Here is a 66,757-nt window from a genome sequence, read left to right as displayed (position 1 = left end):
ATTCCCAGTGAAATTGCAGTGTTTTTCCTCCTGGGAGTTTTGCCTGCAGGACAGAGCAATGGGTGTTCTCCTCTGAAGGCTGCCATCTTGTGCACACAGCTGGGACTGAGCCCCATTGAACAGGATGGGATTTGGGGTCAGCATCAGGCTGGACAAAGCTTCTCTTGCTGGTTGTTGCCCTTCCATAGTTAATTTTTTTTCTCCATGTGATTTATGTTATTTATAGTCCGCCTTTCTCACAGGGACTCAAGGTAAATTACACACAGTAAATCAGTACAAGCGACCAAATTCAGTAACCAATGCATTAGGATTTTAGAAGTCTAGAACCACCAGAGAGAACTGAAGCACAGCATAAGTATTCGCAAGACACAGTAAGCCATACAAAAATTACATAAATAGGATCCTACTCACAATAAGCTATACACAGCAGTATAGACTGCAGGCATTAATCATTTATCCAAGCCAGTTTGTACAACCATTTGAACAGTGCAGCTCTGTTGCCCATCAGGTAATTCCCCCCTCTCCCCTCCCTCCCTCCCCGTGTGTGTGTGTGTGTGTGTGTATGCTATTCAGCAGAAACAACTTTCTGGGCTGATGTTTCCCAACAGCATTGAATCTAGGGTTAATAACCTGTGTGGAAAAGTCTACTTACAGCTATAAGCTATAATAGCAAAAAAGAACCTCCATATTCAGGAGCAGTGTATCTCTGAGTATGGGATATGTAGAGCAAGCTTCTCTGCTGAGGAAGTCCCAGAAGTACCTGGCTGGCCATTGCTGAAAATAGTGTTGCTGTGGAAGACTTTGAATTCATCCAGCAGGGCAATTCATTACCTTTTGTTTTACGCTTTCTGGAAATGACATAACTGATGCAACTTCATACATATGGAACAATATGTTTTAGGGGATGTTCCTTGAAGCAGTATACCTTGTAACTGTAAGCTCGTACTGTTTGATTTTTTAACTACTACAAGAGGATTAACAGGGTTTTAACAGGGAAGACCTGAGGTTGATGTTCAGTTTGATCCCACTGGCTTGCCTAAGGAGCTTCTTCCATCTTTTGCCATTTAATGTGGGTGGTGGGTGGGTGGGGGGGCTAAAGCATCGTGCTGTAGAATCTAAGGACCTGCAGGCGACCCTTCGAACCTTGCAGCTTGGAGCTTTTATAGCCTACAAGCCATTCCCTTTTCATTGAGGAAACGGTCACAACTGTGATTGCCAAACATGGGAGTGCACTACAGTGCATACTACTGATGCAACTTATTCCCTTGCTTACTGAAAACAAGCCTGACAAATACACTCGTCACAAAGCAAGTTTAGCCTGTGTTTAAAACACAGCAAGCTTTCTGTGCAAAGGTACTAGGGAGCGGTTTTGGGGTCTCAGCCTATTCACCTTAGCAGCTCAACCATCACTGCTCACATGTAAAACAAAAAAGCATGTTTGTGGTAGCCTTTAAAATGGGAGTGACCTTTTAATTTCTACGTAGCACAAAACGGAGTTGTAAATGTTCACCGATGAGCAAAAATAATATTTGCCATTAGCTTGGAATTGCAGTGATATCTAGGGTGAAAGATAAAACACGCTGTCAGGGTGAGTTCTGAATGGAAGAAATTAAAGGGGGGGAAATCCCTACCAGAAGTGGGGTGCAAACCCACGCAGACACACGTTTATTGGATCATAAGTCCAACACCTTAACCACCCGGCCATTCTGGTTAATTCCCCAACTGCTGTGCTCACTTCCATGAAGTTAATCCCAAGTTTTTAACCGTTTGGAATATTTCGCGCCCCAGAACGGACTCATTTGGGCGCCGCCTATTTCGCTCCAGCTCAACTAGCAGCCCCGTCTGTCGTCGGCGCTGCGCTACCGTGTCCTGGGGCCCTTGGCCCGCGTCGGTCCAGAACAGGCAGCCACGCCTATGCACGTGCGGTTTAAACTTGTTAGATACCATTGACCACATCCTTTTAGATGGCCCCTTCTATGTGACTCTGCGGGATAAACTGCTATCTGCTTTGCTCCAGTACAAGACATACAGGAGTAATGCAGTGAAACGCAAATTTCTTTTGAGTGACCATGATCCTAAAATTATGGCTGAATTTCTTGCAGGAGTTCTTAAAGAACAAGAAAAGTTTTATTAACCCGACTTGTCACTTATATGTATTGCCCTTTGGGGGTATATTGGTGTTTTTTTTTCCATCTCTGTCTTTTGGTATGCCAATAAAGGTGAATGAAATGAAATGAACAGGCGGCCACCCCCCGCGGGACGCGCGCCCCAAGCCCTCCCCGGGGCCTGGGAAGCCCGCCGGGCGGCACGTGATTCTGGGAGCGCAAGAAGGGGCGCCGGCCGGGTGCGCGCTCTTGGCGGCGGGGCTCCCCCGGCCCTACTGTGGGGTGTGTAAAATTTTAATTAAATTAATTCTAGCATATTAGAAAACTGTTATTTTTCTATTATATTTGTAAGCTGTGGTTATTTATACAAGTCAGTAAAAAACAGTATTGTCTAACTTAAACTAAACAAAGCAGGTGATTTTTCGTGTCTGGAACAGGGAGATATAGAAAAACAACATGTGACTACGGAAATAAGATCAAAGTTAAGGTGAATTAAAAAAAAGGAAATATTCAAATCCTCTTAAAACAAAGGGTTTTGAAAATATATATATAAAATATAGAGGGCAGGGTTTTGTTAGGAGAGACTTTCACTTTTAAAGCCAAAAAGGCCTAAAATGTCTCCCTCTTTTGCCTGGCAAAATAAAAAGTTTTTTTTTCCTTTGCTTCTAAAACGTCGTCTCTGCTTTGTAATAATAAAATCTGGTCACCAAAAAAAAAGTGTATTTACATCCAACGCTCCTGAACCAGCTCGCCTTCGCTGCGGCCGGCGGAGGCGGCTCCTCTTGCGCACGCCTCCCAGGGCGAGTTCGGAACGGTTTGGCTTTCACCCAAGGGTGAAAACGCATGGTCGATTTATCCTCCTTTAATCCCTGTTTTAGCCAGGATCGAACTCACATTAGGCGAAACGCATGTGTTCGATCCAGGCTGAATCCTGGCTGAAACAGGGATTAAAGGAGGATAAAGCGACCATGCGTTTTCGCCCTTGGACGCACCGCTCGGCTGCGCTTCTTCCCCGGGGGACCCCCCCCCGTCCTTCCTCTGGCGCTCTCCCCCCTCCAGGCCCCGGGATCAGGGGAGGGGGGAGCAGCCAGGGCTTCCCTCCTTGGCCCCCAAACCTCCCAGCCGGGGGGAGAGCGAGAGAAAGCCGACTCGTACCAAGGGAAGGGAAGGGAAGGGACCGACGCGCCAACCCGGCATCTCTCGAGCTCCGGGCAGCGCTTTGGCCAAGAGGCCAGCGGGGGGGCTCCGTGGCCAGTCGCGGTCAATATCTTCCCAGCCAACGAATCTCTTTTTTTTTAAATGAAATTTTTATTTTATTTTTCCAAATAATCATTATGCATTCCATTGCGCATTTTAAAAAGTATAATTCTTTGACTTCCCCTCCCCCCTCCTCTGATCTTTTAGTTAACATTTTTCCCCTCTTGGTATTGTTTTTCTAATTCAATTATAACAAAGCCATCCATGCCCAATACATCCTTTCTGAATTAGATCCAAATACATTTGTTAATATCACATTTAAGTTCATCTCTACAACCAGCCAACGAATCTCGCCCTTCGTTTGCTTTCCTTTTACCTTTCCTTTCCTTTCATCCCTTCGAAGCTCCTTGATCCATTGATCTTGAGCGGCATAGATCTAGTGTTGGAGGGATAGAAGGACCGAAACCAATCTTGCCACTGACAGTGTAGCCTTGGGGTCCCTGTCGCTTAGTAAAAAAGGCATTGTGTCAGTCACAGAGGCATGGGATTGGTATATCAAAAGGGGGGCAATATAGTGCGATCGAAGTTCCTCGTCAAAGCGGCATTGCAAAAGGGCACGGGCTCATGAGTCAACAGAGCCAGAAGAGCAAGGGCAGATCCTGTCTGAGTAGGGGATATCCAGGATTCTGCCCTGCATGACCATAGAAGGGTTAGCATTCAATCTAGCCAAGCAGAAAGCTCTACAGAGACGAGGAGTTGTCAGATAATATGTATAGGCAGGCCGACCACGTGGAAGGGGGTATTCCAGCAGGTTCCCCCGCAATAGAGCCGTGTAGTGGGGGTGGAGACATGATCCTCTGCTGTTAACGCGGCTCGAAAGGCGAGGCTGTCGGTGTCGAGGGTGTCGGTTCAAACGCGCTCGCAATGGAGACCGGAGCCTGCCTAGGGAGGGTCTCTTTGCGTCGCCCTTCCTTCCAGGCAGGAGGCCCGCGGCACTGTTCAGACGGACAACGTGCCTTTCGGTGCCGGCTGGGGCGAGCTGGCGTGATGAGACGCCCCGGGAGACCCCCAGCCGCTTCCTCACCTGGCCTGGATGGCCCCAGCGAGCCTGATCTCGTCAGCTCTCAGAAGCTAGAGAGGGTCGGCCCTGGTTAGCACTTGGATGGGAGGTATCCCGCCAAGGAATACCTGCGTTGCTATGCAGAGGCAGGCAATGGCAGATTTCACCTTCAAAACCTGACGGGTTGCCATCGCTTTGTGTTTTAGTTTGGTACGTCATTCAGGAAGTGACTGCGAAGCCGGCCCGTAGCTACTTCGCATTTCTTAAGAGCCCCGTTAACACAACCTTTTTGGAGCTTTCACACATGCCAAATAATGCACTTTAATGCACTTTGAAGCTGGTTTTTACTATGGGAAATGACCAAATCCAATTGCAAACGATCGTTAAAATAATCCACTTTCAATTCACTTTAACGATCGTTTGCAATTGGATGTTGGCATTTCACATAGTAAAACCAGCTTCAAAGTGCATTGAAAATGCATTATTTGGCATGTGTGAAAGCACCACTGGCGTTTGCTCCACCCCCACACCGAAGAATCCCTTGAAGGGACCATGCAAAATTATAGCCACGCGTTAACTATGCAACAAAGGAGCAGGCGAGGGTGGAATAAACACTTTAAAGGTCGCATTTTAAAAAAGAGCTTTGCGCGAGCATCAAAATTGACCCTGTATAAATGGCCACAAAGAGCCTTCCTTAACAATACAAAAGGTTGGCTGTGTCCATCGGGAAACAACCAATTCCTGCGCTCCTTTCTTGCCTTTTCAAGGGCACAAAGGATTTCAAAGGCACTTCCTTTTTCCTGCGAAGAATTGGTTTGCGATGCAGAATTGTTCTTTTGCCCCGAGCCACAGAATTGTTCTTTTGCCCCGTCTCTTTTTGGGCGGGGGGTGGGTGGGTTGATCCTGCTTCTGGCACCTGACCTTTCTGCCTTGCCAAGTGAGCACGTTTTTGCACGGGCTCTGGGGCGGCTTCATGCCCTTGGCGCTGATGGATAGCTCGCAACCGCATAGCGCAAGAGGTCCTGCTTTCTGCCTGTAACAGTTCGTACCCGCGCCACTTCACACCAAAGTTTGGGGCGGCCAGGTAGACATTTCAAAGCTCGCTGCCGGCGCCAGAGATCTTGGTTCCTGCTTTTGGCATCTGTGACAAGGGCGGGGCTGACTTCAGGCTTCCGTGGTCTACCTTTTAAAAAAAAAATTCCTTGTAGGCCACTGCTATTAAGCCTACAAAGCACGTGTGGATAGTCAAGAATGATCTCTTAAGATGTAAATAAATTACTGTAAGTGATCGCGAATATGTCCTTTTGCTTAAAAATATGAGACGCACCTTGCTGGCTCAGCCCAAGACCGACATGTTCTGCCGGTGGACCCTGGTCTAGCTTCTTAGCCCTAACCTAGTGGGTTGGAGAGTCGCAATTGCCGCGGTCTTGCAGCAGAGGGTTTCGACTTCACAGGTCCAGGTCCAGGCTCTACTTGACCTGAACATGAGAAGAAAATTGGCTGGCTTGTCGAAGGCTTTCACGGTCAGTTCGTTGGTTCTTGTAGGTTATCCGGGCTGTGTAACCGTGGTCTTGGAATTTTCTTTCCTGACTTTTTGCCAGCAACTGTGGCAGGCATCTTCAGAGTAGTAACACAGAGTAGTAACATCTTCAGAGTAGTAACACAGAGTAGTAACACTAGAGAGACACTGTCCTTCAGTGTTACTACTCTGAAGATGCCTGCCACAGTTGCTGGCAAAACGTCAGGAAAGAAAATTCCAAGACCACGGTCACCCAGCCCGGATAACCCACAAGAACCAATTGGCTGGCTTGTTAGAATAAAATGTCTCTTAGATGTTTTTTGACAGAAGCAATTGCGTGTTGTTTTTTAATGGGTGGGAGGTTTTGCCTTGAATTTGCTACTCCTTAGGCTTAGACGCACATTTCCCCCATCCAAATTCTCAAAACTCAATAAGCCCCCACGCAGAGCTCTGAGAATTCAGATGGGGAAAATACGCATCTAGAGAGCGGCAAATCCAAGGCAAACCCCCCCCCTCCCCGGTGCATAAATGGCCAGTGTTAGGTACGGATGACTTTGTTAAGTTCCTTATATACCCCCAGATGGCGTAGTACGCAACATCCGATTCATTATCTGAAAGTCTTGCCACTCTTAAATGTGGCCACAAGACGGCAGTACCGCCAAAGATTGGAAGGATTCCAGCAAAGATGAGAACGTTTCACTCAGTTCTCCAAGTCATAAACTGCCACCATCTATTGAGCAGCCATTCTCGGCAACATGCCTTTGCCTTTCCTTTGAACTTGTGCAGGGACCCAGTCTTTTGTATGTGTGAATATGTAGGGAAATATTTGACTCAGAGACATCAACAAAGTTGTAAAGAAATCAGAGTGCCGCTGAATCTTAGCCGCTCTGAACCTGGCTTTGGCTGGGAAGAGCGGGGTAACAAATGGAAACAAACAAACAAACAGGTAGTGATGCCAGCCTCCAGGTGGGACCTGGGGATCCCCTGGAATTAAAGCTTACCTCCAGATGACAAAGATCAGTTCCCCTGGAGAAAATGGATACTTTGGAGGGTGGACTGGATGGCATTCAACCCCACTGAAGTCCCTGCCCTCCCCAGGGTCCATCTCTAAATCTCTGGGAGTTTCCCAACCTGGATCTGGTTACCCCACCCACCCACCAGTGGCCAGGGTGGACCTGATAACCCTAAAGCAGTAACATTTTTTTCCCCTTGATAAATGATAAAGTCTTATTTCAATACTGTCAGAAGTTGCTTGGGATGCCCTTTGTTAGTGGCTTTCTTTCAGGATAATCGAAATTGTAGACTTCAGGTTTTACTTTGCTCGCCAGGCACTCAAACTGGCATAGAGGGGGTTACTCATAAGCGGCTAACACTGGCCACAGCTCGGGTAATGCAGGATGAAATTATACAAAGGTACAGCTTTGTGCACCTGATTTTCCTAACCAGGAAAGAACCTGAGATACCAGTTCAGGACTTCTTCTCAACAGGCACTATTCTGTTAGTATTCCCCCCCCCCCAACATTTTGGATAAAGTTTCGTTCCCTCACACTCCTCCCATGTTTGCCAGGAAGATGTTGGATGTGGCTGGTATCTCCTTTCAGTTCCCAAGTCCCTCATAGCTCTAGGCATAATATTGGACGCTAGATTTTCAGGTGCCGTGGCGAGTGCGAACTTCGTTCCATAATGGTGCTTCCGAAAGGACATATGCCTTGAGATAGGATTGCCAAAGCTTCAGGGATGTGGACTCCTAGACTCCGGGTTCTTGTACATACAGACTTGAATGTGATCCCTTTAGAGCACTGGTTCCCAACCGGGGTCCCCGAAACAAAGTTATAAACCCACAATAAATTAATATTTTCAATTAAAAGTTCTCTATTATAAAATATATATATTCAAATATTATTCTAAGTTTAATGTTTAACTAACAGTTACGGTTAAAGTTTATTTTCAAATTCTCGGAGTTTTTATTTCGAACCTTGGGGTCCCTGCACCGAACAAAAAAGTCCTAGTGGTCCCTGGTCAAAAAAAGGTTGGGAACCACTGCTTTAGAGGCTGCCTCATCTGGCTTAACCCAGAACACGAGTCTCTTTTACTGTACTCCATAGCTCATTATTGAAAGCAGTTTATGGTAATTTACTGCTAGGCAAGCTCACCTGAAATCTCAATTTCCCCCCGTTTTTACAGTATGGAAGAGTAAAGCTACATATTGTGCTGTATACCTGTGTGCTTTTATCTTAATTTTACTCTTTTAGAACCAGCCCATTACAGAGCTGAGACTCCCCTTATTTCCTAACATTCTGCCTCAGTTGCTCTTATTTTGCCTATGCAGTGAAGCTTCTTTCTGCTGTGTTATGGTTGTTTAATATTTCCTTCCAAGCACAGCAGTGTAGCTATATTTAGCCCCAGCCACTGTCCCCCTATTTGTCACTACACGGGTTTTGACTGACTCAGTTGGATTGGACTCAGTCCAGTAATACTGCTTGATCAGGCACAGCTAAGCATTTGAACATACAAATTAAATCATCACAGAAAAGCAATCCAAAAGGCTTTTGAGTTGGTGAAAAAGTAGGCCTGTGTCGGAGTTAGAGTGAGTGCCATAAGCAGGCAGCATTTGAGCAGCTGTTGCCTAGGAAGATTAGGGTACAGCAAAGGGGATTTTGATAGGAACATTTAGTCCCATCCTGCAGCAGTAAAGCATGACAGCCAGCCCTTGCCAAAATCATTCAAATACACCGGTCAGAAATAGAGGTTGACCTCTGCCTCTACTGGCTCCCCTAATCAGATTTTAAACTTAGGGCATTATTTAGTGTTACACTGCACTGTTCAAGGCCAACAGGGCAATCACTTCAAGTTTTCATTCTGACAAATTTTTATCACGTCACAAAAAAACTGTGGATGAAATGCTAGTAAGTGACACTAGAAGAGGGAACCACCTGGAGGCACATATGCAGCACAGGAACTCTGATCACATACCTATCCCCCCGCAAACCTTTTCTGTTCTTGTAATTTTAAGTACAAACAGAGATGCTATGGGTGGACACTTTGTGCATCTGATGAAGTGACTCATAACAGCTTAAGTTGTTAGTCCCTAAGATGCTACTGGATTTCTATGGAACGCTCAGGAAATGCTGCAGTTAGTGCTTCCGGTAAACGCCCCCCCCCCCAATATATACAGCCAACCTTTCCCCAGGAATAATACTAGATACGGCATTGAAGAAGCTGCTTTTTTTTGAAAAGGAAAATGCTTTGTGTGTAATTGCACAGCACCTTCAGAAATGCATCTTGTTTAGAAGAGTTGGTTTTTATATATTGACTTTCTCTACTACTTAAGGAAGAATCAAACCAGCTTACAATCACCTTCCCTGTGAGAGATCTTTAAGAGAACTGTGACTAGCCCAAGGTCACCCTGCTGGCTTCATGTGTAGGAATGGGGAAACCAACCCAGTTCGAGGCCAGGGCCCATATACATGCAGGAGGTGGCATGAAAGATTCTGTGACAGGTTGGCTGCAGCCTTTTCACTATCAGAATTTCCTTTCAGTTCATTCTTAGGTCCTTCTCCCATTACTCTGCATCTCTACCGCCTCTTGCCCATAAGCTTTCTTGTGTGTGTGTGTGTGTGTTAAGAGTAGGTGTGTGCATATCGATAAACCCGAACAGAAAATAAACCAGAAATTAGCCATTTCAGTAAATTTCCAGTTCTGGTTTACTGAATGCACAAACCTGGGGAGAAAGTTGAAGCCTAATAGGCAATTCCGGAAAAAGCCGAATAATTTTCTTGGGTCCTGAGGGGTTATTTTTCAAGGTAGAGCCCCCAAATTCACATTGCAAACTTTGCAATGGTTGGCTATGGAGGGGGGGGACCCCTTCCGAATCCCATAAAATTGGACTCCCTGACCCAATCTTGATTCTTTACTTGTCTCTTACACCACGGAAGTGATGGTTCTACAACTTCAACCTTTTGTGAGTTGACATGAATGTGTTTTAGTCATATATAGCTTTGGTGGTTTTCAGTAGCAGGTAACAGTTCTTGGAAAAGGACAAACAACTATAGTTCCACTGAGTGTAAGGCTAGATTGAAAACTTGTGTTGCAGTAGCAGCAGCACTGGCAAAGCACCAACCCATCTGCCCCCTCCACCAATAATAACGAGAGGAAATATCTTCAAAAAGCCCTCCCACCAATGAATAGTCATGCATCTGCAAAAGGATTCAGCCTTGGCTCCACCGCACTGGAACAAAACTCGTTTAGCCCTAAAAAAGTTCTTCTGGTTGGCCCTGCCAATTCTAGACTTGGCTTACCTGATGTGCCATCAGGCACTAGAAGCTTCTAGACAGCAGTCACTGTCTGATCATATGAAAGAACCAAGTCCTGGTGCAAATAAATGCTCCAAGAATTTGCTTCCCAGGCATGCTCAGTTAAATATAGTACTGTACCCTGATTTAGAGTTCTCCAGTCTAACAGCTGGTAACTGCAAGCATTTTTCCCAGCAGCAGCAGCTACCAACACACACCAGTGGAATTGAAAGTATCTTGGATAAAAACTGTTGGCTAGATCCAACGATGCGTTTCTCCAACAGTGCATTCCTCTGGTAAGCCATATGGATTTCAGAAAGAGTCCCAGCAGACCCCCAAGGCCAGCCTGTTTCAAGCCTCCCTAAAGCTACACGCAGGATCAAGTGTATCCACAAAGGCTGGAAAGCTTTACACAACTTCTATCTGCCAGAACCAGCAAAGGCATTGTAAGAGAAAGAGCAAAGGTGTAAATTGTATGGAGTGCAGTATTCTACATGCCACCCATCAGAAGGACAAATATACTAAATCCTTTCAAGCCTGAACATTAAGCAGGGGACACACACACACACACACACTCACATACACACACACACACGCACACACACACAAACCCCAACCTGGATATTTCAGGTTTCATTATTTAATTTAGTTTTCTTGGAAAAAAGACAGTAAGGCAAAAAAACCCCAAAAATAGAATTGCAGGGATTCTCTTTCTCTTTAAAGCCTGCCATAAACCCATCCAAGGGAGTATCAGCCTCCACCAGCTGCAAAGAACAGGCTTTAAACAGGGACCAAGCAGCAAATAATGCAGAGACCCCACCCAAAGCCCCCTCTTTCCCAGTCAGCAGCACTGCCCTTTGCTGCTGGGAAGGCAGGGCTCATGGCCTCATTTCTCCCAGTCAGTAAGACGATTCCATCTCACCAGCAAGCAGCCCCAGGCGGAACCATCATCACCTCTTCAGCGGCTAAAGTTCAAAAGTCAACGAACAGAAAGAAAATATAAAGGAGAAACACACAGAAGGAAGGCACCTCATTGCTGATCCTTAGCCATGGGTAGGGGCTGCCTTATTGTCCACACTTTCCTCCAAGTCTGAGCCTGGCGTGGGCAGCCTCTGTGCCCTTACCCGTCTCTACGCATGGTGGCAGCACCCTTTCACAACCTTAGGATCCAGCTTTGGCAGATGTGACCAGAGCTGTCCAAGACTAGCTGGGAATTGCCACAATGTTGTTATTTTTCAACAGTATTGAGAAACACCTGGTTTATGCCTGCACAACTTTACAATCGATGCTACCAAGCTTCAGCTTCCACATCAGATGACATTTTTTTAAAAAGAGGCAAGACAAGTAATTGTCCACGGCTCCTCTTTCTGCAGAAGATCTCTCTTGGTCTGGGGGGCAGTGGAAGGAGACCAAGCAGGGCAGATTTTACAAAATGGGGTCCGTAGGATGGGAGAGGTACGGGGGGGGGGGGGGAGAATCAAAACTAAAATTAGATCTCTCTTTCTCTACATATATATAATATACATATAAACAGGTGTGCATTAAGCTAGAGGTTGCCAGGGGCTTTAGGCAGAGGGAATCTTGAATCGTAGTGTCCCAGCAGAGTGCATGTGGGGAAGGTATCAGGGTCTGGCGTTGTGTGGGGTTGAGAAGAAGGGAGAACAGTTTATTTTCCTGCCACCGTGTGGATGTCTGAATGAGCCCCAAAGGAGGGTTCCATTGGGACCAGAGCTAGCCTCTTCCCTCATCCCAGCTCTAGGACATCAGTAGCTGCTTTGCTCCCAGAGCAGACTGAAAGATGATAGCTCCTGGAAAGACACCCAATGCTTCAGAGGCCTCACTTGTGACACCTTGACTAAGGACAGGCTACCTAACGGGAACCAGAACAACATTTTATGGCAGATGTCCTTAACATCTTCCTCCAACAATCTCCTTGGAGCATACATTCATGGTCTTGACTACATGCTATTGAACCATCTCTATCTGAAGGTAGAAAAGAGGGGCAAACTGTATACAGCACCATGTTGTTCCCCTCTTCCTCCCCAAACGTGTAGGGTTGTGAGCACAGGAAAGGGGAAACTGAGTATGCAGTCCTCTACTCAGATATGTCCCTAGCCATCCAGGGATCCAGACATCAGCTTCAATCAGCTAAGGCAACCCAGCCAATCACCACTGCTGGATTCTGCTTTGGGTGATTGATTCAAAACAAGTGATTGGTTAAGACAGACAGATTTGGTGAGGAAAGCACTAGGCAGGAAGTCACATGATCAGCTGCTCCCTTCCATTCTTCTGCTACCCATTTTTCCTCCTCTTCTCAAAAGTCCAGCTGCTTCCAGCTCAGAAGATATCAGGGCACATACTCCAGTCCTGCATCTCTTTGCTCTCCCAGTAGCCCCCCCTGTATACGTGGGCCACCTCCTTGGTGTCTGGGTCTTTCTTCCGCTCAAACCACATTGCCTTATAAGGGTCATAAGGAGTTCCTGCAAACAGAAGATAGAAAAGGAGGTGAGCGCAAATGAGGATTTTCATTAACAAGACATTTGACTGGTATCTCTCCTTAGCAATGTAGTTCCAAGTGTTCTTCTTGGACAAGTGTATAGCTATAGGCCATGTGCTTTGCCTGCAGGAGGACCCAAATTCACATCCTCTACTTCAAGGAATCTCATGGAACATGAGCTCAGGACAGCAGACAATAGTGGACTAGCCAAACTATTGATCTAACAGCATGGCACCTTTGCATGCTCACATGCTCATAGTTTACTTCAGGGTGATAAAGAGAATTAAGTCTTACCATCCTCTGTGGCCTTCACTGCCTCGGCTTCACGTCTTTTGCGGGAGATACGCTGCTTCTCCTCGAGGCGTTGCTTCTCTGCATTGGCCTCATCCCAGCGCCCATTCTCCATGAGTCGCTGGTCAGGCCGAAGCCTGCTGTCCGTGGGAGCAGTACCACTTTCCAGAGCATTGAGCGTCAAAGCCAGCTCTGAGAAATAGTACATGTTCTCAGCATTCTTCCTGAATAAGAAAAAGAGGGAAAGGAGAGGATGAAGGAACAGAGGAAATGCTTACTAAATTTGCAGATGATACTAAATTGGGAGGGGTAGCAAATACGGTAGAAGACAGGATGATCTTGACAGGCTGGAGAATTGGGCTAAAACGAATAAAATGCACTTCAACAAAGATAAATGTAAAGTTCTGCATTTAGGTAGGAAAAATCAAATGCATAATTATAGGATGGGGGAGGCTTGTCTGAACAGTAGTGTGTGTGAAAAGGATCTTGGGGTCTTAGTAGACCAAACACTGAACATGAGTCAGCAGTGTGATGCGGTAGCTAAAAAGGCAAATGCGATCCTGGGCTGTATCAACAGAAGTATAGTGTCCAGATCACGAGAAGTGATGGTATCATTTTACTCTGCTCTAATTCGACCTCACATCGAGTACTGTGTTCAGTTTTGGGCACTGCAATTTAAGAAGGATGTAGACAAGCTGGAATGTGTCCAGAGGAGGGCAACAAAGGTGGTGAGAGGTCTGGAGACCAAGTCCTATGAGGAAAGGTTGAAGGAGCTGGGAATGTTTAGCCTGAAGAGGTGATATGATAACCATCTTCAAGTACTTGAAGGGCTGTCATATAGAGGAGGGTGCTGAGTTGTTTTCTGTTGCCCCAGAAGGTCGGACCAGAACCAACGGGTTGAAATTAAATCAAGAGTTTCCGTCTAGACATTAGGAAGAATTTTCTAACAGTTAGAGGGGTTCCTCAGTGGAACAGGCTTCCACGGGAGATGGTAAGCTCTCCTTCCCTGGAGGCTTTTAAGAAGACATTAGCCTCCTGGCCATCTTCTGAGCATGGAGAAGGGGTCACTTAGGGTGTGTGGGGGAGGTAGTTGTGAATTTCCTGCATTGTGCAGGGGGTTGGACTAGATGACCCTGGTGGTCCCTTCCAATTCTATGATTCTAGGAATCAAACAGCAGCAAGGCTCTGATACGCAGCCCAAATTCTAGAACAGAAAGTTGGCATAACTTTGCTGTTATGGCAGTAATCAGGGGAAAGGTGAGACCATGCAAGTTCTGGCCCTTTGGGTTTTGGGATCATAACTATCCATGGTTGTCCATACCCTGCAACAACACCACAGAAGTACAGAAACCGCATCCTGAGAATCTCAGTTGCTGTTTAAACATAAAGCCAGCTTGTGGCTCTTGCGGCTGTAAAAGCATTTCTCCATAGGGCAGCATCAGCAACCCACTTGGGGGAGCCAAGCAACCTTCCTTACTCACGGGAGTGGGTTCCTCTTCCACAGCATGACCCTGCTGTCCTCTGCTTCATGTGCTCGCTGCCGGCTTTCACTACCATTCTCCATGCTAGTTGTTGACACCCTGAAACAGTCCATCTTCTCATCCCAAGTGCCTAGTAACACAAAGTGCACTTTCCCCAAGGAATCTAGTACCTCTCCAGTGACCTGGAATAGGAGATAGTTAAGTGGGTCATTGAGAACAGTCCTGATTGTTCTTTTCAGCAAGACTATTGACAAACCTTAGAAAGACTGTGTTTCAGCTTTCCCTAGGCTAACCTAGAAGCTGGAGAGCATCCATCTCCGTTCAAGCGCTGCTCTGCCAACAGACTGGCTTTTCAGAGTGCCAAAAACAATGCAAGCAGCCTCCCAGCAATTGTAACACATTCAAACAACCCTCTGCAAAGGCCCTACTGGGAAAGTCACTGCTTCAACTTGAAGGACACCCTTCAACATGTCTGAAACCCCTCTTGCCACCGAGCAGTGATCAGCCCTTTCCCCTTTCTGGCATATAGAGCCCTTCACAACCTTTGCAATGATCAGAGTACACGGCATCTTACCTTTCTGGCCACATCTCTTGAGAAGTAGCTATAAGGAACAAACTTGAGAATACACTTTTCATTGGTCTTGTGATTCAGAATCTCGATCTCGCCAGACTGGAGGGAAGAAGTTGTGAAGGCAGAGATAAGTAGGCACACTACCATATATGCAACACACTCAATATGATGTTGTGCAGTTGCTGAATACAATGGCAGGTCTGGAACAGGATCTCAGAGGTCCTGGCTCCCATCTCTTCTAAACATGTATACGGCTCCTATGTGCCACCTTACAAGAGGTTTTTGTCTATTTTTGACTCACCTGGTCTATCCATAATTTGCCCACGATGATGTTGTGTACTGTGGTGGTGACCTTTTTCCATGTGTAGTGATTGCCAGTTGCATGGAAGATACAGTGGATGGTACCTAGAAATAGGAAGGCAGTGCTCAGGTCAGCTCTCTACCCCACAACCTTCATCAGTAAGGGTACCCAAAATCCATTGAGACAGGAATATCTGACAGTACTGGAAGACTTGCATTCAAATCCAGGTTCAGCTAATGATTAAACTGATCCACCCATTATTTTGCTTTTAGGGAAGTGCCCATTTTATGCTTGCAAGAACGTCAAAGAAGACATACATGCCAGAAACATGTGCTGCAAGGATGAATGCACTATATAAACCAAGTATGCCATACACATACAGGACAATTCTTTGTTGATGGACAGATAGAATAGAGTGCTTGCTACCTTCCCAGATGGCTAGGAACAGACCAGTAACCTCAGGATCTGGTCTAAGCTGGAGATTGCTGGTTGAACTCAGCTTGCCAAATGGCCGCATTAGTCTACCAGGCCCTCCCAGAAGGGCAGTCTGACAATGGCATCCAGAGGTAAAGACTCACCCAGTGGCATAATGGAGAGATATTTGCCACGGAACTTGCTGGTGATTTTAATTTCCTGACGAAGGGTCCAGCCATGCTTTGATTCAGCATGATGGGCAGCAGCTGGGGGGTGGTGGCTCACCTGGAAGTGACAGGACAGAAGAAAGGTGAAGAAAGGGGGGGGGAGACATCCCGTTCCAGCCATAAAGCCCCCGGGGATACTCATCGAGATCCCAAACGTGAATAAGCTAGGGCCCTAAGCATGCTTGCCCTGACCTGGATGGCCCAGGCTAGCCTGATCTCGTCAGATCTCAGAAGCTAAGCAGGGTCAGCCCTGGTTAATATTTGGATGGGAGACCACCAAGGAAGTCCAGGGTTGCTGTGCAGAGGAAGGCACTGGCAAACCACCTTTGTTAGTCTCTTGCCATGAAAACCCCCAAAGGGGTCGCCATAAGTCGGCTGCGACTTGAAGGCACTTTACACACACACAAGCATGCTTGGCTTGGAAGCAAGCTCTAGCCAAATCAATGAAGCTTTAAAGTTCTTTAAAATTGAAACGTCAAGAGAGCTACTTCCAAGCTTAGAATCAGAAGAAAAATGCACTCTTGCTCTTCACCTGCTCACAGAGGGAACGGTAGCCATTCTCCTCCAGCCGGTCTAGCTCAAAGGTCTCCCCTAAGAGGGGGTTGAATGGCTTGCTAGTACGGAAGACGGTGGTGGAGTAAGATGATACAGTAAAAGCAGCCACATAACAGAGTTGCTCCAGGGAGCTCTCACACTTGGCTGCCCGGTCCAACAGCTCATGGTATTCCAGGTCCTCTGTTAGGCGCTGCAGCATGGACAAGGGCTCATTGAAGTTAACCTGGGGGAAGAAGCAGCAAGTTACGGCCAGAAGAGCTTTCTGGGACAAATCATGTTGACATGGGGCTGGACAGGCTGTGAGTTTATGTCAACTCTCATGCCACAGAGCTTACTGCAGCATGGGTGAGCTCCACCTAACTCTTCTTGGGGATAACAGAGAGGCTGACTTCCTAGCCTTCTCTCTCACAGAACATGAAGCCCCAGAACTTGCTACTGGCACTATAATGAGGGGACTCACTGGCATGGGGATCTTGGAGAGTTCCTTGCCAATGCAGTTCTTCATGATGCTCCACAAGTTGAGGCTATAATTTGGTTTGTAGGGGATTCGGGTTCTCTTCTCCTTCCTGGTGTCCTCCAGCTGGTGTTTATACTTGAAAATAAATAAAATACCAGTCAAGCCAGATGGCAAGGATGCAGCTGATCATCGAATCCTGTAGTCCAGGGGTGAGGAACCTTTTTCCTGCCAAGGGCCATTTGCACATTTATAACATCATTCGGGGGCCATATCAGGTGTAGATCTCCCGGTGAGGGGGGGAGGCTAGGGTTGCCAGGTCTCCGGCCACCACTTGGAGGTTAGAATTCAAAATATGGCACTTAAACAGAAATATCCAAATCAGGAGAGTCACGATGCAAAACTTGCAGTTAGAGTAATGTATTGGAACATTAGAAACAAAGCCACTTCTAACGCAACAAATATACAATTAGAACGAAGTTCCAAAACAAATACAAATACAAATTGTAAGCATATGCCGGCAGCGCTCGGCTAGATTCAGTTCGTGATCTGTGGTGTACTTAACAGTCACTTCATACAGCACCGGGAACCAAGAGTAGAGTAGCAATGGAAATCCGGTAAAGTTCCATTTCGTATAGACTTTCTCAAGCCTTTTGAATGTTCCGTGCAATATTCTGACTATGCTTCTTTTCTTCAGCAGTCGTTACAGATTCTTTAGCTGATCCTGCAGAGTAAAACAAGCAGGCATCCTGGCAGTTTTTTGTTGTTGTTTCTGGATGTTCAGAAGCACCCAGTTTCTGTGACGCTCTCAGCTTCTGTTAAGTACACCACAGATCACGAACTGAATCTAGCCGAGCGCTGCCGGCATATGCTTACAATTTGTATTTGTATTTGTTTTGGAACTTCGTTCTAATTGTATATTTGTTGCGTTAGAAGTGGCTTTGTTTCTAATGTTCCAATACATTACTCTAACTGCAAGTTTTGCATCGTGACTCTCCTGATTTGGATATTTCTGTTTAAGTGCCATATTTTGAATTCTACACTCCTGTAAGCACTTATTAGCTGTTTTTTGAATACTACCACCTGGAGGTTGGCAACCACAGGGGAGGCAATGCAGAGAAGGCCTGGGGGCTCCCCCGCTCCTCCCCCCTCCCAGGAGGGAGGGCAGCCAGCGGTGAGCCCGAGCAAACGAGGTGCTGGGGGCGCAGCCCGCAGTCGATCAGTAAGGGAGGAAGGAAGGAAAACAGAGAAAGAGGAAAAGGGAGAGAGGGAGAAAGAAATGGAAAGAGGGGGAGAAAGAAAAGGCTGGAGGGAGACAGACAAAGAAAGAGAGGGAGAGAGAAAAGCCCCCCACACATACCCGCCAGCCCCACGCACTCTGGCCCCAGGCTCCATGCCCTCCCACCCCCAGAATCCACAAAAGGCCCCCCGAAGCCCGATCGGCTCCTGCGTGCATGCTCTGCCACCAGGAGCCGCAGGCCTCTTTCCCCCCACTCCCTCTCGCTGCTCAACAGCCGACAGGCAGCAAGAGGGGCTTACAGTGTGCCCCGGCATTCCTGCACGCTGCGGCTATAGGGGGCAGCATTGGGGGAAGTGTCCCTCCCCCTCCTCTTGCCGACTAACAGCCGTCAGTTGGCGAGAGGAGGTCCAAAGGGCGCCGCAGCATCCCTGCAAGCCATGGCCCCAGGAACACCCTCAGGGAGGGCCGCCCTGTGCCGTTTCTCCTCGGCGGGGGCCCCGAGCTCCCGAGGGCCACAAAAAATGTCCTCGGGGGCCGCATACGGCCCCTGGGCCTGAGGTTCCCCACCCCTGATGTAGTCTCTTGGTTTCTACTTTACTTTGCCCAAGACTTAACTGCTCTTCTCCTCTTTATCAGCCTCACCTATAAGGCAGTAAGCGGTGCACAGAACCATTAATTTTCAGTGCAATAAGATTTAAACACACCCACGGAACAAAAGAATAAAAATAAAGCTAGTCCTATGGGATACATTATATCTATTCTTCTGGACAACCGACTCACTTCCTGTGGAAAGCAAATAAAAATGTTTATGTGGTCAATGACCACGTGTTTCCATTCTGCCTCCATCTCCTAAAAGAAGATATAACACCCCTCTCCCCTTTTCAGGAAGCCCTGCTTTAATGTATTGGTCTGAGTCTTACACTTTTATCAAGAATGTCTCCTGGTCCTGTTTTCTCAAAACCACTCATATTGCCCTTGGTATTTCATCCTCCATGCAGATACCATCTCTTAAAAGGCAAGGGAGCTATACTTCAAGCCACTAAAACAGTAATGTCACTCCAGAAGCTTCAAAAGACACTCATGTTTCAATTTTCTCATTCTCTAGGGTAACTCAATATCATCTAATGAAAAAGCTAAACGGTTCCTTCCCACCCCTCAAATCAAAGATGGGGACTACCTGCTCATCGAGACTGATGTCACTGCTAGCACCACTGATGTTGCTGCCAGTTCGTCTAAAGGAATCAGAGAGATGGCATAAGACACTACAGAAAGCAGAACCAGATTCTCCAACCAACCTAACTGTACTAAGCAAAGAAATGGTTCAGAAAACAATGCCTTGTCCCCCACCCCCCTGTGAAGGCCTGGTTGGCAACCAGTTTCTCCTGAAGGCCACTTAAAGAATCAGGAAGGTTTGTCATGCCTCCCCAAGTACTTTTCTCGCTCTCTACAATGTTCACCTGCTTCAGAGATATAAAACAAAAACATGTGATGCCGTTGCCAGTAGTGTCTCCCACATAATACTCCCCCCCTCCATCTTGATAGCCTGTGAGTTCTAAGTGTGAGACTGTTGCCTAGTGACAGCCAGATGTTTATAGCTCCTGTTCATGATGGGGAAGGGATGTGTGACGGAGAATTTTCTTCTCCACTACTCATTCCAGACTGGAAGTGGTGGCATAGAAATGACTGTGTGTTGAGCGAGAGTAAGACTGAAACAAGATGAGAAGGGAGGAGAAGGGCTTTATAGCAGCGGGAAAGCACTTACAGAAGGCTCCATACTCACTGGGGCATCTGTGGATTTAGTCTCTGGGCAGGGAGCCAGCTCTTGACAGACGTGCTTATGGGATACATACCATGCTCATTAGGCAAAAGGGCATCAAGAAAATCAATGTCCACCAAGCAAAGCCTCAGCCAATCTCATGGGAGGGAAGAGCAGCCAACTTGCCACTCTCTTGTCCACAGCTTAGAAAAACCAGGAGCCAGCCCTAGCACTGGGAAAGAATTCTGCCTGAGATTCTAGAGGGGAACTGCCAGCCAGAAACCGTACTTGGCTAAATGGACCAATGGACTGACTCCATGTAAGTCAGCTTTATACAGTCAAATCAGTGTATCATGCTTTCCTCTCTTCTTCCGCTGCACCTTCTCTCATCTTTTCCTTCCCTCCAGAGGCCAGAACTGCTTCCTTCCCAGTTGACAGATACACACAATCGTGAAGGAAGGTACAACAGGCATGTGAGATTCTGAGATGTGAAATTTTGCCTGAAGCTTGCCAGTTATCAATCTCTAGCCTATGACACAGGGACGATGTATTCAAAGTGCCGCAGAATTCTCAGGGACCGTAGGGAATCACTCACTTGTGGCCCATGTTTTCAGGCATTGTGATGTTCTCAGGAGCATCAAAGAACTCATTCTCATCATCTTCATCACTCAGATCCCCCTTAGACGAGAAACATCCTGTAAGAGTAACAAGCAGACATTGTCTTCTCTGGTTTTGATTATTTAGAACACACTGGGATTACACAAATTTCTCAGCGGGGGGGTGGGAGAGAGTAGGAAAACCCTAGGGGAAGAGAGTTAACCAAGAGAGGTCACTATCATGATGGAGTATGGCTCAAAGAAGAGTCCCGAGTCCAAAGTCCTAGGCTCCTACCTTTAGTGGAATCCATGCTGCCAGAGGCATTGGCTGGTAGAACCGTGGCTCCACGGAAGGCCCTTTCTAGGTGGTTGTGCTGCTTGGCCAGCTGCTCCAACGTCTCCTCCAAACGGATGCGCTGATCACGTTCATACTGAAGAGATTTCTGCCACTTCTTGCTGTGTGTCTGGGCCAGCATCAGGAAGTCCCGGCAAGCCTGTATGGAGCACCAAGAGGAGACAACAATTACTACCCAAGCCCAGGTAAAAGCACCACCAGTACACCTCTTGTTGTGCCTGCTCTTTAGGTCTCTGTGGTCTTCAGCGTCAACAGTGTCTTCTTGTGTATTAAGAAGAACTGTTGGGAAACATGATAGATGTGCCATTATCCCCCCCACCCCAGATCCAATCAGCATGCAGCACCAGCATCAGCCTCAGAGAAAACACCATCGTGCACAATCACTGAACACAGATGGCCATAGATGCATGGGCAGTGTAAATTTTATTACTAATCTAAGTCAAAATAAGGTTCAGGGTGAAGTGTAAACTAGTTTCCACTCCTGCTTAGATGCCCCTCCTAGACACCACATTTTAGCAAACACCATTTTTACTTGGGTGGTTAGGAACAGGTGTTATAATATTGTTTCCTCTGAATCTTGGAGGTCTGTGGTGGGGGGAACCCAACAACCCTTTCCTTTAATTAAAAAAAGAAAGCTGGAACATCTGACAGTCTGAAAGATGTGCTGGATAGTTGGCAATGGAATTGCAACACACTGATTGGGTATCAATTTTGTCATGAGAAAAACTTGTTCCAGATGAAGCTAGTTCTTATTCCTGAATAGATACCAAAAGTTGTCACCTTTTTAACATTCCCTTTGAAATCACCCTGAGACTTCCTGTACACCAGACTAGCAGCCCTGGTTAACTAGGAGATTTCTGAACTATGGCTACCATTCAATTCCTTAAGGAACTCAGTATAAGCTTAAGCCTTCTACAGTGTTATGATGTCATTCTGTCTTCAAAGAACAGGCTTCCCTCAGTAATGGAAGGATCTGGCTTAGGAGTCCAGTCCAGTTGTGCCAATTACTGCTGTTCTCCAGGTGCTTCGAGAATGATGGAATCCACAAGGTGGATTCCAGGCTTTTACTCCTTCAGAATGACCTCAGTGACTCCTAGATTCTTTGTAATTCTAACTTACTCTGATATATATATCATTAAATATCAACGTAATATCAGGATGTTAGCGTGCCTTTTTTCCAAAATATGTCTGAACATTTGGAATAAATCTCTTGTTTTTTTCTCCAGGCTTTACAATGCTTTGGCCAAAATACAAAACTACCTCAGACAATTTAAAGATATGGTGCTTGACCCGCAAAGTAGTCAATAAATCAAAATTCAGAGCAGAATTTGTATACAAATCTCTGAGAGTTACATACTCAGGAAACCCTACCCACCTGTTTAAAAAGGCAGGAAATGGTGGCAACTACTCCAGTTGAGATTTGGTTGACTTGATCTCAATTGTGTTCAAATCTTCCCAGAATAGTTGTGGGAAGGACAAATGGGTTACCAAGAATGTTCTGAACCGGGACACTGCCTCTAGGGCACTAGTGACCACATAGTTTAGCTCAAGGATTAGGCGCTACCTGATAAATCACATAACCACATGAAGCTACCTTATACTTCAGTACTTCACACCAATGGTCCATCAAGGTCAGTATTGTCTATTCAAACTGGCAGCAGTTCTCCAGGGTCTCAGGATGTCTTTTACATCATGTAATGCCTGAGCCTTTTTAAATGCTAAGGACTGAACCTGGGACCATCTGCCTGCCAAGCAGATGCTCTACTTCTAAGCTACAGTCCCTCTCCAATCCTACATGTTTACTCATGTTACTTAATCTTACTAAACTGAATGGCATTGACTCCATATAAATTCACATCTCAATGCCTCCCTTAGAGCTCTTCTACGATTCTGATTCTTGTGGATATCTTGTGCTCTGAGCAAGATGTACTCACCCCCCATCTTAACTTTTGAAGGATTAGTTTGATGACATGACAGCACACAGTAAGACTGGAACCAGAACTGCAGTTCTGAGTGTTATGATCAAGGCCACCAAATTTCAGCATTCAGTGTAATTCTTCTAAAAGCTTTTTCTCCATGGTGCTTCCTACAGCTGGTGTGGAGTAGTGTCTAAGTGCTGGACATGGACCAGGCAGACAGATTTAACCATAAAGCTCACTAGGTTATCTTGAGGCAGTCACGTTTTTCTTCTTAACAGGGTGGTTGTGTGTGTGTGTATGTGGGGGAGGGGGATAACCCCATTCATGTTTCCTCTCAGCTCCTTAAAAAAAGTGTAGGATTTGAATAAGAGGAATAAAAGAATGTTTCCCTTTTCTTATCCATTCTTTTTCTTCTGCTTTCCCCCAATTTCAAAGGTCTAATTTATTCTACTGGTTTAACTTGGATTTTCAACCTGCCCTTTCCTTCCCTAGGGTTCAGAATGGATTATCATATTTGTAATTATATTATTTTATTTTCTCTGTGTGACTACAATACGTAAAGGAAATATAAGGAGCTATAGGGGTTCAATATAAAACAGCAATTTGTGTGCAGCTTTTTAAAACCCCCTGCATGCTTATATTTTACTTGCACATATAGTGCCATAGGCAGCCTAGGAATTGAAAAGGTTAATTCACCACCAAAGACAGAAACATAGTAGTAAAAGCCAAAAGACCTCATCCAAACCAACAATTCATGTCCCTAGAAACTGTATTGGTGGCCCACCCAAAGACAGGCACCTCCGCTTCACAGAGAGCTGAGATCCAGGCCCTGTCACTTTGTACTCTACATCAGCCACAGAAGTCACAATGATCTACAGCATAGGCAGTAGTTTCCACCAGTCAAAGCATGTCTACAATCTGGCAGACTCAGAGCCAGCTTCTGGAGACACACACTTACATTGATCATGGCATTGGAGGTGATGCGGAAGAGTGTGGCCCGCTCGTTGACCTGCTTGATCTTCTCATTGCTCTCGGCAGGCAGCTTGAGGGTCTCCAGTTCACTGAGAGAACGCTGCAATGCTGTTCCGTGCTTGGCGATCAGGTCATTACAAGTGCTGAGGTCCTCCACCTTACTGGAGAGAGTGCGCAGGGTGTTCTGTAGTTCGGTCTTGTCTGTCTGAGAAACTGATTCTTCGTCGCCTGACTCATCTGTGAGGAGTAAGCTTCAGCTGTAATAGCTGCATGGCAAGATGGGAGTCTCATCTCTGAACTCTGCACACCCCCATATCCTTCTCTGCCCCCCAGCGTGCGGAAATATCTTCACCAAATTATATGGTAAGATCACATAATACAGGATGACAGACTTTCAGCTATCTCAATCCGGACATGCCACTGAAACCGTCTGACATCTTAGTTCAAAGGCTCATATGAGGCAAAGAATAGAATTTCCAACTCCAGACTATACAGAGATCATCAGCCATAGTGCTTCCTTTTAGAATTAGTGATGCCCAATGTGTAAAGTGGGATGTAAGCAACAGAGATGTAAGGTGGACAATTTTCCGCAGAAAGCTTCCAGTGCTTTATTTTTCTGCAGATAAGAGAGAGAGAGAGAGAGAGAGAGAGAGAGAGAGAGAGAGAGAGAGAGAGAGAGAGAGAGAGAGAGAGAGAGAGAGAGAGAGAGAGAGAGAGAGAGAGAGAGAGAGAGAGAGAGAGAGAGAGAGAGAGAGAGAGAGAGAGAGAGATCTCATATATATATGAAGGGTGGACTTGCTGGGACCCGGCTCAGCAGTGACCACCGAGTGGCTCACTACCGCTCAACTTGCACAACCCAGTGGCAGCCACCGCACGACTTGTGCAGACAACTTGCTGCGGTGTGACTTGGCCCGGCGCAGCAGCAGCCATTGTGTGATCCCCTTGATGACCCGCTGCCATGCAACCTGAGCAACCTTGGTCAGGCCTGGTGGTGGCAGCTGCTAGCAGATGACTTATGATGGCAACTTGCTACTGCACAACTCACCGTGCAGCTCACTTGGGTGACTTGCAGCAACACAACTTACATGACTTAGCTAGGCCACCACACAAATCACCCAAGCAACTAGCTACTGCACAGCTTATCCTGACTTTTCCTGTGGTGATGCTGTCAAGAAAAGGCTTTTCTGCCAAGAGAGGGTTGTTCTGTGCATGTAATAGGATTGCACTGTACAAAATGGTTTTACAAACTGGCTTGAATAAATGATTAGGGGCTGTGGTCTATACTGCTGTGTATAGCTTACAAGTAGGATCCTATTTATGTAATTTCTGTACCGCTTAATGTGTCATGTGAATACTTATGCTATGCTTTAGTTCTCTCTAGTGATTCCAGACTTCTAAAATCCTAATACATTGGTTACTGAATGGCCCATTTTGTTGATTTGCTGACTCACTTTGGGTAATCTGCCTTGAGTCCCTGTGAGAAAGGCAGACTATAAATAACACAAACGGAAGGAAGGATGAAGGGGGGGGGAGCAAATAAAGGTAGGCTGGTAGGTGGGTGGAAAGGAGAGAAGGAAGCGGAAAAAGGGGAGAAGCTATAGGGCAGTGATGGCAAATCTTTTAGAGACCGAGTGCCCAAACTGCAACCCAAAACCCACTTATTTATCGCCAAGTGCCAATACGGCAATTTAACCTGAATACTGAGGTTTTAATTTAGAAAAAACTACTCATACATTAACATATTTTACATTAAAAGAAAAACACAATAACAGAGCTTTCAATGATACAAACAACTTTTTCTTGAAAGGTAAAGGTTTGCATTTGGCATGCATCTCTCCAGGACTCGTCCTCTGCTCAGGCACAGGACATTATTGTACATAAGTAAACAATTATACTGTGCCTGAACCTCCTCAAGAAGTGCTTGAAAGTGTCAACAATTCAGAGCACGAGCCATGATGTAATTCACCATTTTTGTGACATCTTTGAGGACATCATCAAATTTTTTGAACAATTAATGTGATTTTTGCTGTTGTGTGCATGCTGATAATTTGTCTACCCTTGGCTCATACTTTGTAAGTTTGAGAGCAACACATGCAGCACTCAGGTCATCTGTTAGCCTGTTTCTGGTGTCAGATTTGATATAATTCAAAGCTGAAAGCAGCTGCTCACAAGCATAAGATGATCCAAACAAAGTAAGGAAAGCAATCCCAAGTGCTTTCATTGACTTAAAATTATTTGGCAGAGAATTCCACACTTTAAGGATTTCATTTTCAGAACTAACTGTGCTGTCCTTTGGCATCCCTTCTATCTTCTCAAGTGTTTCATGCAGGTCATAGAATTTATTTTTCCAGATAGAGCTTTCTTGAAATTCTATTAGCTCCATTTCCAGATTTTCTAAATCTAACCAGTGTAGGCAGGAGAGATCAAGTTCTTCAAATTTGGCTTTATCTGGAGAAGTAAGAAAACACAGGGTTGTCTCCATCTTATGGAACTGTAAAAATCTTACTGAAATTCACCTTTGCAGCTGCTACAATGCTAGAAAATTCCTTGTAGATTTCCTGATGGCTTGTAGGATTGTCTGCAAATGTTGTAATTTTCTAAATGCTTTTTTAGACGGGCGGGGCCCCAGACAAACTGAAGATGGGCGGGGGCCCCGCAGCTCAGCTGAGGGGGTGTGTGGCAAGGTGCTCGGCCACAGCCTCCCGGTCCAAACTGAAGAGGGCGGGGTCCTGACAAACAGCTGAGCTGCCCCGCAGCTCAGTTGAGAGGGGGGCATGGCAAGGTGCTCGTCCACAGCCTCCTGGTCCAAACTGAAGAGGGCGGGCCCCGACAAACAGCTGAGCTGCAGCCGCAGCTGAGAGGGAGGGCGCCAGCGCAGGCTTGGGGAGCATGGGCTTGGGGAGAAGGAGCACCGCCCTCAGCGCCCTCACCACGGCAACACGGCACAGCCCTAGGCAGACGCGACGGGTCCGCGCGTGCCCACAGAGAGGGCTTGGCGTGCCGGCTGCGGCACGCGTGCCATAGGTTCGCCAACACGGCTATAGGGACTGCCAAGGGGAAAGATGAAAGTGTGGGGAAGGAGATACAGAGGAAAGTGAAATATTCCCATAAGTCCTTGCATGTCCCTTGCTTGTACATAAAAAATGTAATTCATATTCACAAGATGGGGTGACAGCCACTGGATTGTGTGTGTGTTAAGTGCCGTCAAGTCGCTTCCGACTCATGGCGACCCTATGAATGAAAGTCCTCCAAAATGTCCTATCTTTGACAGCCTTGCTCAGATCTTGCAAATTGAAGGCTGTGGCTTCCTTTATTGAGTCAATCCATCTCTTGTTGGGTCTTCCTCTTTTCCTGCTGCCCTCAACTTTTCCTAGCATGACTGTCTTTTCCAGTGACTCTTGTCGTCTCATGACGTGACCAAAATACGATAGCCGCAGTTTAGTCATTTTAGCTTCTAGGGTCAGTTCAGGCTTGATTTGATCTATAACCCACTGATTTGTTTTTTTGGCAGTCCACAGAATCCGTAACACTCTCCTCCAACACCACATTTCAAAGGAATCTACTTTCTTCACTGTTAGATAGCTTTTATGAAAAGGCTGGACAAATTCAATTTTTAAAAATTGCCTCCTTTCCTGGTGTTTTCTTAGCCTAACAGTGAGGTGGGAAAAAAGGCTGAAAATGCAGTTTGGCTAAAATATAGCTAATATTTGCAACTTTGACACTTGAAAATGCAATTTGGCTAAAATATAGCTAATATTTGCAACGTTGACACTTAAGGACTAGTGATCTGACAAAATGGATGCTAACAGGGAGTGTGCCAGCCTCTGCTGCCTGATGGTGCTCTCTCTGTTATCAAGACAATGGGGGTTACCGCACTTTGTATTCCCAGCGATGTATTAAGAGTTTGAAAATATTATAAAAAACATCGCTTTAAAAGGGTTTTTGGATACTACGGCTTATAAATGGTTGGAAAACGTCTTCACAGTTAAAGGGGCCAAACAAAGCGCGAACAGTATTTTTTATAACATTTTCAAACTCTTAATACATTGCTGGGAATACAAGTGCGGTAACCCCCAAAAACTGAAATTCTCTGATGTAAATCTGCCAAATGCCTCTTTTCAGATCTCCATTCTATAGAACATTATGAAAATGTAACAAACTCTTCCAGCAGTAACTAGTGGAGCATTTTCCCCTTGTTTCCCTTTCTACAAAAAGCAAATATCTCCCAAACCAGGGAGGGATTTGTCCAGAAAGAAAACCTAGTTAAGGATTATTGCTCAAAATACGTTTCTAATACCAACTACCAGTAGTGCAATCCTCTAGGAAGACATGGAACTGAGGGCCCACAATCTCTTCAACACAAGGCAGTATTCCACACAGGGACGGTCACTTGACACTGCTCTTTGGGGTTCAGTTTACCTGATCAAATATATCAGCTACTGACAGACACTTGAGCTCAGCAGGCATCAGGTTTCAAAGTATGGCTCAGTCAACTGAGCACTATGAAAGGCAGCTTCAGTAGCGACTAAAGTGTGGTTTTGGCCTGCACAGGGTCTGAGGAGTCTGATGCTTAAAAAGGAAGCCCATTTTTCAGAAGCCTCATATTAAAGTACAGGATCCGTAGGCTGCTTGTTGCTTTGGTATGACAAACACATAATTCAAAGGACGCTGAGCAATTTGAGTATCAGGCATTTGGCAGAAGTCCTCTCCCCAAGGAGTTTAAATAGGATGGAACAGGACAAACTAGAAGACATGTTCACTCATATGAATAGTGTCAGATGCTTAGAATAGACCAGACATTGTTATCCATAGGACTTAAACCCTATACATGTTTCAGGCATGGGGTTTCAAAGTGCCCCAATTTTACAAACTGAAAGAGGGCAAAGAGGGGGGAGAGGAGAGAGAAGAGAAGAGAGAAAAATCCACACTAGCTTGGTGAGGCCTCAGCCGCTTCCTACTTGCACTGCTGCTAATAGCCAACACCAAACCTGCCTGTTTCAAGAGAATGAATGTAAGAATAGAGAGACTTTCCTTCCCCCATGAGCCACTGCTGCCCTTCCCCCTCCGTACCTTGGTTCATATGTATTGCCCCAGCTGTGCCCTTTACCTGACTCTGCCAGCATCTTCACTGCTTTGGCCTTGGCCAGCTCCAGGGCTGTGACCCAGCGCTGCCTCTCAACTTCTGAGCTGGCTTTCAAATGGTAGGTCTGTGCCCCTCCATTGGAAATGATAAAATTGCAGGAGTCCTCTACAGTGATATTGGCAGTGGCCAGGTTGATGGTACCACGGCAGGTGTGCCGCATCTCTGCCTTGGATCTGTAAGCAAGAACATTGGGGGGGGGGGGACACCAAGCAAGTAAAAGATATTAGAGGCCTGATGAAGACATGTGAGAAAAGAAGCACCAAACTCCCTTCTAGAACAGACAACCAGCATCCCCACATGGTCTTCCCCTTTCCTAGACAATACAGAAAGACAAGCCAACACCAGCAAATCCCCCACAACACTATGCTGTCTGATCTGAAAAAGGCTGCTATTATCCCCCACATGCAGAAGGTTCCAGAAAGTTTATGTCTGCCAGCTCCAGAAAGAGAATCAACATCATACAAGCAGGGGGCTCCCAAGGAATCCTAAGAATGAGACATCAATCAACAAGGCAGGTTTTAAGGTTTTAAACCAATGGAGGATTGGCTGAAACAACAAATCTATGTACATTTTCAGGAGATGTTCAGACTTCCAGCTAAAGGGGCTGGGAATGCCAGCAGCAATTCTGCAGCTCAGTAAAGGAAGAGAGTCAGTAATAGGCTCACTCTAGACTGTCTACAGTTTATTCCCTCCTTTTACATACTTTTGGTCATCTAATGTTTGAGTCCCTCTTGTGCTCTCACTAATTCCCAAGTTTCACTGTTTTGATTCACAAAACAATTGCTTCCTTTCCCCCTCCCATCGACCTTGTTAGCCTTTTTGGTGCTACCAAACTAACGGAGAGCTGATTTAATTCTTTAAGCTCAGCACAGGTTTGCCAACTGAAACTGAACCATGCTTTTATTAGCATTTTAAAGGACCCCCCTTTCAAACCTATTATTTGCCTTTTCAAGATTAATGGAGACTATGCTCTTAGCCTTGTCTGTTTTAGCCCCAAACCCATGGCAGAGATAAGACTTAAACGCAAGATCAGAATCTTTCTATTTTTATTTATTTATTTAGATTTGTACCCACCCTTTTCCAACTACTCAGGCTCAGGGTGGCTAGACAAACAGCCCAGTGAGTGGCAACACTATTCTTAGGCTGTATTTCATCAAGCTACAGCTAGGAGGAAATCCCATGGATGAATCATTTCCCATATATAAAATTGTTCTACATATAGAAAACTAGGGATCAGGAAAGAAATTCTAGCACAGCATTCTGCCTGACATGTTATTTCTCTATGTGCATTCTCCTGGGAGGGGGGGGGTAATCATGCAAGCTGTATGAAATGGTACAGTTTCACTATGCAACTTATAAACTAGAGAGGCTCTTATTCTCCAAATTAGACCACACTTGCTTTCCCTTTTGGTCATCTAATTTCCAAGTTCTGCCTCTGCACATTCCAAAGGTCATAAAAATACTCTGGCCATCAAATGTATAGAGCTTGCCCAATGTATGCCAAACACACACGAGTTATTCACAGAGTTATAGGTGCTTGCATTGGGAAAGTATTAAAGTGTTGAAATTTATTACTGAACAAGCCATTTATACCTAGCTTTCCAATGTTTTGCAATACTGAAAAAACTAAATTTGCTAAATAAAAAACTAAATTTGCTAAATTAGGCACTCCCCAACACATGAAAAATGCGAAGGAATTTTCAGACTAGCCTGATCTCATCAGACGTTAAGCAGGGTCGACCCTGGCTAGTGATTGGAAGGGAGACAGATCTCCAAGGAATACCAGAGTTGTGACGCAGAGGCAGGCAATGGCAAACCACCTCTGAATGTCTCATAGTAAAAGGAAGCCTGATGACTTTAAAAGTATGAAAACAAGGCATTTTAACCTCTCCACCTCAGAAACATAGAAAATAATTAAGAATTGAAGCAATGGGATTTAGCACTGCTAGAACTATAGTCTCTGACTGAAAAGAGAGGGAGAAAGAGAGAAGAGGCATCTAGGAACATAGATTTTTAAATGGGACAATTCTGTACTAGGACTGCCACAAAGAATTTAATAAAGATTCGATTATCTGACTGGTCAAAATACTGTTTAAGAATTTTTAAATCAAACTGTATTTATCGACCTCAAGCAGGTTCCCTGGAGAGGTGGCATAGAAATTTCAAACTAGCAAAAAGATACTTTAATCATCAAGATTGCTACTTTTACAAAAATAAACTATTTCTCAGGAAGAAACTGCATTAATTTTTTTATTGTAGTGCTTTATTGTAATTTTTAACAATGTCAAGGAAGGACTCTAACAGCACATCCCTGAGCCTCGAGGGCATTAGCAGCCCCAGCACCGGCGTGGAGGCTCGCACACTGGTTGCCGCCATGGCAGCGATGCCCTGGAATGTCGGTGGGGCTTCCGCCGGCGTCCCGCTGGTGTAAAGGACCGCACCAGCGTTCCGGGGGGCGTTCTGGCATCCTGGGAGGCGTTCCCGGGGCGTTCTGGGGGGAGAGCTGTTGTTAGGCAGCCTCCTGTCCCCCTTTGCCCTGGGTACACCAGCAGCGAGAAGAGCGAGGCTGCACCTGCTTTTTAGCAGGCGCATCCTTGCTTTTCTCTATGGGTAGAAAAGCCCCATTTAAAATTTAAAAAGCCTTTAAAAGGCTTTTAAAAAGTTTTCAGTGCCAGTGAAACGGGTTAGGAGGCGCTGCAGTGGCGTCACCTCCCCACCGTTCCCCCACGCCGAAAGCTGAGGAATTCGCTGTAAAAGTGCAAATGCTTCACTGAATGGAATTCCTTTGGTTTTTATTCAGAAATAGGTCAGCCTATCTTTTCCAAGTGTTTTTAAAAACAAATTTCAGAATAGAAATAGAGCAAAGCAGGGTGGATAAAAATAAATGATTTTTTAAAAATAAAAAATAGGATTTTTATTTTAATCAGATTTTTTTTATTTAAATCAGATTTTCTAAATAAAAAGCAATTTGAGGAAAAATCTATCAAGATATAGTTTTCTATTTAAGATATATTATACTCCAAAGGTTATTTATCATGAAATAAGGATTCATTTTTAATTATGTAGCATGAGGTTTATATTCAAGCAATGTTTAATTTTTTGGGGTAAATGAATTCAATTAATCCATTCACAATGTCATGCTCTTCCAGAGGTTTCTGTAAATTATTTTGGGCAATTCTTCTATCTATAAGATATTATCTCAGATGCTTGGTTTTGCAGTTCTCAAAACTGTGAATTTGTGTCTGCAGAGATAATATGCCTCTTCTTTACAGCAAAAATGTTACACAATAAACCTACAGATTTGAGAAAAAGACCTTAATCCCATTGTTCCCTTGCAAATCTATGTACACAGAATCAAACCCCCTACCTCTTAAGTGCTAGGTTTCAAGAAGTTGAAATAACAGAAGATTGTTTGGAGTGGGATAGATCTGCACAAGGAACGAAGTGTGAAGAGGGAGGGGCAAGCAGTAAAAATGAAAGTGAAACCTTTTGAGCAGAATACTCCACAAGTCCTGGGATCTTTGTTTGTCTAGCCTGAGGTTTATCATATTACTCTCTCCCTGGAGGAGAAAATCTATAATGGCACCAGGCCGTACAAGAGACCCAGTTTGGGAAAATTTTAATGAAGTTCGTCTTCTTATGGATAAGGCAGGCATGCATGCAAAACGCAAATACTGCAGCAAAGAAATGCAAGGCCGGGTGGTCCGAATGAAACTGGAGATAGATAATTATGAAATTATTGCGAGGTGAACTCTGTATTTCTAATAGTATAACCAAATCAGTAATTTTTTTATATAACTGTAAAATTAATCTGAAAAGTTATTACTCTAAAAATGAAACCTTCAACTGGTTGTAAATATTAAGATTATACCAGCAAGAATGAGTTTTTATGTAGAAAACCATGATTTAAATCTAGTCTTACTGACTAGTGATTTAAATGGTGATTTAAATCAATTTGATTTAAATCAACCCTGAAGCTAAGCAAACAGCTGCTATTAAAAAAGAAGAGTCAGTCTTTAAAGCAATTACGCTAAATATTCAGTATGCCAATTATCTCTGTCATAGAGATGCCGTTACAGCAGGTAGCCAGTAGGAAGTTTTTTCTATTTTGCTAGGTGTGTCCCTGATTGCTGAAGGTATAAATGGGCAAACAGCTCTCTCCTGTAGTCTTGCTTATAAATGAAAGGGCATTCTTGGCTTCATGGAATACCTGACAATATTTGAGCATTGTCAAAAAACAGAGGGTGAATTGTCTGATCAACTGGTTGGTGTGCTAACCCTACTCTTGATGAGGTTTATAATCCTAGATTATGAATCAATGTCCTCCAAAACGTCCTATCATTAATAGCCTTGCTCAGGTTTTGCAAACGAAGGGCTGTGGCTTTATTTATAGAGTCAATCCATCTACAAGACTCCAAAGTCCAAGTACAATCTTTGACCTAACTGATTAGGCGATGAGAATGTGGAGAGAAGGACCTCTGGACAGGCATGTTGTAATTCATTCCAGTCCTTGCTTTTCTCAGCACTCCTTAAAGTCAGTCTATGGCTGGTGCCCTGCCAGGTCTGCACAGTCACCAAGCGTATTAGCAAGTGCATGCTTTCCGCCTACTTCTGTGCTCATAAATCAACACACACACACGCACGCCCCAGCAGTGCAAGGCCCAAGTTGCCTAGGCACTGACTCGGTGCAAGGAAGAACCATCTTTCCACTGCAAGGCTGAATAACAATGCATGGTCAACAAGGAACATGCCCCACTTGAGGCTGGCACACAAGCACTACCAGCATGTACCACTAGACATGCCATCGGTAATTTGCTCCCCTGGAGTCTGGGAAGACAGTAATTAGACATTTCACTCTCCCAGCTGGCTGAGTCTACCTGGGAAATATGAGCCTGGATTGCCAGCTATTCTTATCCTCTTGAGAGTCTTGTTACTTTATGAATAATACAGACTGTACGTTAGGAACCCGGCTAAAAGCAGCCACCTCTGTTCAATTACAGGATGGCTCCTGTAGCCTACTAAATACATTCCCTTGTGCAAAAACTTTAGCATCCCTTGCTATATGGTCAGGAAAACTGCAGGAGACCAAATGTCCATTAAACTTTCAGGGACTTTCTGAACTGGGCACTAACAGAGAAGAGCCACCAGCTGGATCTGTGGGAGGAAGAGGAAGTGTCTGAACTGTGCCATCATCAAGACTTGCAGCCAGTAAAAAAAGGGAAATGTTCCCCAGAAAAGACAGCTACTGATGGAGGCATTGGTAAGGGGGCATCCAACACTGTTGAGCTGGCTTCAAGGGATTCAAAGTCCTAGACAGCAAACTGGGCTACAAGGGGACTTGCTGTTTAGCATCCCTTGTTATATTCATTGTAAGCATTAATTATTGTAAGGACCACAAAAATTCATAAAATTATAGTATTTCCCCCTCAAGAGATAAGTTTAGCACATTTTTATTCAGGAAATGGCCAAGCTGGCCTCACAATTACAGTGTTTTACATACACCACACTCAAGAACCTTCAGTGTTCCTGCCATATCCTTTAGATTGAGGGCCATGGGGTTACTGCATGCAACCCTCCTAAGGGAAGGCTCACTCCATGACCTTCACACAGCATGAAGTACCACAAGGCTGAACTGACTGTATATTTAACTAAAAGATACATCTCATCTGTGATTTCAAGCTTGTTAGAGAAAAAAATAGTTTAAAGAAGGTCTGGTTTCTAAAAGGGAGGAACAAGAAATGCAGAACACTAAGAGCACTGTATGTCTACTCTACAAATATGTTTACAATTGCTAAATTGTTACAGCTCCTATCCAAGGAATCCTGGAAGCTCAAGCAACATGAAGAGTCTACAGCTCTGAGAGCAAATTTGCAGTACCCTCACAAAACTAGACCCCAAAATTCTTAACCCCATTGAAATTGGCTTAAATGTGTACTGTAGAGATTACTGAAGTGAGACACTGAACATCTCGGAGGAGCCGGTGATTCTGGATAGAGGGGAAAATTGAACATGGTTTTTTAGTAAACAGGCAGTTTACTGTTAACCTATCTGTCAGAAACTCAAAGTCATCAACATAATATCCCTAAACCTCAAAGTGCCATCAGGACATAGCTCTTTAAATATAGAAAAACCTAGGCCAGCAGAGGGAAACGAAATTAAACACACACTCCAAGATGTCATACCATCACATATTTAGGTAGTAAGCATTACCTCCTTTGTACTGAAAGATTCCAGAACAGCTCAACAGATCTACACAAACAATACTTTTTGAAATACAGGAGCATAATTTTTGGCCTTTGGTCTTGAAGGCCACATGCTTTTTGTACAGGAGAATTACATCTGCCTAGAGACAAGAGATAGATTTTTGTTTACTTGACTCTGCACACTTTTAAGAACATTAATTAAGCAGTGTCGCAGGCCCCAACATATGATCAGGATTTTGGTATGAAAGCATGTCCCATTAGGCTTCATAAAGACGGAAATGTGTTACAAAGATGATGTCACTTCATAAACTGGAACACCTGTGACAGTATCAAGCCCAAGGCTAGTACCTTGCTATGCTGTAGAAGCAACCCAAGGTTCTGCTATTGTAATCATTTAATACTACTGTCCCAGCTGAAGGTCACAGCTGCAGGAGTGCTCAGCTGATTAAGCAAAACATACAGCTGGACAAGGAATGATAGACAAGGTCATATCCACTAACCACTGCAGATGGCAGTCAAGTGCATAGTACTGCTTATAAGGCCTATTGATGAACTACTGACTGACCAAGTTATGGTTTATTTATAGAATGCTTTAGCCAAAGGATGCTGGAACCGTAGTTGACTGGACCAGCACATCTACAAGATAAATAGCTCTGATAAAGGCTCTGAAAAGGTATAAATAGAGACCTTTCTCTGACTACAGGTTAGAGAAGATCCTGATGGTCTAAACCTATTGACCTATGGACTTCCTCCATCTACCAAAGATGTAAAACCTTGGCAGCCTAATTCTTGTGTGAGTTAGGAACCTGATTCTTACGTGAATTAGGAACAATCATTTATTCTTGTCTCTAAATCTGGAGAACTCTCACAGAGAGAGGTATTATGCCACATAGTCTGTCTCTCTGAAGACTGATTGTCTGGAATAACTGTCTGTACAATGCTTCATCCTGAATATGTGATGAAGGCTCTTATACTCTAAGGATTATAAGGGTATGGATCTTACCATATTTGAATATGGTGACATTGAGAGCTCATTTGTTCTAACAAGACTAATGTCTTCTCATAAGGTCTATGCTTTATACAGACTTCCTAGTTCTGACAGACAAGATGTAAGTGCAGCTTCTCTAAGAAGCCCACTACCAGAGCATATTCCAGGGGTTTCTCTACACAAGGAGGAAGCACTGAATATATACTCTGCAGTCAGTTCTAAGACTGAGGTCTCACACAGAACTGTCTGACATACACATGCATACACAAACATGCATTACAATGGCTAACACATAGAATTACTCCAATTGGAATACATATAATTGGAATCCATGGATGGAGATCCATGGAGCCTTAAGCTCTTAAACTGAACTATACTCAGTACTCTCTAAAGATTGGCACTGTCAGAGAGATTGGCCAAACAGAGTTTATACTCTACACATAATGTTAAGTTTTACACATAGCTTCAAATACTGATTAATTACAGTATAGCAAAACCATCAAGGTGGCTCTTAGCTATACAGCAACGCTTACAGCAATGCATACTCAAAGATGGCTTTGACATAGCCTTTTCTAATCTGAACATAGGCTTCAGACCCATAAATGTCAAACATATAGAGACTCTATGGTCTCATGCCTTCAGTCACAAACAGACTGCTGGAAGAGCTACAGTATCAGCTCTAACATGAAACTATGGAACCAAAGAGATCTCTCCTACCTTTACAACTACTAAAGGCATTGAAATAACGGAGTAATACTTAGAGAATACCTGAAGGAAATCTAACTATTCTAAGTGAACTTATAGAATCTTTACAGAAACTCTGCAATGACATGACTGGGTAAAGTATGTCTTATATTTAAATAATTTGAATTAGAATACTTATTCAATGCACTAACCATTATTTTACAAGATTTCTGTAAACTGTATTATTTCCTGAATGAAATATATACTTGGGAAACTCTTATATAGTCATAAGAGATTGTTGATATTACTAATATTGCTTGCATTCATAAAATAACATGACTGTTCCTGTTGAACTAATTAATATAATTTTTATTTCTGTAACCATTTACATGAATATACTTTATGTGAAATAAATAGTATTTTTATTCATATATTCTTTTCATATTTTTACTGGAACAATTCAATAGAAAGTCTATCTCGCAAGAGGTGGAAAGTGTTGATCCCTGCTTAGTGGGTAACGGGCTGAATAGATACAGATCCCTTTTTAGGAAGGGGTCGATTCTAGGAGCTGGGTTGCTTTAACGGCACGGACCGCGACAGCAGGATCTCTCATTCAAAGGCTAAGGCTGAAATCCTATGCACAGTTATATGAAAATGAGTCCCTTTGAACGACGTGGAGCTTACTTTAGAATAAACATGAATAGCACTGGGCTTCAGGTGTTCACAGCTTTCTGGAAGCAAGGACTAGCATTTATAGGGTAGAAGAGTGTTCAAGTTTGAGATGGAAAGTAAAAGTCCATTCTGTTTGGTTGGTAGAGTTGAATATTTGTAATTTGAAATGGAACACATTGCAGAGCTCTAAAAACTGTAGAAAATAAACGTTCTACGCATATGTTTTGATGAACATGTCTAGGCTTGGGTCGGCGTTTCCACCATGAAACTACTCCTGTCTTCCTCACATGCTTTCACTACCAAAAGCCACAGATTAAGTTTCACGAACAGGGGACTGAACCCAATGCTTTCTATGGCAAGAACAGTACATGTTGGCCCTCAATTTTGACTAGTTAGTATATTTCTAAAGAAACACTGTATAAAGCCAGCGTGGTGTAGTGGTTAACAGCGGTGGTTTGGAGCAATGGACTCTGATCTGAAGAACCGGGTTTGATTCCCAGTCCTCCACATGAGCGGCGGAGGCTAATCTGGTGAACTGGATTTGTTTCCCCACTCCTACACATGAAGCCAGCTGGGTGACCTTGGGCTAGTCACATTTCTCTTCGAGCTCTCTCAGCCCCACCTACCTCACAGGGTGTCTGTTGAGGGAAGGGGAAGGTGATTGTAAGCCGGTTTGAGTCTTCCTTAAGTAGTAGATAAAAGTCAACTCTTATTATTATTGTTGCTGGAATAAGTTTCTATTATATTAAGGATCTTTAGTACTAGTGAAAATGGACCTTTTCTAGGGTCAGTAACAATGTCTATGACAACCAGTTTCATTTGATGCTTCTCTAGTTCATGTATTACACTCAGACCCTAGGTCTTTCAAACCGAAGTAATCAACTAGTTTATGACAGCTCATAAGGTGTATCACATCCACAGGGCCACCATTATTTCATTTTTAAAAAGTAGATCTAGCACAGCACACAGTACCAAAAGGACCTGTGTCCCAAGTGACATCAAACGTCATGCTAGAATGCCTCTCTCAGAAATAGGACAATGGCTGCAAAGGACATGTGCCCCAGAAATGTTGCAGGTAATATGGAGACTGACTTGACAAGCACTGTCTGCGGTGGCTATGAAGGCAAGCAAAATAATACAACCACACAACTGAGGAGGGAAACCTCAAGGCTGTGCCATTTCACACTGCTCCTAAGAGCTGACAGGCCTGGATTCGCCATTAAAAACACTCACTCCATCTAGCAAATTAGCTGGAAGGGGCTGTGTGAGCTAGGATACCATTGAACTTTCTGCCACTGTTTTCTATATATGTTTTTTGTATACCCACTCTTCTCAGCTGTGACCTTCATTCCATAATGATGATTCTGAAATGACTGGTTTCACGTATGCCTTTATATATGATTGCCAAAGTTTCAGGGATGTGGACTCCTAGACTTAGAGTTCTTGTGGAGACATATATATACATACATACATAACCACACGGAGGAGGTGGGGAGAAAGAAAAGCTACGCAAAGAAGAAGAAGAGTTGGGTTTTTATATGCAGACTTTCTTCACCACTTAAGGCAGAATCAAACCAGCTTACAATCACCTTCCCTTCCCCTCCCCACAACAGACACCCTGTGAGGTAGGCGAGGCTGAGAGAATGTGACTTGCCCAAGGTCACCCATCTGGCTTCGTGTGGAGGAGCGGGGGAACAAATGCAGTTCACCGCATTAGCCTCCGCCGCTCACGTGGAGGAGTGAGGAATCGAACCTGGTTCTCCAGTTCAGAATCCACCGCTCCAAACCACTACACCGTGCTGCCTATAGAGCGCAAAGAAGTGAAAGAGGAGAGTACAATGAAGGCTCGAGAAAGTTGGCGCTGCTGCACGCTGCTAAAGGGAAAACGAGTGTTAAAAAAATGCCCGTAAGTTATCTACTGGAACAATAGATTGTAGAATCATATCAAAAACAGAAACAGGACTATTGTGTGAGTTCTGAAAAATGTTTGGTGATAAAATCCGCATGTTTATTGAAAATGGGTTACATCTTTTACATGACGGAATAGTAAACTTAAAGCTGAAAGTCAGCTTCTATGCCATTTTTGATTTCTTATAACGCACTTTATAGTTATTTGCCCTTTCTATTGTTACTGTTGTGATTTTTTGATAGTTTGACAATAAAAACATGAAATAATAATAATAATAAAAAAATGCCCGTAAGAACGAAGACCCCTAAAGGAGAAGCGGCTCCTCAAGTGGCGCCACGTGGCAAGGAAGTACCCCGAGGAGGAGGCGGCTGCCGCTGCCCTTTGGCTTCTCGGCCAATAGCAGGGCGAGGGGGGAGTCCAAGGGAGGGCGACCCTGCCTAGCCCCAAGCCCCCAACCAGAAGCCGGAGGGAGGGACCCTGGGAGGGGGCGGGGCCAACCACGGTTCCCCGCGGGAGGGGCGTGGCCTCACCTGTAGTAGCTCAGGAGCCCGTTGCTCAGCACGAACCAGCGCCGCTGATACCCTTTGATGTAATTGGTCCATTTGAAAAGCCAGCCCTCGCGGGCTGACCCGGAAGCGGAGCCGGTCGACACGGAAGCGGAAGAGGAGCTCCCCCCTGAAGCGCCTGTCACCCCCCCGGGGGCCGGTCCCCCAGGGCCCAACGTGCCTCCTTCTCCTCTGGCGGCACTGCCGCCGCCGCCGGGCCCGGGCGAGGGCAGCGGAGTCGTCGGGCCGGGCCCACAGGGGTTCCCCGGGCCGGAGGCGCTGGGGCCGGCCGCTCCGCCGGGCGCTGTCCCGGAGCCGGGCCCCGCGGCTCGCAACTCCGACATCGCGCAGAGCGGCAGCTAGGCCGCCGCCCCGCCCCCCTCGCGCGAGCCCCAACCGCCTCCGCCAACGGGAGCCGAGGAGCCACCGGCGGCCGAGCGCCTCCCCCCCTCCCCCCAACGGGACGCGTCGCGCCGTCACCCACCGGCCCGCCTCATTAGCTGCGACGCCCACTCCAGGGGCTGGAATCCCGCCTGGCGCCGCCCCGCAGCCGGCGGTTACTGGCCCAAACATCCCCGTAGGGCGGGACGCGTCTGTGCATTGGACGGCGTGCCCGCTTGGGTTTTTTTTTTATCGCCGTTCCTATTGGTCGCCTCTCCTGCCTTTTCTAGGTCACAGCCAATTAGGTTGCCGATGTGTGTGTGTGTGCGGGGGGGGGGGGACGGTTAATCGAACCGTCACGGAACGAAGACCGTTGGTTCGAGGCGAGTGACCGTTGAGGCTGGGCGATCGTGTTTGAGGAAGGGGATTCCCGGAAGTATCCGGATATCGAAAGGCCTTCACTCTTGCGCGTGTCAACGCCTTACCTCCAGCTCTCCTGGAAGGCAGGTATCTCCGCACTCCCTTTCATCAACGATGAAAAGAAAATTTGTAGCTGTGGCTTAAACCAGATAGACTCCATTTATCATATTTTATTGGAATGTGAAATGCTAGCGGACCTACGTACTAAATTTTTAATGCCATCAATTTTGGATAGGAACTCTCCCCCCCACTCTCTGATCAGACTTTTACTGAACGGGTATGATCCAGAAACTACAGAAATAGTAGCCATGTTTTTGAAGCAAGCTCTAATGATAAAAATCAAACAAAAAATATAATAGCTGCTATTCCGGTTACTTGTAGAAACTAGTTTTCTATATATACCTTATATCCACTGTACTCCGGCATACCTCATTTTAATCATATCTATTGCTACATTGCGATATTGATGTTTTATCATTTGCCAAATTCTGGAATACCTTGTACAATTTGTTATGCCAATAAAGGTTTTTGAATTTGAATTTGAATCAACGACCATGCCCATGCAGAACAGAGAAAGTGGAAACAATAGAACATGTTCTGCTGCAATGTCCCTTCTACAACGACATAAGATCGCAGTACATTCTCCCCATATTGTCATCCTTTCCTGGTAGATCGGAAGAAGCTAAAGTTTCCCTTCTCTTAGCCTTTCCTTTCCTTTTATCCTGTTCCCAACCTTTTTTTGACCAGGGACCACTAGGACTTTTTTGTTCGGTGCAGGGACCCCAAGGTTCAAAATAAAAATTCCTGGAATTTGAAAATAAACTTCAATCATAACTGTTAGGTAAAGGTCCCCTGTGCAAGCACCGGGTCATTCCTGACCCATGGGGTGACGTCACATCCCGACGTTTCCTAGGCAGACTTTGTTTGCGGGGTGGTTTGCCAGTGCCTTCCCCAGTCATCTTCCCTTTACCCCCAGCAAGCTGGGTCCTCATTTCACCGACCTCGGAAGGATGGAAGGCTGAGTCAACCTTGAGCCGGCTACCTGAAACTGACTTCCGTTCTTAGTTCTCGTGGACCCCTGGGGGTCCATGGACCCCTGGTTGGGAACCAGTGCCTTAGAAGCTCCTTGATCCATTGATCTTGAGCAGCATATATCTAGTGTTGGAGGGATATAAGGACTGAAACAAATCTTGCCGCTGGCAATGTAGCCTTGGGGTCCCTGTCGCTTAGTGAAAAAGGCATTATGTCAGTCTCAGAGGCATTGGATTTGTATATTAAAAGGGGGGAAATATAGCGCGATCGAAGTTCCTCGTCAAAGCGGCCTTCCAAAAGGGCATGGGCTAATGAGTCAATAGAGCCAGAAGAGCAAGGGCAGATCCTGTCTGAGTATGGTATATTCAGAATTCTGCATTACCATAGAAGGGTTAGCATTCAATCTAGCCAAGCAAAAAGCTCTACAGAGACGAGGAGTTGTCAGATAATATGTATAGGCAGGCAGACCACGTGGAGGGGGTATTCCGAAGAACTGGGATGAACAGACGCGACGAGCACGCAAAGTAGTGCTCGGGAGAGAACCACTCAATTAGCCAAATTTTGCCTCCGGTCTAGTGGGATTCGTAAACTGATTGAAAATCTTTCCCCATAGAAGATTTTTTCCTCCTCTTCTTCAGATCATCCACCTCAGCATCATCAACTTTTATTATTTTAACCTAACTTTGATTTTCATTCAGAGCTGATATTGTATCGAAATATAACTTGACTGGTTCAATGACATTGTACCCCTGTGGCCTGCTCCAGTGCATGTTTGTTGGGTCGACATACTAATTCCCAGGTGCGCTCATTGGATCTCAGCCTCAATTCATGTTCTGGATCCAGTCAACTCAGGTTGCCAGTCAACTCAGTCCTAAACACTTAAGTCCAATTCATTTCAACGGGACTTGCTGCTGCTCTGGCTTAAGATCACACACAGCCTGTGACAGCGGACCACACTTTTTGACTGCAAAGGGCAGCTTGAAGAACCACCCCCAGACCTCAAACGAGCATTTAGGAAATGGCAGGCTAACAGTGATATCGATACTTTTGAGTCACGAACCCTAGTTCAACACACATAACGTTCGAGAACACAACTTGGAGAATTGCTCTCTTTATTATTGCAATTTTAAAAGTTGTTCAAAGAAAATGTCCCAGTGAATTAAAGAGTTACTTATAAGGTAAATATTTTTAATGGCAAAATATTTCATATGAATGGCTCTTCTTGTACAAGCAACATTTATTTACAAATGTATAGCGTGTCCTGAGTCTGTACTTAGCTCTGTTAGCATATTTTACCAGTGTGGTGGAACAGTTAGTGAGCCAGTCTAGGCTCTGGATTCAGAGCTCCACTTTGCTGTGAAGTACGATGGGTGACCCCAGACCAGTCACACTTACAGCCTAACCTACCTCACATAGTTTCCTTCCTTTTAACATTTTTATAATTTTTTCTATCATTTTATTACTGCAATTCTGATAAAGACAATGTTATACTTCATAAAGGTTTGTCTAAAAATATACCCAAACTTCCCCCTAATATATTTACCATAATTTCCCTCTTATTACTTAAATTTATTATTTGTACCCTAAAGTTTCCCTCAATAACTCACATTTTCCCTTCTACCCTCAATTTTTTTTCCTAACAAAGCTTTTTCCTTTTTGAAAAGTTATTGAGAAATTTTAAATAAGCGAGAATATTGGGCGGGCTGCTACAAAAATAGCAGCTACCTAAAAAGCACACTTCAAATTCACAGGTTCAGTAACTGAGAGCACAGGAAAATAAATAACACACTATTACTATGCTAATTAAGGACTTACCAGAAAAATCTTGAAAAATGAAAGACACACAAACAGTGATGGCAGTTTCTCACAATACAATAAACAGGCCTGACTAAAGCTCTGGAGGCATATTTACTAAAAAGTCCAATAATTTCCACCCGATTTCAGCACTATCCAGAAACAGAAGCTTCTCCAGTGCCTCCCTGCCACCCCCATGCCTCATAGTGCCTCCCTAGATAAATCCTAGGAGGTGGTGCTGCCTACTTTGGGAACCACAGCCTAGTTCATTACAGCAGCCGGGGTGTGTGTGTGGGGGGGCATATAGACTGCAGCGATTAAATTCAACATAATTTCTAAATTCTTCTCATGGACTACATTTAAATACTCCAATAAAACTTCCATAGGGTACAACTGAAGACTATCCTGTCTTATCCATAATTAATCCCCAAACTTTTCAAAAACTTAAAACTTTCAGCTTGTTAAATTTTAAATGCTTTCTTCCTTGTACTTTTAGAAATATTCCTTTAGAAGAGGGCAGATATGCACTTCTACCTGTGTTTATACATACTTTATGTCTTGGGAGCTCAGCGACTAAAGCAGAGAACTGCAGGGTATACATCTTGGTGTGGCCCATTATCTAAGTGGGACATGTAAGGATTCATGTTGGCTCATCAGTCCAACAGCTAGGGATAAACCACTCATTCTCTGTGACTTGCAGAGAGCCATGTTCACAATTACAATCAACCAAAGAACAACACCCTGACCTAGAGGGCCCAGGCTACCCCAATCATGTTTGATCTTAGTAGCTAAGCAGGGTTGGCCTTGGTTAGTGTTTGGATGGGAGACCACCAAGGAAACCAAGGGTTCCTATGCAGAGGCAGGCAACTGCAAACCACTTCTGGGCGTCTCTTGCCTTGAAAACCCCAAGCCGTCATCATAAGTTGGGTGCAACTTGACGGAACTTTCCACCACCGAAAGAGCAACATGATTACTGTGCCCATTCCTAACATACCCATACAATAATAAAGGTATAAATGTTGAATTTTTAACTATTTCTGTAATCTTTTATATTACCAGAGTACTTCTCAGCATGTAGGGTTGTCTCTCCCCATCACTTTTGTACCGTGGCTGAGCCTTGTGTATCTGGAGGAGGGTGGGGGAAGAACTTGCAAGTCAGACTTATGACTCCATCAGGCTGAAAAAAGTCAAATGCTTCCCTGGGTTAAAACTTCACGTTGAATTAGTGTTGCAGAAGGCAGGGTGATTAGAACCAATCTCTGTGCTAAGTTTTCTATTTGTAAGGAATTTTGTTTTATGTGCTAGCATTCAACAGTAAAGTGCCCCATTTCCCCAACTCATTCAGCTGCGTATGTTGACCCAGCCTCATACACATTTCATACATACACATCTCATGCATCTCAGTCTTAGTATAATCATCATAGATGATTAAAAATAGAACTATTTATCTTGGGCCCATGTTAATGATTAAATTATCCCAAGTTCTAAAGAACTCCCTTTAGTTCCATCCCTAATATGAAGCCTGCAGCACAGGGAGGCTCACAGCTTATCTTAGCCAGCACTGCCTGTTTCAATGTGAGAACTACCTGCCAACCACAAGTCCCACCAAACAGCGACCTTGCTCACTTTTCTGGAACATACGTTAGCTGCCAAATTGGGGAGCTGCACTCAGAAGAGGCACAGATGCCACTATGTCTGTCATAAGAAATGAAATTGCCTCCAGGCCATTGAAGTAATTGTGAGAGCGCTTTGGAATCTGTTGTACACAACAACCTCAACAGAATGCATGAGTCTTTTTTGCTAGGGAGTTAGGGGCAGGACCCCATTTCTACTTTATTAGATGCATTAAAGTGGCTATGGGTTTTCAGAAATGCAAAAATTGCCATTAGTAAAGGAACCTGTTTGGGATGCTGACTCCTCCAGTCCCCATTCAAAGAAAACAGAAAATCTGAACAGCTTGCAAATGCAATGATAGTCTCACAATGCTGCTGCCTTTAAACCTTGCTATTGCTCACTTTATCAGTTGTTCCCTCTTCCCAGCCTTTAGAAAGACAACAGTCTCATTACAGCATCTTTTGTTTTGGAAAATTCATTGCATAGCACAGCTTGCTTAATTACATCCCTGAAACCTCTCTCAGTGGCTGGCTAGCAGCACTCCGCACATGACATACATTTACACACTCCGCACATGACATACATATATAGCTGATAGTGTTTTGCTTCATAGAAAGCAAGGAAACTCATTTCCATTCTCACATATCATTAAGATCCAAGCTTTCAGCAGTAGAAAAAAATTACATCTACCTTTTGAAGACATTCTGTCTCTACTGCCAAGTATACAACATGAAGTAATGTAGATCAGTTTGCCTGCCACTAAGTGCAGATGGAACTTAGAACCTCACAGCCCTTCTGGATCAGACCAATAGTCCACCTAGAACATTCTTTTCCCCACAGTGGCCAACCAGATACTCTCCAGAAGACCTACAAAGCAGGGTCTGGAGTCCAAAGCCTCTCTTTGTCCAGCAACTGGTGTTTACATCTATACTGCCGCCAAACACAATAGTTTCATTCAGCCATCATGGCTAGTAGCCACTGACAGATCCTCCAGATTTATCTACCCTTATATAAAGCTATCTAGCTGGTGGCCATGACCACATCCTGTGGCAGCTCTGCAACTTGATTTGTTATGTGGAGTACTTATATCCTGAATCTATTGCCAATCAATTTGTGTCATTTTGGTTGCTCTCATCAGTACCTTTTCCAGCTTTATGATACTCTTCCTGAGACCAAAACTGTATGAATGTGGCTGCACCATAGAACTATACATTATAATATTTTCATGTTCATATTTTCATAGACATTGGAATATTTTAATTTCAAAACCTTTCCTAAAAAACCCTAGCCACACATTGAGTCAACAAGCAATTTAACATAACTCTCACATCTTTATCCTGGTCAGTCACCACCAATTCAGATTGCATGTGTATATTTAAAAGTTGGATTTTTTTACTCTGTGTACATTGCCTCATTGCTCCCAGCACACCCAGTATGGAGATCTCCTTTCAGCCCTTCTAACAACCTGGTTTGGTTCCCACCATCCTTGTCCATCACCAAGCTTGGCTACTTCACTGCCCCAATCCAGGTCACTTCTGGGTTAAGTAGTACAGTCTAATCTTTTCATAGCTATACTTACTATTTCCTTTTACACCAGGTGCACCCTAATGGCTTTCTCGCTGTACAACACATTGGTCAGGCCTGGAGTATTGTGTACAGCCTCACTTCAAAAAGGATGTGGACAGAATGAAGTGGTTGCAGAAGAGAGCAATGAGGATGATCAGGGGCCTGGAGACCAAGCCCTATGAGGAAAGGCTGAGGGACTTGGTAATGTTTAGTCTGGAAAAGAGGAGGTTGAGAGGGGACATGATTGCTCTCTTTAAGTATTTGAAAGGCTTTCACTTAGAGGACAGCAGGGAGCTGTTCCTCTTGACAGATGATAGAACTCACAATAATGGGTATAAATTACAGGCAGAAAGGCACCAACTGGACATTAGGAAAACATTTTTTTACAGCAAGAGTAGTTCAGCAGTGAAATCAGCTGGCTAGGGAGGTGGTGAGCTCCTCCTCCCTGGCAGTCTTCAAGCAGTGGCTGGACAAATACTTGTCAGGGATTCTTTAGGCTGATTCTGAATTGCGCAGTGGGTTGGACTGTATGGCCTGTATGGCTACTTCCAACTCTATGATTCTGTGATTCTCCTGGGATATATGGCATAAGCCCAAGTGCTCCCAACTGATGCTATTTCTACTGTATGAAAAGCAACCTAAGAGTGAAAAATTCTTCACTAAGGAAAGTCTGACGGCCCCTTTTATAGAAATCCTGCACTTCTACGAATACAAAAGAACACAATACACTCTCCCCACAAGTATAGAATATTTTTTTTATTTACAATACCCTATAAAAATGTAAATTTAGAAATTTCATCATAACCAACCAAAAGTAAAAGCACAATAATAATAATGGACCACTTGATCATGAGTATTGAAAGGGGAAAGGGTAGAGGAGAGGGTTTGGAAAAGTATGAGGAGGTGTAGGACAACAGGACAAGCAAGTTAGAAATGTGGATTCAAGAGAACAGGAGAAGGGAAAAGGAGAGAGGAGAATACTGTGGAGAGGCAGCCAATCAGTAACAGTTTACTGGTTGTAGAATACCTACATGTGCAAATTGTTTGTTTTTTAAAAGCAAATAAAAGTTAAACCTCACCACATTCCAAAAAAGGAGCAAAAAACAGCAGGACAGAGTAGTATATGGATAATGATTCATTAAGATTAAATCTGTTCCAGGGGAATCAATACCTGGTACCTTACTGGTTAGCCTACCAAGGACCTTGGCTAGCTGGAGCTTGAAGCAAAGTGTAGGTCTGAGACATAAGCTCAGGTAGAAAAGGAGTCTTGGGAAGACCAGACAAATGTGCAAAGATGATGTTTCATCACAAGGTTCAGAAAGGTGATAGTTTTGGAAATGGGTGCTGCCACACTGGAAAGCCTGGTGCAGGAAAGGCAGAGAAAAGCTCAGTGGGCCAATCAGAAGGAATTCCCATAATTTAAAATAATCTAACATACAGGAAATACAGAAGCATCTGGTCTCTCCGTTTGCACAAAGAGGGACTCAACTTATAACTATCGCGTTTTGTTTCTTTCCTGTGTTCCTGTTGACAGGAGGCAGTACTTTTCCTACTAGTCCGTCAGTAGTGTGTTGGGGAGAACAGGGCCAGTGCAGGGAGGAGGAACAGCAGCTGTCATGAAAATGCTGGGGGAAAGGACCGAGGGAGGATTCAATGCAGCAAGGACATGCAGAACTGCAAACTGGCAATGAGGGGCAGAATGAAAGCACAGCCCCAGCCAAGCTCAGAGCAAGAGAGCGGTCTTCTCTGCTGGACCAGAGACACAGTCCCACAAGAAGAGATTCCGAGAAGGCACGGCCTCCTCTTCGCCCACTCAAAACACTTTAGTAGTGTCAGCAACGATGGCAACCAGCAGTGACGCTTTGTGGCCCACTACCGTATTCCTTGAATCAACCTGAAAAAGCAAACAGTGGTCTGGCTGCAGCGGCATTACTTGAAAGGTAAAAGCATGTCCCTTCCCAAGGCCCAGGAACAGTTTCTTTTTTTAAAAAATAAAGCCATCTATCAATTAAAAGTCCTCAAGCTGTTTTACAAATTAAAAATAAAACAATGATACAAACTTCTCCTTTGCATCAACTCCCTATGAGTTTATAAAATGACAGCAGTGTACAACACACCATAAACAGACCTCTGTCCTTGAAAAGGTTAAAATTTGTAACAGTGACCTCCAATCCATGGGTCAGAAGGACCCTCAGGTGGGTCCACCTACTATGTCACAAGCCCCACCAGAGCTACTAAAGTTTTAGGCTGCTCTTGGGAAAGACCTGCTGCTAGGGCACATCTATAGACACCAAAGACACTACGCAGCCTGACTCTTTGTGCATGTACAGACACACACAGAGAAGATGGTTGCTCAACAGTGGAGAAGACACCTTCATGGATCTGATCTATGGTTTGGTATTCAACACAATACATCTCCTGTTGCTCAGTTTCTGTTTCCTAACTCTGACTCTTTTGGTTTCCTGCTCATGGTCCTGGCCTTCACACCAGTGTAGTCCCATCTCTGGCTCTTCCAGTCATGTGATTATGATGGCATATGACTTCTGCTGCAAGCTTGCAGCTCAGTGGATCCTTTGCTGCCACTTCTACTAGGATCTCTCTCCATTTATGAGTCACTACTACTAAGTTATTGTAGGTACGTGGACTGGATATTCTGTTTATCTTCTTTACCCATTTCTATTCCAGAATCAACCCCCCTTCAGTGTGGAAACCTCAAAACTTCAGGCATCAATGCTCCTTATTCTTCCTGTTGCCCATTCTGGTCATTACCAAGACTCTTGAAACTATTACCACTCCTTGCTTCTTGTATTAATGTAGGGATGGATTTCTGTACTTACTGTAACTTTGTCTCTAGCACATTCAGCTTCTGCCGATCAACATAGCGAGAGAAGAGAGATAAAAGATTAGAGGGGGTAGACACTGGTTTGGCCAAGGCTGCCTGAGGGATTCGGAGAAGCTCTCTGGTTGCCATGAGCATCAGCTCTGTCCTGCAAAATACAAAGTGGTGGTACATTTTTATTTAAAAATTCCTATCCCACTTCTTCAGAAGCACAAAGCAGCTTACAGAATAGTAAAAGTATAATGTTTCATAAAATTATTCACACCATTATAAAATGACCCAAAAGTGATAATGCCCCCAAATACAAAGAAATTAACTCACAAATTCTTTTTTTTTTTTTTTTAAATGTTAAGGAAAGACAGGGGAACTCCAAATTCAAAACACTCGCATGATGTCCTTGGGAGTCACAACCTGCAGTTTAACCTGCCTCACAGGGCTGTTTAGGAAGCCAAAATCTCTCTGAGCACCTTAAGTGAAGGGCAGAACACACACATAGCAAACCATTCCAACATGACAACAGCTTGCAATCATGTGATGGTATTTTTACCAAACCAGAAGAAATTTCTCTAACATGACATACTAGATATCAAGTAAGCCCTCACCTACATTGTAGGCAGCAGTTTAAAAGCTAAAATTAGTTCTTTGATCTGTCAAGGAATAGATTTGAGGAGCAGCCACAGCTAGAGATGGCCTATTCAGACTCACCACTGGTTGTCCTCGGTGAGCTCTGAAGTAGAATCTGCACTCTGCAATTCCTCCCCACGGCTCAGGACCAAAAACAGCAGGGAGAGGCCAAACTGCAGAGCAGGAGGATGAAAAAGAGATCAGTATCGAAATCTTGTGTGCACTTACTCAGAAGTCAGCTTTACTAGAAGCAAGTCTCAAACAATTCCCATTTATGGTTATTGGACCAAAGTAGATAAAAAGGTTACAAAACAGTCAACTATGTAAGATGATGACAGGTTAAAAACAATTCACTGATCTCCCCCAAACCCAAGAAAAAAGGGTAGGAACAGCCGCCTGGAAGCAAGATACTAACCCAGTGCCTCATTCAGAGGAGGATGCAAGGGCTCTCTGCAGCCTTCAAGCTGTAGTCTAGCAATAAATGGGCATGCTAATATTCCAACAACACAGCTTGGGAGTTCTGGACAAGAGCACCCCATTCGGGAAATCATCTTCTTTAGGTATAAGGATCCTCTCCCCTCCTTTCCCCTGGACCTCATTCCCTTGAAATTATTTTAGTAATGTGTGAATGTGTTCCTCTGCTCCTGAGTTTCTGCTCCTCCTTCCCCCTCCTCCATTCATTTCCCAGCATTGCCTTTTTAGATTATAAAATGGGAAGCAGGGCTTCTGTATATTGAAAAAGGGAAATCCTTCTTTAAAAAACACTTTTTTGTACAACACCTAGTCATTCAAGCACTTTAACAACCACCACCACTGCCCACAACAATTGTTTTGTTATTATTTTCCCCCTATGCTGGGAAGACAGGAAAATCTAGAATTGGGTTTTCTTGGGAAAAATAATCAATCCCTGTAACAATGAATCACTAACACTGCTCTGCATATGAACACTAGAGATCTCATTAGCACTATGACCGATGATCTTGCATTAGTCTAAGAAACCTGAACAGCAATTACACCCCTAAATCAGAGCCTAGGGGGTGAAGCATAAAGAGCAGAAAAATAGGAACCTTATTCTGTAGCACAGCCGTGAGGTGCAGATTGGCAGATGGTGGCACTGTTGCGCTCTGAGGTAGGTTCATTAGCTGCTGCAGGATGCTGGCAACAGTCCCCAGTGGAAGATGATAAAGAACGAGAGAGAAGGGCCTCAGTAGGCATGGTAGTACCTGGGAGCAAAGTAACAGTGGTATCGTTTACTCAGGGATTACAGCATGCAACACACCGCAGCGGCCCTGGAGCAAATCCTGGGGCCAGTTCCTGAGCAAAGAAACAAAGGGCACCCACTGCTTGTTGAAGTGGCCAATGACAGAAGAGACAAGAAGTTAGGTCTGAAATGTATGACCCAAGGAGACAGCATCGTGTTAAGCCTGGGAACTGACCAATTTATCCTCCCCAGCAAATCCCAGTTATTCTGGTCAGAGATCTCAAGAGGTCCTCCATGATTTAATATTGGCTAACCATTTTCATAATTCAGCAAGGAAGTATCTGATTGTCTTTAACCCGATGCCAAACAAGCAAAGAGCTAAGAAAACCCAGACCTTTGACCATTTCAATAAGGAAATTTAATGAGATTTTGTTGCAAATTGTCCTATTGCTGCACATCTGTGCAAAGCTTTGCAGAAAATCAACTCATCTCATGGGCACTGAGGATCATATTTTTATGGCATATTTCACACATGCAAGCTCTGAGGGAGCAACTGGACAAATTTTCCATTTTCAGTTTGTCCTATGCTTTACACAACACATACCTCTTTCTAATCAGCTTTCCTTTAAATTTACTACTAGTTGTTTCCCTCGCACAGAGAAGTTGTGCATCCTCAATTCTATGCCTTTCCTAATTCTGAAGCTACAATATTAAGATAATTACATTTTTCTGCCATCAAGTCACAGCTAACTTATGGTGACCTTGTAGGCAAGAGACATTTGGAGGTGGTTTGCCATTGCCTGCCTCCACACCATGACCCTGGTATTCCTTGGAAGTCTCCCATCCAAATACTAGCCAGGGTCAGAGCTGAGTGTGTGACTGGCCCAAGGTCACCCAGCAAGCTTCCATGGCACAAGTGGGGATCAGAGCCTGGGTTTCCCAGGTCCCAGTCTGTCACCTTAACCACTACACCATGCTGGTTCTCTATTTACATATTACAAAATCTATTAAAATTACTACTGCATATCATTTCAGCACTGAGCACATGTAACTATGGGACTGCAGTGAAATAGTAAATGCGCCCCCCCTTTGAAACTTATAATAAGAAAGGGACTGTGCATTGTAAATACCATCCTAGTGGTCTTTTAAGATCTAACACAGGTATCCAAAATCATGCTGACAAGTTATAGTACATAATGGGGGAAAAGAACTGTACTAACTTTGCTGAAAAAATGGGGCATTTCTCTTCCTTTCAAAAGAACATGGTAAAGCAAACTCTTGATCATAATATTTGGACAGAATAACACCTGTCTCTTCAGTTGTATTTACCTCGTCCTGAGCATCTTTCTTGATTAGAAAGGGCAAATTGCGGGCTGTTGCCATAAGTATGTCAGCTGCTTGGTCAGTGGACAGGAAGGGGAGGATCCGGGCAACAAGACGCTTTCCTTTCCGAATACACATGATCTGCACAAAAGGGTCATCACTCAGCCTGCCAGAACAAAGCAGAAGAATTCATTAAGCAGAAATCAAGCACATGGCACTTCTCCTGAGAGGTACACAAAGTAGGCATGCAAACACAACTGTGAGCCTCTAATCCAGTTATTTGGGGGGGGGGGGTGCCAGCTGGTCCAGTCAGTTTACAGACCAGAAGCAAGGAGCAGACAGGAAGAGGGCAGAGGCTGCGGCCAGAACACTTGCCAGCAGGTTGATACCAAGTATTTGTTATTTATTTGTGTCATTTCTAACCCCACCTTTCTCCCGACAAGATGCACAAAACAAAATCAGGGTGCAGAAATATGGGTGTGACACTAATCAACAGAACTTAGTTTTTGTTTTTTAAACTAATGGCTTCTATCCTACCACTCCACTGAGAAACATTTCAGCTGAAGAAGCTTTCCTTCAACTTACTATTGGCGGAAGAGCCACTTAAACTGAAGGAAGGATCCTCAAATTGAAGGAAGTTTCTGCAGCCTAAGGTACAACACATGCTACTGTCTTGGAAGTAATTAGTTTATCAAAGCTTGCCATCATTATCCCTTCAAAGAGATAATTTATTCTGACAGATTTATAATACTTACAAATGTGAACCCACAAGGACTTGTAGGAGACATCTCATTTCCCCCTCTCCTTTCCTGAAAGCCCCCATAGCCTCTTCCCTTTTCCTGCTCCTCTCCTTCTTGGATTGCCAACCTCCAGGTGGGGCCTGGAGATCTCCCAGGATCACAACAGATCTCCCAACTACAGATCAGTTCCCCTTAGGGTTGCCAGCTCCAGGATGGGAAATTCCTGGAGATTTGGGGGTGGTGCCTTGTGAGGGCGAGGTTTGGGCAGGGAAGAGACCTCAGCAACCTTAATTCCCCTGGAAGAAGTGGCTGCTTTGGAATGTGAAGTCTATGGCGTTATACCTTTCTGAGGTCCCCTCCTCAAACCCAACCCTTCCCAGGCTCCACCCCTCTAATCTCCAGGGACTTCCCAACCTGGAGCTAGCAACCCTATCTCCTTCCCACCCAACAGCCAACCTACCTTCATTTGTCCTAAGTTTTGGGTTTCCTCCCCCCCTTCAGCCTCTACCTTTCTCCACAGTGGGGACCAAAGCAGCCTACATACGTCTCCTCTCCTCCTTTTAACTGCACAACAACCCTGTGAGGTAGGTTAGGATGAACATATGTGAGTGGTCCACAATCACCCAGTGAGCTTCCACAGCAATATAGGGATTCGACCCTACTCTGAAGCTCTAACCGCTACACATCGCTGGCTTTCATGGGGGGCTGCTGTTGAATAGTAGCAAGCAGCCAGGCCTAGTTGAGTCATGCAAGTCAAGTGGGTTTCAAGTCACACAGAGGTTGCTGTCAAGTCTACGGTTGCCAACCTCAAGGTGGGACCTGGAGACCCCCCCAGAATTATAGCTGAACTCCAGACAACATAGATCTGTCCCCTCGAGAAAATCGCTGCTTTGGAGGGTGGACTTTATGGCATTTTACCCTGTGAAGCCTCTTCCCTCCCAAAACCCTGTACTCCCGACTCCACCACAAAATCTCCAGCAATTTCCTAAACCAGAGCTGGCCACCCTACCCAGGCCTGGCCCCAATGAGTCCTCCCCTCAAAGGCCAAAACAGACCTAGAAAGGGCTCTTCCCACTCCCCCTGCCTTTTTATTCACAGCAACTGAAGCCTGAATACTGTGGTTGCCTAGCAACAGCCACTGAAGGAATCCTTTTGTTTAAAGCTACAGACACCCCTTTTTCACATTTTTAAACTGCTCAATGCATTTTTTTTAAGATTTCACATTTTTATGCAAGACTGAGGCCCCTTTCAGGTTTGTAGAAAGATTTGTCTTGCCCGTTCACAACTCCATTCACCAGATGTAAGTATCCAAAGAACTGTCCGACTTTGCTATTAGAATATAAGATTCTCTGGGGAAGCTTATTCCACAGACAACACTGTTTTCATGATGGAGCAAAAGAGAGCACAATACGCATCCCTCCAATTCTGAGTGTAGTAAGAGGCAATATGTTGTTAATAAATGGAGTGTGTACTTTTAGTTAAACAGGACTGTTTCCAGACAGTTTTTTAGAGACAATACTGAAGAAGCTTTGTGAGTGGCAGGCTGCTATTCATCACACAACCAGAAGAATACAGTGTAAAGATGAACCGACAAGTGAGATCTTTTAGTGGGACTGAAGCCTAGTTTCAGAGGCCACTGCTATCCATCTGCCAAATTCACCAAATTTCCTTCAAGTCCTGCTCAACAACATATTCTCAAGCTGTTCTCTGTACCAACAAATAATATGATGGCAATCCTGCTAAAGATTCTCAGATCCTCCAGTAAGAAGAAACCAATCTTAACAAAGAAATAGCATTTATCATCAGGAAAAAGTAGAACAAGCAGATTTTGGAAGAGCCTCCCACCCCAAACCAAGTCTGTGTTTCTCATGGAATTGTACAGGAGCCATAGCACCTCATCAGACAGATTCTTACCTTTCCTGGTTGGGCATTTTCCCTCTCAGATTGTCATACATGTCACAGATCTTCTGCTTCCTCTCTTCCATCAAAGCCAGCCTATCACCCTCCAGGCTTAAGAGGTAGCGCCTCTCGTAATCCTCCACATCCAAGAGGAGGCTGTATGTCTGCTTAGCAAGAGAGAAGTTTTAGAGCATACGTAAGATCCCATGCTACACAGAATTCCAAAAATACACAGTACTCTTATAATACTAGAACGCGGACTCATCTGCTGAAGCTGAAGGGTGAGATAATCGAAACAGACAAAAGGAAATATTTTTTCACACAACGCATACCTGTGGCCCAGGATGTGGTGATGGCTGCCAACTTGGAAGGCTTTAAGAGGGGAGTGGACTTGTTCATGGAGGATAGGGCTATCCAAGGCTACTAGTCAAGACACATACCTATTCTCTCCAGTATCAGAGGAGCATGCCTATTATATTAGGTGCTGTGAAACACAGGCAGGATAATGATGCTGCAGTCATCTTGTTTGTGGGATTCCTAGAGGCACCTGACTGGCCATTGTGTGAACAGACTGCTGGGCTTGATGGGTCTTGGTCTGATCCAGCATGGCTTTTTCTTATATTATTCTAAACAACTGAGATTGCCTCTCCCTTTTCCATGCATAAGAGCTGGGAACACTGTTAATTCTGTGGAAACTAATGGCTTGGAAACAATTTCTGCTGGTGAAGGGATTTCCCGCTTGAAGAAAGTGTCTCACATCTCCTGTTTCCAGCTGCAAACCCAAATACCTCCCAATACTGTTCCTGGGGGATAGGGACACAACAGGAACAGCAACAAGAGGAACTGGTGGTCTGCAGAAGGGGAAAATTGGCAAAAACCATCCACTCTTCTATCAGTTGTAATCCTCCACAGGATCCAATCCAATGTCTCCAAAAAGCTAATAATTAAAAGGATACATTCCAACAGTTTTCAAGTTAATCACTGTTTTAGAGCATCCGGCATTTGTACTTGCTGAGTCACACCATTAATCTAAAATAACTAACTGTTCAGGATGAAAAGGACAGCCATACATATAGCTGAACCATCAGAAGGAAGTTATTTTAGTGGCAGCCTCTCTGCAATCTAAATCCAAGGAGACAGGAGTGTGTGTCCTTTGCCTTTAGTGTGCTAACACCCTGGAACTGACTTCTTTCTTTCTCTATTCCTCTGACCTACAGATCTTGAGTAGTATCAATCAATCCCAAGTAGGAATAAAAAGAAGGAAGAATTCAAACCAGACAGAACAAGCTATACCATATTAGAGAAGATGTCACAAATTGCCCAAACTCTCATAGACTGTGCAAGGAATTTAGCTAACAAAAGAATATTTACTGGCCTAGAATCCATTAAAAATTTCGTAACTAAAATATCTAGGGGAAGCTCATTTTGATGGCTTATGTGCCTTGATCCATTTCTCTCTAGCCTCCTTATAGCATGGATATTCAAAGAGAACTTGCTTCACAGTTTCTATGATCCCTAAAATATAACCGCAATATTTATCTGAAAATGGTATACCTAACGAATGGCCTTCAGCGATTGTGGACAGGAGCGCACTTAATCTTGAGAGCATAATTGCTGACCTGGATCTTGGAACTGTAATGTTAAACAAGTATTTCAGGACTGTAAAGAGTGGTGGGATTCCCATAGGGAGAGTAGAGCAAACACGCTTAATCCCAGCAGATTGTGCTATTGATACCAACCTTCATAATCAACTGCTTAATAGGGTGGCCTGTAGCCCGTAAGACTAACACAGAAACTGCTTTTTCTGGGCAGCATATGATATTCAATTTTTCTGATATAGCCTGATTCTACGAACTGGAGAAATTACCTTGTTTTGTATAATATAATAAACTATTACCCTCCGAGAACATTATTTTAAGTTTCAGATTTAATGCCAATATCCAAGCCCCAGATTCAGCGGAATCCAAACTAAGGCCAGTACCAGCCACATTATTTCAGGATCCCACAGATTTCACGCAAGAATTGTAAGGAACTGACTTCAGTTAAAAGTGCTGCCATCATAAGGCATGGGGTTGGCAGATCTCCTTGAACACTGGCTGGATGATTCTTCAAAGGAAGGAAGAATTTGCAGTGCAAGCTCACCTTCTCAATAGTAAAGAGAGTCTGACGCCTCTTATCACGAACCTGCTTCTCTTTTGTCTCCTGAGAAAAAAGAAGGTAGGACACGCTAGGAAAGTTCTGCACAGTTCAATAACATAAAATAAAATCCTGTGCTGCACTCTGGGCAAATCAGAATCCGAGAAGGCTAGAGAAGACCAGGTAGACAAGTGGAGAGACAAGACAGAAGCAAAACCAGAACTTTGATAAACGAGACACTCACGAGGAGCTGGGAAACTCTGTTTAAGGAAACTTACATCTTCTTCGCCTCGTAGCGTCACCACAGCGTCAATCATTTTGCGGGGATTATTCACACTGGAGACCGTGAGCTTCCCCAGGGAACCTTCAAACTGCACTGCAAGCATAAAGAATGAACAATGAAGGTACAATTGAACAAGTATAGCTCCCCAACCTATCCTGCCACTAAACCCTAATCTTTCTTTCCTGTCCAGTTCGGTTACAACTCCAACAGCCACGCAGTGCAGCAATCTAGAGGCAGCGGCTCCGCTTTACATGCACCAGGGTTTACAGCAGCCCAGCCTTACAAGCCCTGCTGTTCCCTGCCAGGCCAAACTTGCCCTCCTTCTCCCCCCGCCTTCCTGCAGTGATGTAATGGGTTCTGTACTGGGTGGAATAAGTTGACAGAGTTCCAGAGCGGAAGAATGGACTTCAGTCTGCATATAGGAGAAGTCACATTTTTAAACACCCCCTCCCCTTCATTAAAAACTTCCTGTATGCAGAAAACTAGCATAGCAAGGAACACTGCAGTGTGATTCTAGTTGCAACAAATTTTTATTGTTACTTTGTTTTTTATAACAGCATCACTCTACCTGTAGTGTGAAGCCGTCCAATTCATTCTATCACCTCATGCTAGTCAATGTATCAGGTCTTTGTGCACAGGGATGAAGGGGCACTTACCTGGCTTGTAGGCATGTTCTAACTTGGCCACTTGTGGAGTGATTAATTTGGTACGCTCTTTTTTAGGACCATCACCATGCATCTCCTCTGCTGCGGACAATTTTTCCAGCTTCTGAAAGTAGTTCTAAGGCACAGAAAGGTGATTAGGAGCACCACAGCAGTTTGGATCCTTAATCTGTTGTCCCCAACAATGCAGAGAGTGAAGTGCTATTGTATGCCTTGTCAGGAGGAAAGAAAATTCTGCAGGAGTGCCCCCCCTTTTGTCTAGTTTCTTACTGGAGGATGTCGCATCGGGGAAAGGGTGTCTGACAAGCCCAGCAACTAGTGCCTGTGGATTCTGGTGTACAGGTCCTTCTGCATCCGCTCCTGATGGCTTACTGGAGGATGCTGTTAGCATGGGTGAGAAAGGATGTCTGAAAGGCCCAGCTACTAGCCCCTGTGGATTCTGGTTTCTGTTCAGGAATTACTTGGGACCAGATGATCAGCAATAGCCTACTGAGGAATGTAAAGCACTAACCTGATAGTAGAAGTCATCCAAGTATGGATCAGTGCTCTGTAGTTGCATCATTTGGATCTTGGACACCCAGTCCTTTTCCCGTTGCAGCATGAGATTAGCATACGGGTCCTTCCGTATCTGCTCCTGATGGCTATTCCGGTGGCTCCCTCGGTCCCCTGCCGAGCCATTTAGATTCCGGTGCTGACTGGGGGAGAAAATTAGAAACAAGTCAGTGGCTGGGATTCAGAAAAAAATCTTGACAGAATCAAGCTTTGTCAGGGATGGAAAAACATACCTGCAAGGCAAATATCTACTTCTATAGTCTTAAAGGTCTTAAAGTTAGTCTTGGATCAAACACACACTTTCCAAATCAGTAGAGTGTGAGAGAGGCTAAATTTAATCTGAGTCAGCGAACTTCAATCCAATCAGTAACTTGCCCTCTGTTTGGTCATGTCACAGTCACTTGATGGGATCTCCCAGCAAGGATCATGTCTGTCTGAAGGGATCTTTCTGCTTCAAAAGATTAAAGTTAATAATATCGTAGGCTTCCAGTATTTGAGGTGCAAGTGTGATCAACACAGACAAAATCCGTTCCCGAAACTAGCATAAAAATAGATCAGCGCTGTAGTGCTCTCTGTCTCTTTTAAAAGCAAGATTCTAGTCTTGACCACAGAGCAAATAGCCAACACAGAGGTGGACAGGTTTTGACGAAGTCTCAAAGGACAGAAGACTCAAAAGACTCAAAGGACAGAAGACTGCAAGGCAGGGAGTGGGTCTTTATAGCATCCTGTGCAACTCTAGCCCTAAGAAAATAAGTGCCTTGGTGGGTAAGATCAGACACCCAAGGCATCCAGCATTCTGTTCCAACCAGTGGACAACCAGATACTCCTAAGAAGCCTATAAATGGGGAATAATGGTGAAAGCCATCTGGTGAGTCCTCAAGCATCTGATTAGAGGTATACTACCCCTAAATAAGAAGGTTTTTTTTTCAGCAACACTAGTGATAACCACTGACAAAGGTAACTTTATGAAGTGATATAATCCTCTTAAAGCCATCTAAGCCAGTGGCCACCATTCTGCTTTGTAGTAATGAATTTCCTATGGTAATTAGGCATTCTGTGAAGAAACAGTTCCTTCTCCTGTGCTATTCCACCCTGCCTTTCTAACTAGCATTAGAAATCCTGTACTGTCTCCAAGCCCTTCATACAATCTACTCCTGAAGACTGAAGCCCTTGCCATTTTCCCCCAATTGCTATTTGAAAATCTGAATAAGGCAAAACAAATTGCAAAAATACTTGCCAGCACCATGAGCACAGAAAAAGGGTTCTCTCCATGGCAAAAATACACAATGTTGAGATTACCTTTCTTCTTAGCATCAGAGACTCACATGAGTGCCCTTGCATTGTGAAGGTGCTTAAGCTTTTCTTCCCTACCTTAGAAGAAGCCCACAGATGCATCCAACACTCACTTCCTGTTCTGCTGCTGCCTCTGGTGTAAGAGTCGCCGGTGCTGAGGGTGAAGGTGGGTTGTATCAGGCCTGAACATCTGCGGCTGAGGCCTAAGGAATAAAGTTCGCTGTCAGGAAAAAGGCAGGTGAGGACCCACAAAACTTAGTACCTTTGTTGCCTCATTGAAAGATGGTTGAAGTAAGTGGGATACCTTAAATTCTGCAATTGGGCTCCAGGACACGGGGAGTGGTGTTGTGATGGTGGTGCAGGTGGAGGTGGGGCCCCAAAGAAGGCACGAAACCCACTACCTGGAGGCATCATCTGCCCAACCCGGCCCTGAAGTAGCTTGGGGTTCATGGATGCAAGAGGGTTGCTAACAAGTCCAGAGATCCGGGCAAACTGGCTGGGAGACATTCTACCTGCCTGTAGGCATGAGACAGAGAAAGAAACATCACCAGTACATGACCTTTATCCATGGGATAATGCACAGCGGAGACTGGAACAAAAAAAAAGGCACCACATTGTTTATGATTTCTCGATTTCCTGAATATTCTAAGTGAAAACAAAGAAAACGCATACAGTCAAGAACACAAAAAAGAACACGTTACAGCAGAGCAAAGAGCCCACAGCTCATCCTGTAAGCAAAAAACAAAAAACCAAGAAGGAAAACACAAAAGTAGACAGTTGTTTACCTGTGCTCCTCCTAGCAGCTGTGCTCTCTGGAGGTGGGTGAGAACAGGAGTAACGCTGGGAGGGAATGGGTGGCCCAGGAGGGAGGAGTTCTGACAAGAGAAAACAAGAGGAACACGCTCATTCAAAACCAAATGACCCAATGGGAACATTGCAAGGACACAAGACCAATGACAAGAGAAATGCAGGTAAAATACAGAGGCTACAATCATCTGCATCAAGTAACACAGAATCAAATATTCAAGTTAACATTCAAGGCACTGGCCATTCCTATCAGAACAGAAAGGATGGGGTTGGGAGAGTGATAAAGAAAAAAATCCAATACAGTTGCAGACAATGGAGGGCCACACTAAGGTTTTCTTTGGAACCATAATCATACGCTAAAAGGGTGCTCATCATGGATTTTGCCACTGCAGGTTGAGCATCCCTTATCCAGAAATCCGATATCCAAAATACTCCAAAATCTAAATCTTTTTGAGCATCCACAAAAGGTAATAAAATGGCACGTGTGCAGGCCAATCGTGCCAATGGCAGATTCCCCACAATGCCCCACATGCACAAAATTATTTAAAATGTTGTATGAAATTACCTGGTGTAAGAGTCGCAGGTGCTGAGGGTGAAGGTGGGTTGTATAAGGTGTATATAAAACATAAACATGTATAAGGTGTATATAAAACATAAATGAATTTCGTGTTTAGACTTGGGTCCCATCCCCAAGATATCTCATTATGTGTGTGCAAATATTCCAAAATACGGAAAGATACGAAATACAGAACACTTCTGGTCCCAAGCATTTTGGATAAGGGATACTCAACCTGTATATCTAATAGCCAAGTGCTGCCCCCTTGGGTGGATACTGAAATGCACAGCTATTATTTAGGGCTCTGCAAACCCTGGGGAACCTTCACATTTGCAAAAAAAATGCAACACTGGAAAACAAAAACACACAAACGCACACTAACTTCCCAATATAAAAAACCCGAACTGCTTTGATATCTGAACTTGGATGTCATGGAAAATTAAGACACACAAAAATTAAGGATCTGTGTTCCTTCTTACATCCAGTGTATGTGCAGCTCTGCTGTTCCAGCTTGGAGAAACAGGACTGTAGCCTGCCCCGTGTCATCTCTCCGAGCATCGTGGTCCTGATCTAAGTTGGGCCCTGCAGTACTTGGTTAATTAAGCTCCTCTACAGCTGCCATGCGGCTGCAGGGAAAGCAAGCAGATTGGGAGAACCATGACCCAACCTGTGGCCAAACATACTGCAGTTTGGGCCCTAAGGCTAGATATTAGAAAATAAACCAAACACACAGAGGTACTCAGTCAATACTACCGTGACGTTGCAGAGTTGGTTTGGAGACATCCTCTCGCTGAACGGACTTGGGTAACGCTGCTGAATGGGGACTCTGATATGAACAGGCTTTGGACACAGGATCTATGGAACAAAGTGGAGGGGACCAAAATAGCAATGCAAAAATCTGTCTTAAGCCTTGAACAACCAACCATTTTCAAGTTTCAAATACAAGACTGCATCTTCAACATTGACAGGGTTAACTTATTTAATTAGCACTTTTGCATCATGCCACTTAAAACGTAAAACAGCAAAGATCAAAAGGCTGAAAACAGAAGCACCTCCTCAGAAGCAGATGAGTTCCATTTCCCACAGAACACTCAACACACACTGGACAGAAGTCAAGTCCCTGCCAGGGGTTTTTTGTTTTTTAAATACTATCTTTCACAGAACAAATGTCGGGTGGTAAAAACAGGGTTGCACTTACCTGTAACTGTTGTTTATCTTCCATCTTCAGTGCAGTCTCACACTGGGACTGAGAATGTGCAGGCCAGCCGTAGAATAAAAGTTTCTAGCTTCTTAAGGAAGCTAAGGGGCACCCCCTCCCCAAGTGAGTGTAATGTTTTTTCCCAAACTGTCATGTACTCTGGAGGAGCAGCGCCCCCCTTCCCTCAGTTCCTGCTTGCCAGCCTGTAACTCTTAGGAGAAAAAGGAAACACCACAGAATATGATCATACCCAAAAGGGAGAGCGCTCACAGCGGGGCAGGACTGCACAGAAGAGGTTGATAAACAAGTTACAGGTAATTTGATCTTCCATCTTCAGTGCAGTCTGACATTGGGTTTTAGCAAGCTACTCACCAAAGGAGGCAGGGTGATGCTCTCACTGAAATGACTGTAGGACCTGCTTTCCCAACTTCTGTCTTTTCTCGCTTGCAGGTCCAATATGCGTAACGTCTTACAAACATGTCCTCATCTGACCAGCCTTACAGATGTTGACAAGAGGAATTCTTTGATGGAATGCAGTCAAAGAACCCTGTGCCCTGGTGTAGTAGGTGTGGCTGTCCGGTGGGCAGGATTTGTCCAGAGTCCAGGATCAAATTGCTATCACAACCCATCTGGAAAGAGACTGTGGGGACACAACTCCTGCCTTTCCGTGGGCCCGAATAACAAATGAATAAAGCCCTATCAACCCTAAATGGTTTGGTCCTGTGAATATAATATAAAAGTGCCATCTTAACATCCAGGGAGCACAGAGCCTTTTAAGCTTTAGTAGTGCGGGATGGAAAAAATACAGGTACACCACCTCCTGTTCCACATGGAATTTTGAAAGCACTTAAGATAAGGAATCTAGATTAGGCGGCAATTCCAGAGGAACCTGGGTACAGCCAGCTAAGAATTTTGTCTCTTGGCCTGTTATCTGAGGTGGTAACATCCATCTCTAACTACTTCGCCATCGGCAGCATTTGCTCTATGTATAAATGTAGTTCTTTGTTTGGAGATACAGGTGTGGCATCACCAACTCTTTCATCAGGGGATTGCTCAGAATATCCTTCAGAGCTACAGCAGGATGCAATAGCGGTCTCTTCCTTGGCTCTGCTGCAGAAGAAACCAACGGAAAGGGAAATGATGGATCTGGGCATCTTAAACCCGAAGACGACTGTTGGGTCTGAGGGCGTGAGGAACCATAGGTCATCATAGGCCCATAATACTCAGACCATTCCGGCAAGTAAACTGGTGACATGTACCATAGGTGCCAGGGTGGAGGTGGATAGGCCTGAGGCCTTGATGATGGCATCGGTGGTTCAGGGGGATTAGGAGCCTGACATTCCCGAGGTGGTAGAAGAGCAGGTTCCATTTTGACCTCTGTCAAGGATTTCTCTGGTGATTCAGAAAGTAGTGAGGGAGTGCATGACTTCAGGCTGGTCCTGGGGAGTCAAAGGGAATGGATGCTTGTGTAGTCTGGAAATCGACTGAGATTTTTCCTTATGTTTTGTTTTCTGCTTCGATTTATTTGAAGGTGGTTTGGACACACTGCGGTGGAGAACAGAGTGTGAAAGGGGAAGAGATCAAGGACATCTAGGTTCCAAGTCAGAACCAATCTTACAGTTGGGAGCTGAGACTGTTATTCAGTGCTCGGAACCGATCTTGCAGACAGTGGTTTAGAGTGCTGCTCAGTGCTCGGAACCAACAGAACCAATCAGACCAAGGAGGACTTCGGTCGCAGCTCGGACTCTGAGGCCAACCTAGCAGTGTCGGAGGAGGTAAGAGCTCTCCCCCATGGGATAGCTTTTAACCTGAAGGCCCGGTCACTGCTAGCTTTGGGCGTAAATTGTTGACCGATCTTACAAGTGGGAACATTGGGGGCCTCCTCCAGGACACGTTCATCACTCTGCATCATTTTTGTGCCGCATTGCTTGCACTTTTTGAATAAGGCCTTCATTGATATTTTGTGCTCTGCCTGGATGGTAAGCAGCGGCTACAATGCCGGGTGGGGAGGAGAACCTCACTAAACAGACCAAGTGGTGGTGGTGGTCTTTTGGCTGGGTAGATCAGCCAAAGCTACCTCACCCATAGTCCTGGGGACACTAATCCCAACAGCACTAAAAGTCTGTATTTCACACTCCTTTTCTTCTTAGAGAAAAATACCAGAGAAACAGATGGAAAACATCAACAATAACGAGAATGGCTCTGATGTAAGTGATGAAGCTCCTATCCCAGCAGCAGCAAGAAAGGAAAGGAGGGAAGTGGGCACCATTCCTCCACAGCATGTGACTGCTTGGGCAGGAAAAATCATTGCACATGCTCTGAAGGGGAGAGGCAGCCCTCAGGCTCTTAAGAATCTAGAAACCTCTATTCCACGACCAGCCTGCACATGCACAGTCCCAATGTGGGACTGCACCAAAGACAGAAGACGAACAAAGTACTGATGGCAGAACATGCTAAGCTAAGGGCCATCCAATACGTTGCACAGCAGAGCACAGGTTGTCTCCTCCTTTCCCCTCCAAAATTTCCCACTTACTGCCTTTTCCAGAATGGCAAAAGAAGAAGCAATACCTGCTGGTTAAAATTGGGCATGGTGGGCTGCTTAGGAGGCGTCCCAATGGGAACAGCTCTGACAGGAGGGCTGCCAATGACTGGCGAAGATGATCGCCTGGGTAGTGCACGTTCCGAGACATCCTGCTCCTCCTCTCGAGCCTGTGGAGGTCTCTGTGGCAAGGCATACTCCAGCACAGACACAGAGGGGACCTCCTGCACAGAAAAAGAGGGGGGGAATACATATCCATTACTTACTTTTTTAAATTATGCATTTGGAGAAAGAAACAAGCAGACCATAAATTAACGCAAAATGGTTCTCAAGGAGCAGGAGCGCTAGCAATATTTGTTCAAAGTCAGCACATGAAAAAGAACTTTGTGGGAAGTGCAGATCAGCAATACAGAATGAAAATTCTCAGCTGAGATTTAGGATCATGCTTAGTAGCAGAGCCCTGGACTCTGCAGGCTAACTTGGGAACAATGCATCAACTCTTCTTTGTGCAAGGTCTAGACAGATCCAAAGAGACCAGTGCCGTCTCTTCCACAGCATGGCAGAGGGATTTCAATTGATCAGAAATCAGATTTTAGTTGATCTGCAACTGTACACCCCATCATTTGTTCATCAGCAACAGGAAATTCAAGGAATACTACCTTTGAACATGGAGGTTTTATTAAACTAGCATGGCTCTTGATAGACCTATCAGCCATGAATTTGTCTTATTCCATTTTTAAAGACATCTAAGTTTGTGGGCATCACCACCACCAAAGTAATTTCTGATGCCATCATATTTCAGTGGGACAGTCTTCAGACCTCTCCTCAAGCTAGATCTGACCATGGAATTTTGTAGCATCTTAATGAGCCAAAGTTTTTTATGAGGGCAAAGACCTTTGCTTCAAGATACAACTGAATGGCCTGCAGTGACCAAAGATGAAGTATGTAACAGCATTTTCTTGCAATGCACCTGGCCCACCCACAACTGTTGCAATAAAGCAAGATATGGCCAGTGCAATCATTATCTTCTCAAAAAGGGCTTCAATTCCTTTTGTAATGCCTTTGCTGTATCAATACAGACACCTTCCATTACCCCCACACCATCCTTTCCCCCCATTTGTGTAACTTAAGGCTGTCTTTTCCCAGAAGACTTACAGTCGCTATCTTCTGCAAAGCACACAACTGTACATAAACATTAAATAAAGGAATTAATGGGGGGAAATAACCAGCTTGTTGGAAGACCTGAGTATTCTTTTAAGGGAACAGAAGGAAAACAGAGCACTGTACCTGAGTGAGAAGGGGTCCTGTAATGCGCCTGAGAACAGAAGAGCCATCCCAGATGCTTGAGTTGA

General features: G+C 44.6%; 2 protein-coding genes across 3 annotated transcripts in view; both read right to left on the bottom strand.

Moving 5' to 3' along the window:
• Positions 1-12,096: 12,096 nt before the first annotated feature.
• On the bottom strand, positions 12,097-40,290 carry OSBP (oxysterol binding protein). Its single transcript, XM_056852211.1, has 14 exons — positions 39,932-40,290; positions 28,910-29,118; positions 23,789-24,039; positions 20,846-21,050; positions 20,556-20,655; positions 19,382-19,436; positions 16,971-17,102; positions 16,488-16,733; positions 15,893-16,013; positions 15,315-15,418; positions 15,017-15,112; positions 14,443-14,624; positions 12,965-13,185; positions 12,097-12,653 (listed from the first exon to the last, which is right to left on the bottom strand). The coding sequence occupies exons 1-14, from the start codon at positions 40,288-40,290 to the stop codon at positions 12,511-12,513; spliced, it is 2,424 nt and encodes an 807-aa protein (XP_056708189.1). The 3' UTR covers positions 12,097-12,510.
• Positions 40,291-47,510: 7,220 nt separating this feature from the next.
• Positions 47,511-66,757, bottom strand: part of PATL1 (PAT1 homolog 1, processing body mRNA decay factor) — a 24,491-nt gene continuing 5,244 nt past the window's right edge. The window contains exons 4-19 of one of the 2 annotated variants that reach the window (XM_056852209.1): positions 66,693-66,757; positions 65,435-65,629; positions 62,422-62,523; positions 61,091-61,180; positions 60,610-60,821; positions 60,419-60,508; positions 58,972-59,155; positions 58,455-58,578; positions 57,794-57,891; positions 57,522-57,581; positions 55,395-55,543; positions 52,747-52,906; positions 51,284-51,439; positions 50,298-50,389; positions 49,591-49,740; positions 47,511-48,647 (exon numbers count right to left, since the gene is read on the bottom strand). The exon at positions 66,693-66,757 is cut by the window's right edge and continues 13 nt beyond it. In XM_056852209.1, coding sequence (XP_056708187.1) covers positions 48,626-48,647; positions 49,591-49,740; positions 50,298-50,389; positions 51,284-51,439; positions 52,747-52,906; positions 55,395-55,543; positions 57,522-57,581; positions 57,794-57,891; positions 58,455-58,578; positions 58,972-59,155; positions 60,419-60,508; positions 60,610-60,821; positions 61,091-61,180; positions 62,422-62,523; positions 65,435-65,629; positions 66,693-66,757 — 1,949 coding nt within the window. In that variant the 3' untranslated portion in view covers positions 47,511-48,625. The remainder of the gene's footprint in view (positions 48,648-49,590; positions 49,741-50,297; positions 50,390-51,283; positions 51,440-52,746; positions 52,907-55,394; positions 55,544-57,521; positions 57,582-57,793; positions 57,892-58,454; positions 58,579-58,971; positions 59,156-60,418; positions 60,509-60,609; positions 60,822-61,090; positions 61,181-62,421; positions 62,524-65,434; positions 65,630-66,692) is intronic. The other variant, XM_056852210.1, reaches the window with a different exon arrangement.

Source organism: Euleptes europaea, chromosome 6, assembly GCF_029931775.1.
Source record: "Euleptes europaea isolate rEulEur1 chromosome 6, rEulEur1.hap1, whole genome shotgun sequence".
Classification (NCBI taxonomy): Eukaryota; Metazoa; Chordata; class Lepidosauria; order Squamata; family Sphaerodactylidae; genus Euleptes; species Euleptes europaea.
The sequence above is the reverse complement of the archived record's forward strand: the minus strand, read 5'-3'. Positions and strand labels throughout refer to the sequence as shown.

Coding starts and splice junctions, on each gene's coding strand:
- OSBP (XM_056852211.1), bottom strand. CDS start 40,290: ATGTCGGAGTTGCGAGCCGCGGGGCCCGGCTCCGGGACAGCGCCCGGC. Junction 17,103..19,381: donor ACATCAGTCTCGATGAGCAG/GTAGTCCCCATC, acceptor TTTATTTTCAAG/TATAAACACCAGCTGGAGGA. Junction 13,186..14,442: donor TGGAAGAGGAACCCACTCCC/GTGAGTAAGGAA, acceptor TTTCTTATTCAG/GAAGAATGCTGAGAACATGT.